This window comes from Phocoena phocoena, chromosome 8, assembly GCF_963924675.1.
Source record: "Phocoena phocoena chromosome 8, mPhoPho1.1, whole genome shotgun sequence".
In the NCBI taxonomy this organism is placed as follows: domain Eukaryota; kingdom Metazoa; phylum Chordata; class Mammalia; order Artiodactyla; family Phocoenidae; genus Phocoena; species Phocoena phocoena.
Genome location: NC_089226.1, coordinates 96,750,268 through 96,805,302, shown reverse-complemented (window position 1 = coordinate 96,805,302; position 55,035 = coordinate 96,750,268). Strand labels below are relative to the sequence as shown.

At 48.5% G+C, this 55,035-nt stretch overlaps 1 protein-coding gene across 1 annotated transcript; it reads left to right on the top strand.

The window, feature by feature from the left end:
- The first annotated feature begins 3,389 nt into the window (after positions 1 to 3,389).
- LRP4 (LDL receptor related protein 4) lies at positions 3,390 to 53,306 on the top strand. Its single transcript, XM_065883067.1, has 38 exons — positions 3,390 to 3,441; positions 15,943 to 16,089; positions 17,242 to 17,358; positions 17,797 to 17,910; positions 18,267 to 18,383; positions 18,719 to 18,847; positions 19,084 to 19,203; positions 19,607 to 19,732; positions 20,349 to 20,474; positions 20,664 to 20,798; positions 21,148 to 21,273; positions 21,592 to 21,822; positions 22,688 to 22,844; positions 24,470 to 24,687; positions 24,848 to 25,024; positions 25,410 to 25,532; positions 27,484 to 27,692; positions 27,866 to 27,947; positions 28,725 to 28,830; positions 29,595 to 29,796; positions 31,427 to 31,616; positions 31,701 to 31,832; positions 32,894 to 33,034; positions 33,400 to 33,486; positions 33,594 to 33,765; positions 34,401 to 34,563; positions 34,686 to 34,911; positions 35,267 to 35,570; positions 36,903 to 37,121; positions 37,283 to 37,417; positions 38,269 to 38,377; positions 43,545 to 43,689; positions 43,956 to 44,069; positions 44,896 to 45,031; positions 47,574 to 47,641; positions 48,209 to 48,296; positions 50,099 to 50,240; positions 52,746 to 53,306. Exons 1-38 carry the CDS (start codon positions 3,390 to 3,392, stop codon positions 53,076 to 53,078), a joined length of 5,718 nt encoding a protein of 1,905 aa, XP_065739139.1. The 3' UTR covers positions 53,079 to 53,306.
- Positions 53,307 to 55,035: the final 1,729 nt, after the last annotated feature.

The window sequence follows — 55,035 nt, the reverse complement described above, 5'->3', positions numbered from 1 at the left end:
CCCTGTACTTTTCCTTGAATGCCCCTATCATTTGTAGCTTTAAATTCATTTGTGAGATCATTCTTTTAATGCCTCTGTATACTTGTAGCCTCCCCAGCCATCAGAGTGTAAGTTCCAGGGATCCAATATATCTGTTTACTACTGCTTCTACAGTGTCTGGCACATAATATACCCACAATAAATACTTACTCCCACTAAGTGAGTTAATATTGGAAATAGGCATCCCTAGGCAGATAGGTATAGGACTCTTTTAGCTCCTTTCCTTTAGCTGTGCTTTCTCTTGTTTTCCATTCTATAGCTTTAAGAACTCCTTCCTCCATTCACACAAGAACGTGATACTAGAGATGGAGCAATTCTTTTTTTAAGACTCATGTTCTTAACTTTTTAATCAGGGTCTCTCAACCTCAGCACTATTGACATTTTGGGCTGAATAATTATTTGTTGTGGGGAGGGATGTCTTGCTTATTGTAGGATGTTTAGCAGCATTCATGGCCTCTACTCATTATTTGCCAGTAATACCTACTCCCAAAAATGTCTCTAGACATTGCCCCATGTCAGCAAAAATCACTCCTGATTAAGAACCACTGTTTTAAAGTGTGGAAATGTCAAACCTTTTACTCTTTTAGAAGAATTATGTTTAGAATTCAGGTTGTTGAATGATTCCTGGGTTGTAAGAGGATTCTACCAACCCAACTGGATCAAAATAGTGCCCATTTCTATCTTGTTTCTGTAGCACCCCCAGGGTATCCTTTGAAAAGTCCATTAGTGATGGTCTAATTCAGGGCAATATTCTGATCTTAGAAATTCAGTCCCCTGGTCTGTCCTTCAAGGATGAAGGAAAGGGGTGGTGTTTCTGAGGAAACGAATGTCTCTGAGACCCTTCTGGAATTGGCAATCCCCTACAACTTTCCTAGGGGCATGTCCCAGGGGACAATAAAAGGGAGACAAACAGCCCATTCTGGCATGCTTTTCAGGATCTCTCACTCCAAACAAGACAGTCTGAGAGGCCTCGTAAAAATAAATATGGCTTAGCACTCCTAGCACAAGAGCAGTTTCTGACAGCCAAGACTTAACTCACCCTAGGGGGTGACCCAGCCAGGGACTATGCATGAAGTTTCATTTCTCCCCATTGATATTCCCAGTGACTCACAGCAGCCAGGGATGGCTCTGTGCACCAGAACTGTGCTGAACCATGGAGGAGGAGGACTTGGGATGCACACAGAAAATTCAGTCTCTTGAGCCTGAGTCAGACAGGGACAGCCAGCTTCCTTGTTCCTCCTCAATCCCAGAAAAACAACACAAATCATGCCTTCTGGAAAGGAACCTGTCTTTTGAATACAGAGCGGAAACTGTTTATAAATTCTTAATCCCCTGACATTGAAAGTATGGTGACCGCCTGTTCTGGATTTTTTGGGGCAAATGTATTCATTATACCACATGTCCTTAGTTTTCATTGTGGGAAAAAAAATGCTCTCCAGAATCCTAAGGTCTTCCTCAACAGGTCAAGAAGCAAGTCTTCGTAAGCAACATATATCGAAACCTTGAGACCGACGAAGGCTGCATCAAAACGTTGTGGGGAGGAGGGATTGAGAATCAGCCTCTACTTTTTCACCCTTTTCTCCTTGGATTTTAGGCTAAGATGACATAGGCCTTAAAGGTTGACTTTTTCCTAGCAGTAAGATCAAGTAAGCCTGACCTGACTCGACTGCCGCCTTCAGTCGGCAAAAAGAACTACATACACAGAAAATGCCTCATGGTATTTGTTACCATGGTGACGTTAGTTCAACATTTCATCTGCATAAAAATTTTAGGCAAAACAGAATAGAGAAATACTGGCTAAGAAGCAGTTAACAACGCATTTTTTCCTTGCTATTGCAAAGTTAATGTTAGCTTTGGTCAAAGATGGTAATTTGAAGTGAAAGCCTTTGAAAAATTGCAGACGAGCGAGGATGAAATGGCAACCAATCCATTGGAGAAATCTCCCAATATCCTCTTTGCACTGTAACAAATTACTCTCCCCTCAGCTAACATGGCGCATTTGGGGCTTCCTCACTCTATTTACTAGTGAGAAGAAAGTGGTTTAACAAAATTGCAGATGATCCAAAGCCAGAAACTGTTGGCATACCAGCTTGGAGGGAAAAGCGATATACAGGACTCTAAGGAAGTTGGGGACTTGGACAAAAGTAGCAGGACAAGATTCAACCTAGAAAATGGCAGGTGGTAACAAAATTAATCCATATTATTAATATGCACTGGGGAGAGGCGTAGGCCACAAAGCTAAGACAAAAGAGGAATTTATAACTTTATGTACTAACCCAAAGGTTAAATATTGCTAGAAGGCCCTAGTCACTGAAGCTGGGAGGAGGCTGAAGTCTCTGAGAGAATACAACTGCAAGCGAGGGCTTACTTCCTTACCCCCTTCCTTTCTTGCCAGGATCTTAAAGTCAAAGAAGGTGAAGAGGCTAAGTACGCCGATTTACAAAGACAGCCAGGAGGGACTACGTCTGGGCCAATTCTGGACGTCCGAGCGGGGGCGACAGGACCCAGACAACCACCTCAGGAAATGAGTAAACGAAAAGGGGAGGTCGTAGAATTATTTAGCTCTAGAACAACGCTGCCTAGGCGGGGGTGGGGGCGAGGGGTGGAGAAAATCTCAGGAAAGGAATTTTGACAGTGAGAACGCTAGTTAAGACACAGCACTCCAGGCCCCCTGATGCCCCTTGTTTGATGTCCATAAAGACCGAGAGGATTATGCATTAGCAAGCCTTGTGTATTCTGAGACATCAATAAAGTCTGGACTTGGGGCCGGTAGGGGGGCCGGGGTCACGTCCAGGCGACTTGGGTCAGCCTGGGTGCACTTCTCTAGCACAGAACTAGAGTGAGCGGCATCCGAGAGTTGCTGCTAGGATAAAACCTTTTCTAAGTTAAGGACTTTAAAGCAGTAGTACTGGGGAGAGTGAAGGGGGGCTCTCTTGAGGGCTAGGAACGTGGGGACGGCTTGAAGAGGAGCTGGGCCAGCGCTGCAGGCGCCGGCGGCTGGGGTCTGGGGACCGGAGGGCGGGGGCCGAGGGCGGAAAGGGGCCGGGCCGGCGCTGGGGGCGGGACCAGGCCTGGTGGCCGTGGCGGGGGCTGCGGCGCTGGGGGCGGGGCAGGGCGGGGCTGGGCGGCCCGGCCCGGGACACCCGCTCCGGATTCACTGGTGGGGCGGCTTCGGCTTCTGCAGCACTGGAGGCGGCAGCGGCCGGAGGGAGACTTGCGGGGCGCGCCCGCCACCGTGGACCGGGACGCTTCCCATAGGGGACCCTCCGTCGACACCCTCCGCCGCGCCGTCCCGCAGGAGCCGGCGGGACCCCCGGCCGGCAGGGAGCGCCGGCGGCGGCGGCGGCACCATGAGGCGGCCGTGGGGCGCGCTGCTGCTTGGCGCCCTGCTCTGCGCACACGGTAAGCGGCGCCGCCGCGCCTAAGCCGACCGGCCCAGCGGGAAAGTTTTTCCCTGGGTCCGGCCGCGGCAAGACTCACCTCCCGAGGGCGGGACGGCGCAGGCTGGGGCCTGGGACCCCTCGCCCTCACTCCAAGCAGCAGCCCAGAGGTTGTGTTCTGGGGAGGGGACCGGGAGCTCCCCCAACTCCTCCAGTCCGAGACGGGACAGCGGTGGAGGAGCACTCCGGGCTCGGGTCTGGGCCAGGCTGGGGGGAAGGTCCGAGGCGCTCGCTCGCCTTCCCTCGCTGCTCTTTGAAGAGCTGGGGTGCTTCCCTTTTCAGGTTTAGACAGGGTCTCTGTGTCTTTGGTGCGAATGAATGTGGGCGAAGAAAGGGAGGCGGGGAGGGATGGTCGCTAAACCATAAATTGTAAATAGCCCTCTTTTCAGGGGCTGGGGGTCTCGGGCGGATTGCGGAGAGGCTCCAGAGGAATCTGAATACTTGAGCTCTGGGGATTCCTCCACTCGAGGAACAGTTCCTTGGACCCCGGACCATGCTCCCGCCGAGAGTCCTTGGGCACTGCCTGCTCGCAGCATCTTCTCTTAGTGGTGTTTTGGGTTCCCTCTCCTGGTTGTGACCAATCAGCTTCCTGCCCTGGATCCTTCCCGGAGGGGGGGAGGGGGAAACAGGGTTGGAAAAGGGGCAGAGGAGGGACACAGGGAAGAAACTGCTGGAAGGCTCCCGCAGATCCGCCCTGGCCGGGATAGCTGGGCGGGTATCGCCGAACCTCAGAAGGCAGCCTCCCGGCCCGCGCGGTGGCCCTCGGGGAAGCTGGAGGGATGGCAGCAGGACTGCTGCTTCATCTGCTCCTTATTAATAACTTGTTTGGTACCGGTACGCAACTGGTGTGTGTGATTAGGGCTCCAGTGGAATCTGTTTCTCCGCAGCCGGCTAGGACCGTGGGTGCACTCCGTGATTTAGCAGCTGCCTCTAGTTTGTGCCCAAAGATCAAAGAACTTTGATCTTTGAATCCCAACCCTATTCACCCACCGCTGTTCAGCCGGGGGAGACACGAATCTTCCCATTCTCCCCGCTGCTGGGATGAGGCGGTGGGGTTCAGAATAATGGTGTCTGTAGACCACGGCCTTGAGCCAGTTCTTTAACGTAAAGGGAGCTCGTGTGGAAATAATGCAAATTTCGGAACTTGCCTGGCAGGGCGTGGAGATGCCTGAGCACTTGTTTTAAAGGTGTTTACCTCCCAAATCCAAAACAGAGTTCTCTTGTCTGGTATTTAAACTACCCGTGGGTTTTAAATGACGTTTTCCATGCCCACTCTAACCCGACCGAGCTCTTAACTCTTCCTCTCGGAGTAGTAGCCTGGGCGACCCACGTTCCTCTTCGCACCGTGCTCTCCCCCTCCCGAGCTCTCTCCTAGAAGGTTATTTGCAGCCTCTCTGGCGTGTCGGGACAGCGGCCCTACTGGGGTAGGAATGTAGCTGCTCTTCCCACCGCATGGGCCCCTTAAAGGGACAGCTATGCTTTTTGGGGGCTTTTCCCCTTCGGGCTGCAAGGGAAGAGGATGGAACTTTCCTCTCGGCCCCCTGGAGGAAGTTTTGAAAAAGATCAAGGGAAATGGCACGGCACTGAAAAAAAAAAAGGGCCAAAACGGATACCAACAAAGCCAGAGAGGAGATTGTCGCCTTCTGCCCTAGGGAAAGGGGAGCTGGAAGGTTCCGGGCTGAGACTGGCCAAGAGGATTTTATCGCTCCAGAGCTGTCAAAATTGCCTAACACTACATCTGCATTGAGAACGGGGGTAGAAAATTATGTATATTTTATGCTTCACAGAAGAAGGTTGGGAGGGTTCTGGGTAACTATTTGGGTTCTTTTTAAGGACAAAATATTTAATGGAAACTTCTAAGCATGGGAGGCTTTCTGTGCATGTGAATAAGGACACTCCATGGCACCAAGATCTAAACTTCGCCTGGCCTGGTACTGAGCCATCCTCAGAGGCTTGGAGGGAACAGATTCATGGTTCGTCAACCAGTGAGACTGAGCAGTCGCTCAACCAAAAATATCACAAGGATCCCGCACTATGTTCCAGGGGCTCAGGGAGAAGACAGTGTGTCATAGTAGATCAGTTAGGCAGATCTGACCTCCGCTAGGAATGAATTCAAGACAATAAGATATAAGGTGCTTATTTGGATGCTGCTAGTACTTGGGGCTTTTCCTAGAGCCTGTGGGATTGGCCTGAGCCTATATAATACTCCAACCTTAAAGATTTTGGAAGGGAACTTGATTGCTGGTAATAGCCCTGGGTATCTGCCTATTGAGGGTTGACGTGAGGCCTTAGACAAATCCACCACCATTTGAAGAGTGGAAACCCTGTTTGTCTTGGAGATCTCTTCCAGGTAAGCTTTGGTAGATAGAGGGTTATATCTGACGATGAGTGCAAATGAGTGGAGCTGAGACTGGTTTCTTTTCCATCTGGTGGTGTCATGGTGCTTGGTTGACCTTGTCCCTGATCTTACTGGACTTGTGAAAGATGCTTGGTTTGTCACTGACTTTGGATTTCCTCTTCTGTCCCCTGTTGCATATCAGATAACATCTTTGGGACTGGCACATGGTATTAAGAATGACAGGTGCAAGGGAACTGAGTATGACCATGTCTGATACAGAGCACGTTGGGCATGTCCATTTTCTGGGCCAGCAGAGAACACAGGAAATCACAGAGGACAGGATATTTTACACGTCTTTCTCATTCTTTCTACGGATTGACTGCTAATCTTGATGCCTAAGAAGAAGGAAAATGGGAGAGACTGGCTATGTTGCTTCTCCTTTGAAGAGAAGATTCATCCTATGGGCTTCCAAAATAGGAACAGAATTTTGGAGACTACTTTAAAAAGTAGTCTTGTCTTTTTTTGTGATTGGACACATCTCATAATTTCGAGACAGTTCCATGCCCATGGCCGACTAGGTCTGTTAGCCTGTTCCAGCCACAGTCTCTACATTCCTTGACGCAGTTTAGCCATGAGTTTTGTCACAGTTGCCTGGACATGGGGCATCTGGCCCCAGACTGTGTCTGGATTACCATCTCAGCTTCAGCATTGGAAGACCTTTTCCCCTTCTCAGCCTGGTGGGATTCAATATCCCAGGAAAGCCTTCCTGCCAACTGGTTGGCTGGCAGAGCCAGGCTTTGGCCCTATAAATAGCTCTGATGAATGCCTGTACTTGCCGCTCTCCTTCCAGCTTCGAGCTGACAGGGTCAGTTCCTTCTCCCCAGGAGCATTCCCTAAACTGGGCTCTGCACCCATTCATTTGTTCATTCATTCCCCAGACACACATTTGTCAAGTGCTAATCTAATCACTGCATACATAGCTCTGTGATCAAGAAGCAGAGGCAGGCCTGGGTTTGAATCTTGGCTTCGCCACATCTTTGTGACCCTGTACAAAACACTTTATCACCCTGAACTTCGGGGTTTATATCTGTAAGTGGGGGGAGGGGGTGGAGTAGTAATAAATTATCATGTGAGGATATTGTAAAAATTAAATGAAATAATAGTATGTTCAAACCATTCGGCACAGAATTTAACATCTACTCTGTTACCACAGGTCTGGGTAAATGTTAGTTGCTTGTTAGCATGCTTGCAGAAGTGGATTAGAGACGGTTCTTGCCTTTGGACTATGGGAACCAGACAACCGTAGTTATACTACAGTGTCATGTGCTAAAATGGAGGCTCAGCCCTTCATTTCAGCTGGTTTTTTGCTTTCTTTTTTTAAAGATCTTGCCCTTTCTTTTCCCCCTTGAAAACCTAATGAAACCTAAGCATATTTCCCTCCTGTCCACACTTCAAAAAAGAGATTAAGCGATACCATGAGTCTAGGGGGCCCACTCTGCCTTAGTTCTCCTGGGAGAGGGCCTGGGATGTGGGGCTTTCCTCTGAGAGCTTCCCTGTTAAAAGCCCTGTGGTCAGGGATGCAGCCAGGCATCTCACCCTAAGGTTGCTGTGACCCGGGGTGAGAGGTGCTGGCTGAGGTCTCTTGTAGCTGGAACAGTTTAGAATTCCAAGCTCTCCCTCCCACTGGCCTGGGAAAGGAGTCAGGCCCCAGAGCTCATAAGATAGTAATTGCCCCAATTTGGGGGCCGGGCGTTGGGGAGCTGCCTTCCTTCATGACTACTGTCTTCAATCAGGAATCCTGTCAGCGTGCAAGGATAATTGATTCAGGTCTCAAGCCCACGACTCGCTCCTCCCTCCCCCTGCCCAGCCCCCAGCTCCTCCACCCCCAAGTTTGACCCCTGTTGTCTCTTTGTTTCTTCTATTTAAGTTGGTGCCAGAGATGTGATGGTTTTGGGGACTGCGGAAAGTTGACCATAACCGAGAGAAGCCGTTCAAAAGAGCTGATTCTCTAGCTTCCCTGGCTGTCGTTTGACTCCATTTTCTGTTCTGCATTTTTGATTTAGCAAGAAGCAAACATCCTTGGTGCCCTTGGGCACCTCTTACGCCCTTCTGAGCAAACTTTATTCTTTCATGGCACGTAGGCATTCTCATCCTTGCTCACAGCTGAGTGGATTGCCTGCAAGCTTCCCTAATGCTCTGCTCCCCTGCCCATTCAGGTTAGAGTGAGAAGGGGAAGGGCGCTGCCTGAGCCCCAGCTGGGAAAAGCCTTGCTGGGGACTCGGGACTCGCTGCAAGCCCGGACATGGCCTACAGGAGCTCCCCCCTCACCTCTGTGCTGAGCCAGGGAGGATCGGAGTTGCGAGCAAAGCCGGAAACAAAAGACTGGGAGCAAACCTCCCATCTGGCTGAGAGGCAGCACAAAGGTGCTGCTGCATAATTTATCACCGGAGGTTTTCTGGGGCCTGGAAGCTCCTAGCTCCAGGCAGCACCTTTTTGGAGGAGAGAGTCCCTCCCCCTGTCCCATCTGGGTGTAGGGCCAGGCAGGTACAGATTAGGGTATTGGGAGAAACACCTGATTAGCACGTGAAATAAAGAAGCTTTGAGGTTGGAAGCACCTCCAGTGATCTCTCCTCGCTCTGCAGCTCCACTTCCTGCCTGGCCTGCAGGGCAGGGGTGGGGGGGAAATGCTCCAAATGTTCCCTTCGTTGGCCCCAGCCTTGGGAACCCGACTGTCACCATGGCATGGATGAGGACAAGAGATAGTTTCACTGTTAGGGACTACAGCCTTCTGGAAACCAAATACAGATGCCAGGTTCTAATATCCATAAGCCTAGTAAATAAGAAAGGGAATTCCCTCCTTTTTCCACTCCCCTGCCACACTCACTGTCAGTTTAAACGAGAAATTTCAACCACAGGTTCAGAGAAGCAGTAAAAGTGAATGACTTTAAAATATACCTCCCCCAAATGAGAATTTCTGCTCCTCTGGGAGTGATCTCTGGTGACCATTTTTGCCTAACAAGCTGGGGACATGTGGTCTAAAAATTACAAATGTATTTCTGGGGCATTTCACATTTGTGAATCTTTTGCTGTATTGCTGGCACTCAAAGTGTTAGCATGTTTTATCACATTTACTCCTCACCATATCCTTATAAGGTAGATTCTGTTAGATTCCTGTCTTACAGATGGGAAACTAAGGCTTAGGCCATTTGCTGTCACACAGCTAGTGAGTAACTGACCTAGGATTTGAACCCAGAGCCTAAGCTGTTAACTCTCTAATCCATACTACCTCTTAGAATAGAATCTTTTGTATCTAAGCTACACCAGAATGTCTTGGTCGGGACTGTCTGTATTTTATCTTAGATTGCCCTCTCCTCTGTGTTTTCAGTCTTCATCTTCTCAGGGAATCCCAATTCTCATAATTCTTTATGAGAATTACCTTTCAGGTGCTTCTTGATGGAGTGAGGCTTAAAAAAGCTCCCAGAAGGGGAGATATGGTTTGTTGCTCCCTGAAGCCACGTGTTACTCTGTGGACCTTGGGTTTTGAGATGTAAGGGGAGAGGAAAGCAGTACTTTGAGCAGCCCCTCAGAGAGCACAGCCACATTCAATCCCTGTTGGATTTGTGAAATCTGTTGACTAAGCTTCTAGGCAGGGTAAGAAGCCGGTATGGCGATGTAGCTACATTACTGGGTTGAGAGAGAGGACACAGATGAAGATGATGGGGTTAATAACAACAACAACAACAAAAATAATAGCTGCTTATGTATTATGTATAATAGCTACTTTATATGTATTATTTCATTTAAACCTCCCAGCAACCTTATGAAATAGATACTATTATTACCCCTGATTCATAAAAAAGGAAACTAATCCATTTCTAAATTGCTCTGTAATTTAGGTTCTAAATGCTCTTTTCTATATTTGCCTCCTAAGAATTGGTTGATGATAAATTAGGTAAGGATAAAGGATACCATGTACTTCAAGCTCCCCCAGAGAAGGGCAGTAAAGCAGGACTCTTGCCACAAGACTCTCTCCCACCTCTTCCTGTGGTCACTCATGCCACCAGCTTAACCCATGGGAACAGCACTGCAGCTTGGCGCACAGTTGGATTTTTCGACGTCTCAAGCCCTGAAATATTAGGGCTTAATCATGGGGTGGATGGGTAAGACAGTCTGGATGAGTCAAATTCTATAATAGCAATAGTAGGTGCTACGATTTATCAAGAGCTTAGTATATGCCAGGCATTATGCTAAGGGCTTTTTATGAATTAAGTAATTCAATTCTCATAATATCCATGGGAGGTAGGGGCTCTTATTATCCCAGTATTCCAGATGAAAAACTAAGGTGTAAAGAGATTACACCTGGTCCGATGGCCAGGAATTAGCTTAGTTTTGTTTCCATGTTCTTAACACTATGCTCTCCTGCCTCATAACTTTGGAAGCTGACCATTAAGGACTTCTTTTCTGTGTTAAAAAAAAAGTGGCAAGAGAAGGCTGACCTTGTTGGTAATCATGTGATTTATGGTATCACTTTTGAGAGGGCCCACTAGGAGAAGACTTTATCAGATAGATTTTCAAACCAGGTAAGGCTGGCCTCTAGGGATCTAGGGACAGAAATAAGGAGAGTCACGGCATGTCAGTATGACAGCTTGATAATACAGCCAGTGAAAGGAACTCTTGTTGGAGAAAGGAGTGAACTTAAGCTGGATAGAACTAGGAAGCCACCTTAAAATGAAGATTCCTGTTTTCTTGAGTATAGGGTAGGTAGGAAACAACCACTTTTATTTCTCATATTCTGGGCTTCTCTTTTCCTATGACTCCCGACTGTCACAAGATTCTAATAGAATGTGTCATTCATTCGTTTCACAAACTTATATTGATCATCACTACATACCAATCACTGAACTGTGCACTGAATACAAATACAAAGCTCTATATCATACAATTCCAACCATCAAGAGGCTTCTGGTCTAGTAAGTGAACAATGGTCCCACAGTGAGCTAAATGCTACCGTAAGAGGAGACACCAAGGGCCTCTGGGGCACACAGCAGGGGCTTTCAATTCAGCTGGGGCTTTGTGGGTCCAGGTGGGGCAGCATCAAGAAAGGGTTCATGTTCTGGCCTCCTTCTACTGCCAGCCATTTACCTTGTTTGGTATTGGTTCCAATGTTTTCTGTGCAGGCTCTGTCCTCTCAAACAGTGGCTGTATAGCTACCCGAGTCTCTCCAGACCTCAGGTATCTCTTGGGTGAGACTAGATCCATTTCCATGTGGCTTTTGGCTGTCACCCCTTTCAGTTATGTCAGTCTTGTCTCGCTGTATGGGCTTCCCTTTCAGTGAGAGACGCTTACTGAGTAAGCTGCCCAAGGAGCTGAAATCAGTGGATTGGTCCCTTGATTGGCCTGGATGTAGTTCAAAGTCATTCCAAATAACTTATCCTCATTAAATAAGGTTTATATCTTCGCCGTTGCTGCCAGTTGTTAGGAGAAGAGAAGAGAGCTTTGGTATGTTATGAAATAAAAGATCCTTCACTTAGTGATGATTCCTCCCTTTCCCATTGTAATCCCTTCCACGTTGGGGTAGCTGTCATATCCCAACACTCACAGAACACCCCTTAAGCCTTCTCATTTCTGGTTCAACTTGAAAAAGCTGCTCTGTAGCTGTGTATAGTCACTGTACACCTTGGGCCTCCAAGTGACAGGTGTGGTCCACTTTGAGCTGAGCTTTCTGTGGGGCAATCGGGAGCAGTGCCTCTCTTTTTTTTTTTTTGCCTGTGCCTCATGACTTGTGGGATTTTGGTTCCCTGACCAGGGATCGAATCTGGGCCCTCGGCAGTGAGAGCACAGAGTCCTAACCATTGGACAGCCAGGGGAATTCCCAGCAGTGCCTCTGTAACTTGAGTGTGCATCAGTGGGAAGCTTTATTGGAAGTCCAGATTCTGAGATCATATTAAGAGAAGAATATTGGTCTAAGGGTCCGAATGGGGCTGCCATCCTGGCTCTCCTACTCACCCCATGACCTGGGCCAAAGTAGGTGATCTTACCAATTAAATGGGTAGTCCTGTAATGATTAAATGAGAACGCAAGTGTGTATGCAGAAGTAGCTTGCAAACTGTCAAGAAAAACTGCAAAACATAATCATTTGTTGTCTAAAGCCCTGCCCTTTTCTGGACCAACACGGTACCGAGGCACTCTTTCAAAGGGCTAGGGTTCCATACTCTCCTTGCTTCACTGCTTTACCTTAGGGCAAGGGAAATTGGTCTTTAGCCTCAGCAGTAGCCAGAAGGAGAGGTCACTGCTTGAGATCCATAAACTCACTGCACATTTGCCAATCCAGAATGCAGAAAGAAGGACCCCAAAATCCCAGTGTTATAAATCCCCTTTTTTGATCTCAGGGTATTGGAAATTCTCATAATAGCAATACCAATTATTAGGAGGCAGTTATTCATGAAGAGACTAAGAGCAGAGGATCTGGAATTGACCTGCCTGTGTGTGAATGCTGGCTCCAACCCTTAGTATCTGTGTGACCTGTCAACAGACTTCCCCTCCCTGTGTCTCAGTGTCCTCAACTGTAAGGTGGTGATAATAATAACAGTGCCACTTCCCAGGGTTGTTGCGAGCATTCAATGATGTGGCATAAGAAAAGCACTTAGAAAAGTATTTGGAGGGCACATGGTAAGTACTCAGTAAATGGTGGCTGTATTTTTATGATCTTTACAAAACCCTTTGTGGTAGAACTGTTGTTACTCCCATTTTATGGATGAGGAAACTGAGACTCAGAGGCATTAACTAACTTGCTCAAAGCTGTAGAGTTAGTGTAGAACCAGGACTTGAACTCCAGCCTCTCTGACTCAAGAATCTGTGTTCTCTCACGTATTACACTGTGTCTGGTAGTGTAAGCAGATGGACGTGTTTCCCTGCTTTCCTTCCGAAGAAAGCAGTGAGAAAGTGGTCAGATGGCTGAGATTTTGGTTAACCTCCCAGGAAGGCCCTGTGAGCACATTACCATGTGTCCTAAAAGCTGAATAACTTGATGATCGGGGATAGTGAACACTTTGGGAGGAGGTCTTTTCCATGTTGAATTGCATTAGGTTGAAGGTTCCATGCCCTTTGAGGCCACGGTAGCTTGCAGTGTGGCTGGCAAATAGCTTTCAAGGCCAGAAGCACAGCTGAGTGTTCTAACTGAACACTTCTTAAAATGAAGACCGCGTTTTGCCACCCGCAGTCATTTGTATCCTTTCTTCACTCACCATTCTTTTAGTTGAAAAGGGTTAAAAGCTGTCCTTTAAGATCACAGCCAGGACTTGAGTGAAAAGGCAGAATTCCACCTCCCAGGATCCCAGAGGGGCAGCAGTTGTCCAGAAGAGCTGGGGTTTGGAGTATAATGTGTCTGTTTACTGTATGAACACCCAAGCCAAGAGTTTGCCTGTCGCCGGCTGCCTGACCTTCAGATGTTGCTCTGACATGCAGGAAGTCATGACTCTTCAGCAACTAACTTGATGCCCACTGGATGGAATGCTTTGTTCCTGAAGTCTGCAGGGGAAACTCAGGACTTCTGCTATCACTCAGCCAAAAGGGGGCCGGGGGGGAGGCTAAAAAAAACCCTGAAGGCTCCGCTTTTACCTTGTGGATTCCTTTTGACTTGCATGCAGCCTGAAATGCTGCTGTCCTTGATCTCCTGATCCTCGTACTGAGGTTCTTAAAATCAAGGCCTTTCAGAAAAAGCTAGCCCCCAAATCCTCATGCCTGCACACCCCCAGCATGCATTTATGGAGCATCCTTGGTGTTCCCAGGCAGGAGGTTAGCCTCTTTCACGTTTATCTTCATGTCCAACCCTTGCGGCTTTTTTTACACACAAGGAAACAGGCTAAGGGGCTACGGGATTCATACAAGGGGGCACAGCTGGTCAGTGGGGCCCAGCTCTGTCCGCTCCAGGTCCAGTGCTTCCTCCTCCTCTCCCCCCAGTGCCCCCTCTTCCTCTCCATTCTTGTCACCCCCTTACCCTGATTTCCTCCTTGGTGTGGCCCCGCTCCCTGCTGTGCGTGGCTAGCGGCATTTCTCAACCTCCATTGACATTTCAGGCTGGATAACTTCTTTGTTGTGGGCGCCTGCCCTGTACATTGTAGGATATTTAGCAGCATCTGTGGCCTTTATCCTCTAGATGCTGCCAGTACCACCAATCACAACCAAAATGTCATCATGCATTGCCAGATGCCCCCAATCTTCAACTGAGGCCAGTCTTCAAAGAAGGAAAAAAATCATCCCTCATTGGGATGACTTTTAGCTTTATTCTTAGCCTTATTCTTCCTCTTCACCATTCTTCCCCAAGAAAGAGGTCAGCGTGTTGGTGGTGAGCCCCATGGCATGGAGTCCTCTGGAATACTTAGTCATTGCTCTTTCATCCCAGCCAGAGTTCCCTAAAGCAGTGCCTATAGACTGTGATGAGCTGGTCAAACTTACAGAAGTTCCTCAGGCTCTGGTGCCAGGGTCTGAGTGAAAAAAGCCCTCATCCCTTCTCAGTGCTCTCAGGACAGGCCCAAGAGGATGGGACTGGGTCTTCAGTGCTTCCCTGGGAAGAATCCTCTGTCCTGTACTTGCAGAGAGATCTGGAGAGACAGGAGTGCTGGGCTTGGCGTAGGGCCTTCCTATGAGGTATAGAGATGCTGCTCCTTTCAGATGGATTCCCGTGGCTTCTGCAGGAAATCCTGCATCTTTTCTAGGGCAGCTGATTCCCTTAGCATGTGGAGGGGGAGGGCAAGGCCTCAGTTGAAGATTGGGTGAAAGCTGTGGTCCTCACTCCAGAAACGTACACTTTGCCTGTAGTTTCAGGGGTTCACAGATACCAAAGGTTGGCCATCCCTCCCATCCACTTGCAGGTTAGGGCCCCTTGCTATATGCTTACACTTATCCTTGGGGTTGAAGTGGAGAGGGAGGGGTCTTTGGCTCCCCTTTTGCTTTTGGTGGGAATAACAGTCCACCCTTTCATTCTGGGCCCTAAACCCTAAGCTGGCTTGAGAAATATAATACAAGGTGAGGATGTAGTCAAGGAGATGAGCCGAGAGAGAAGCTGGGCCCTGTAGATAGGAAAGGAAGCGGGATGGCAATTCGGGAGCTGACTCCTTCCCTGTTCCAGCCCAGCCTGAGGGCAAGGCCCAGCTGAGGGGAGGAAAGGGAGGAGAAAGCAAGCGGAGGAGATGAGCAAGGGAGAGGTGACCCCCTTCTTTCCCAGCTGCAGCAGCCCAGCGGGTTAGATGAATGCTGGGAGGGGGGAGAGTGACCCTGGCAGAACCCTTTGTTCCAGCTGAGGCTGGAGCGGGGGCACCGAGCCATTCACACGCCATCCCAGGGCATCCTGCTGGGCACGCTGGGGAGGGGGCACAGCAGCCGGTCATGGGACTTGGCTAGGCAGATAGCTGGATGCTCAATAGGGAAGCCCAGCTGTGTGCTGCGGAGGCTGCGGGAGGGGCTGCTTCTGCCATCCTTTCTGCAGGCTGTGGCCAGTCCCGCAGACCGGAAGGCTCTGTCTGGTCCCAGTCGCTCTGCCCTGAGGCAGCCTGGTTTCCCGGTCCCGCTTCTCCTGGTCACCCTCCTTAAAGCGAGTTATAACTCAGGGACTCACAGCAGCGCCTGTTGCTCCCTGCTCCCTCGTGTGATTTCTTATCCCTAAAGGGGCTCCAGCATTTTAATTCCACTCTTATTTCTTTTCTCCCTGGCCAATGTCCTGGTCCTGGATAGAGGCAAAAGCATGCATAACTCCACCTAGTTTTGGAGGGAAGGATATGGAAACCTTTCTACGTCGCCCATGCTGTCCCTGGCTCCCCTTCCTCAAGACCACCAGCCCTCTAGGTGGCATCATTTGTCCCTGGGCCTTTGGGGGTGTGTGCAAAAAAACCCTGTCATAGAAGGGATACTGGACTGTTTGTGAGCCCAAAGTCAGAGGGTATCTTCTTGACCATTTGTGCCTTGGAGGAGGAGGAAGGCACGATCATATGGTCCACACCTCCCTGCAGCATCAGTGTGGCCTCCTAGGTGACGGTGCTCCTAGACTTGGCTCCTCTACCTTGCTCCCCTGGAATGGGCTTTGGTTGCATGAGAGCTGAGCCCTCACTGGTTCCTCTTCCCTCTTCCCAGGCCTAGCCAGCAGCCCCGAGTGTGCTTGTGGTCGGAGCCACTTCACGTGTGCAGTGAGTGCCCTCGGCGAGTGTACCTGCATCCCCGCCCAGTGGCAATGTGATGGAGACAACGACTGCGGGGACCACAGCGATGAGGACGGATGTAGTAAGAACCTCCCCATGGGACGCTGGGAAGTGGTAGAAGGTGTGAGGGAGCAAGGACAGGTGTGATGGCGTGTTCTGTGCATCAGCTGTGTCAGACTCAGAGTTGGACTCTCTCGAGGGTGACAGGTATTAACGATGGGTGGTTTCTTCACAATGTATATGGCTTCAGCCCTCCCATATTTCCCATATTTCCATGCATGTATGGCCAATAAAACAAACTTTGAAACAAGTACGGGAGAAAACATTTTAAATTACAGGTGGTCTCTTTAATTAAATAGATCTCTCTGTATTTATGTGAATATGTGTATCTATTGCATATTTGTGCATTTTAAAATGTGCATACTATACTTGGATGCCGAGTATTTCTGTGTTTCTTATGTTGGTATTCTGTGTAATCACACCTTTTCAAATAACATAAACTTTGTAAGAAATCACATACTCTCATTAAATCTCCCCTTTCCCCTCGTGTAGTAACATGCACAACAGGCTAGGGTATCCTGTCTTGGGTATGTAGTAATATTACTCCTGAGCCAGTTACTTGTCTGGATTCAGGGGTGCAATCTCCACCCTGCAGCACCTATATCTGAGGGAGGCTAATTAGTGTCAGAAGAGTGAAGCTACAACCTGGACCTTATTAACCCTAATCAGTTTAGCTAATTGTGATGATGGTAAACGGCTCACTTTCATGTAGCACTTTGGAGGTCTCAAAAGACCTCGCTGAGTCAATTATAATTATCCCCATTGTACAGTCAAAGAACCTGTAGCTCAGAGAGGGTAACTGGCTTGTGTGATAAGTGATGAGTTCTCGAACTTGAAATTGAGCCCAGGTGTGTCAATCATCATTTGATAAGAGGAAATGGGGAAAAATACTTTTGTTTGTCTTTTCATGTTTTCCTTAACTGCTTTCCTAGTGGTTTTGAGCTCCTTGGGCTCTTCTGCCTTCTGAATCCCTGACCACCACTCCCTGAGAAAGCTCTGGCTTCTTAACTGCTGTTTCTGCTTGGTTCTCCATCAGCTGGGGGCAGGCGTAGGAGTCCGTGAGGAAGGACTGTAATTCAGACAGGGAGTTACCAAAGGATTTCTGGCCCGGTTGAGCCTGCCTGAGTAAGTGCACCAGACTGACACTCGTTTCCCTTCTTTTGCCGGGACTCAGTGCTACCCACCTGCTCGCCTCTTGACTTCCACTGTGACAATGGCAAGTGCATCCGCCGCTCCTGGGTGTGTGACGGGGACAACGACTGTGAGGACGACTCGGACGAGCAGGACTGTCGTGAGTGCTGGCGGGGCTGGGCAGGTTCCATCAAGCTCTGCTGGGAAACAATTTTCAATCAGAGAATGATGCCGCAGGGGCTTCCCTGGCAGTCCAGAGGTAGATACTTGGCCTTCCAATGCAGGGGGTACAGGTTCAATCCATGGTCGGGGAGCTAAGATCCCACATGCCTCGCGGCCAAAAAAACCAAAACATAAAACAGAAGCAGTATTGCAACAAATTCAATAAAGACTTGAAAATGATGCCCCAGCCCGTGGTCTTTGGCTCTTGTCCTTCCAACTCTTCTCTTGGTCAGATAAGCCCCCGGAGACAGCCACCTCCTAGGCTCCCTTGGGAAGCATCAGAGCTGCTTGGCTGCTCTGCTCTGCAAGGCTTTCTGCTGGGCTCCCAGGCGCTGGCCCCACTGCCTGTAGCAGCCTGACCGCTCTGTGCCCACAGCCCCGCGGGAGTGTGAGGAAGACGAGTTCCCCTGCCAGAACGGCTACTGCATCCGGAGCTTGTGGCACTGCGATGGTGACAACGACTGTGGTGACAACAGCGATGAGCAGTGTGGTGAGCGGCGCTCCAGGGAGGCAGGCGGGGTGGCTGGTAGATGGCATGGCCATGGGGAGAAAGAGCAGCAGGGGCTCTAGCACTGCCCGAACCTTGAACTGCCCAGGTGCCTGGAGCAGCAGGAGGAGAGCAGGAGGGGCAGAGCAGCCAGACCCCCCAGGAACCACAGAATAGGAGCCTGAGGCCCAGTCTCTCCAGGGCTTCGGCTTTCCCCTTGGGAGTCTGCACCGAATCTGTGGTGTCTTGCAGGGCCTGGGTCAGACTCCCAGGGGCAGTGAGGATGGGAGTCAGGGAGGATTGCAGGAGGGTTGCCGGTGGGGCTCCTGCAGGATTGTTGTCCCATTGCGTCCCCCCAGACATGCGCAAGTGCTCCGACAAGGAATTCCGCTGCAGCGATGGAAGCTGTATCGCTGAGCACTGGTACTGCGATGGTGACACTGACTGCAAAGATGGCTCTGACGAGGAGAGCTGTCGTGAGTGGCCCCAGAACTCAGGCTCTTGGGCTGGGATGGGGCAGAGAGCTCCATCCCATGGGCTGAGGGCCAGGCTGAGGAGTGCATGAACAGTGGGCAAGGAGTGTGGGTTCTTAAGAAGCGGCTCCTCCTAGGTTGAGCCAGGGAGGGAACAGGTTCCCCAGGTGGGAAGGGAGGTCTCCCTTTGGTCCACCAGAATATAGGAGTCTATAAGGACCATCCCAAATGAAACCTGGTTTCTTTGTCTGAGCATCTTGCTCCTTTGAGGAGTCAGGGCCCCTCTCCTCTGTCCAGGACTGACTGTATTCCCCTCCCCACCCCTGCCCTCCTTCCAGCCTCAGCAGTGCCAGTGCCCCCCTGCAACCTGGAGGAGTTTCAGTGTGCCTACGGCCGCTGCATCCTCGATATCTACCACTGCGATGGTGATGATGACTGCGGAGACTGGTCGGACGAGTCTGACTGCTGTGAGTGCTCTGGCCAGCTGGGTGGGGGAGGGGAGGCCAGGCTGGGAGGAACTCCTGGGGTGGCAAGGCACAGGTGCCACCTGGGTCAGGAGCTCAGGGGACAAGCTTTTGGATTCCCTGGTCCCTACTGAGCAAAGATAGAAGAGCCTGGGTGCTGGGGCTGTGGCTTTCTGGTCTGCCATGGGACACTGGGTGCAGGGACTAGCTAGAGACAGAAGCCTATCGTGTTTCCGCAGCCTCCCACCAGCCCTGCCGCTCTGGGGAGTTCATGTGTGACAGTGGCCTGTGCATAAACGCGGGCTGGCGCTGTGATGGCGACGCGGACTGTGATGACCAATCTGATGAGCGCAACTGCAGTGAGTGGGGGGCGGTACCGAAGGCCTGGGCTGGAAGTAGAGAGAGGCCACCACCGGTAAAGCTTGAAGACAGTTAGGACAGGACCACCATGTACAGTCGTGTAGGTTGGGCATGGCCCAGAGGTGCTAGGTGCAAAGGATGCCAGTCCCACAGTAGACGTATCTTCCATGACTCTGTAGATTTATATAGTCATCATGGCAGTTTCCAGCAGATGGCAGTAAAGTGTCTTGAGGAAAAGGCACCTTTTTCCAATTCCCACAGAGATGCCATATAGACCAGCTGTGACACTGCTGTCAAGAAGAGTGGCGCGTGGGTGCTGGCATAAAGCGCATTTTGGGGTGTCAGGGTGGTGCTTTGGGCTGACGTGGGGCCCGGCTTTCATTAGACCTTTGCTTTGCCCAGCCACCTCGATATGTACGGCGGAACAATTCCGCTGTCGATCAGGCCGCTGCGTCCGTCTGTCCTGGCGTTGTGATGGGGAGGACGACTGTGCGGACAACAGCGATGAAGAGAACTGTGAGAACACAGGTAGAGTCTCCCAGGGGTACCCCAGGCCCGTTAACCCATAGGTGGGTTGGAGGATAGGAGTGGGAAGAGGGTGTTACTGCTGCCTTTCCATTTGGGCCAAGGTGATGCTTTAGTCAGATCTTGCCCATGACCTGGATTTTTCCTGCTCTTCTCAGTTACCAGTGTCAAATCCAGGCGCATCTGTTGACCTGCAGTCTCATGGCCTGGAACACAGTATCAGGGCTGGGAGTTTCAATGGCCTCTCACATCCTAACTCACACACGGTTGGTGCCTGGTGCTCTGGCCTCGTGAGCAAGGACTGCTCTCTGGCTGACAGCCCCCATGCCCCCTCCCCTAGCCACACTGGTGCCGGACACATGGATGTGCTCTCTCATTCTGTCCCACACCCCTCACCATCCCACTGCGGTGTCCTGGAGAGAAAACACATGCAGACATTCAGCCAGCCCTGTCTGAGCTGTTTCCTGCCTTGGACCCCGACCCTCCCACCTTGAGTCTCATCTGTCTCCAGCTCACCCTAGAAAATGACAGGCTCCCATCCTTTTGCTGACCCAAGCCCTGCCCTGATGTGACCTGGGTCTCCCCCCCTCCTTCCCCATTTTCCTCCCTCCCTCTCCAGGAAGCCCCCACTGTGCCTCGGACCAGTTCCTGTGTTGGAATGGGCGCTGTATCGGGCAGAGGAAGCTGTGCAATGGGGTCAATGACTGTGGGGACAGCAGCGACGAAAGCCCACAGCAGAGCTGCCGTGAGTGTCCCCCCGGGCGCGCCCACCCGTGGTTTGTGGCTGAGCCCCGCCCATACGCTTCAAAGAGAAGCCTCCCCAGTGACTCTTGCAGCCTCAGGAGCTGTTCTTCGTGGTCCAGGTGGAATGCCAAGTTGGCTGTCTGGGGGAGGATTCTGGGCTCAACTCCCATCTCTGGCTTGGCTGGCACAGGGCCCCGGACGGGTGAGGAGAACTGCAATGTTAACAATGGTGGCTGCACCCAGAAGTGCCAGATGGTGCGGGGGGCAGTGCAGTGTACCTGCCACACAGGCTACCGGCTCATCGAGGACGGACGCACGTGCCAGGGTGAGCTGGGGCCTGGGTGGGAGCAGGGCCAGGCAGCTGTGTTTCCGATGGGTCAGGCATTTGATGGGCGTAACCTCATATCATGATCACAATAGCCCTGGGAGGTAGGGATTGTTACCCCTCCCATTTCAAAGGTGGGGGAACGGAAGCTCAGAGAGGTGAGTTAGCAGAGTTGGGATTCCAGCCCAGCTTGGAGTGAACTCGAAGCCCTTGACCGCTTGTTATATAGTCTTCCCACTAGGCCTGGAAAGTAGATGGGTATGTGGGCAGGGAAGCAGCTCATCAGCTGGGCAGTTGGGGTGGGAGGACGGCAGAACAGAGATCTCCTGACCACGTTCCGTCCTCACAGATGTGAATGAATGTGCCGAGGAGGGGTACTGTAGCCAGGGCTGCACCAACAGCGAGGGGGCTTTCCAGTGCTGGTGCGAAGCAGGCTATGAACTCCGGCCTGACCGGCGCAGCTGCAAGGCTCTGGGTAAGGGGTGTTGGCATTTGGCTGGGTGGGCAGAGGACTGAGCCTGGCAGCCAGGTGCTCCGGTGCTTGGAGATTTGCCGAGAGTTAGCGGTTTCCATCGCAGTAAAATGGAGCTTTGAATTGCCTCCTGAGCCCCAAGCCAAACCCCGCTGGGGTGGGATGTGTACTTTGCAGGCTCCCACCCTTCTAGCACTGATGCTAACAGCTTGGGACGTGCCCTAGCGGGCTAGGGGCCCCCTGGAGCTGGGGGTGCACGCTGATGTTGCCAAGGGCAGCTCTGGAGCCTGGCGGGGGCCCCATTTCTATGCCACGTCCCAGGGCCGGAGCCTGTGCTACTGTTCGCCAACCGCATCGACATCCGGCAGGTGCTGCCGCACCGCTCTGAGTACACACTGCTGCTCAACAACTTGGAGAACGCCATCGCCCTCGACTTCCACCACCGGCGTGAGCTTGTCTTCTGGTCCGATGTCACCCTGGACCGGATCCTCCGCGCCAACCTCAATGGCAGCAATGTGGAAGAGGTTGTGTCTACAGGGCTCGAGAGCCCAGGTAGGGAACGAGGCCCCATGGGGAGGGGCAGGGCCACACCACATGCAGAGCCATCGAGGAAAGAACAGGCGAGTGGCTACAAACCTTAGGCAGCGGAACATCTTCTCGCAGTGAAATCTTGGATGGAACTCTAATATGGAAAACATTCATTAGTCTACCTTCATTTTGTAGGTTCAGGTTTATAACATCTGCTGGTTGTAAAGCAAACATGAGCTCAATCAGCAAGAGTAATGAGACCGTTTTGATGAATGTAACCACCTGAAATCAGAGATTTGTGGATGACCGTTACAGTTCTCTATCAGCCTTGCATCCAATTAGATTCTGACTTTTGTCTTGATTGCCTAGTATTAGGAATATTCTGATCAACCCAGATAAATATATCCGAATGTTTGCAGATTAGAAAAACAATAGCTCACTTTGCAATCTCAGGCCGTTCTACAAGCAGGGGAGGTGGGTTAGAATTTGGTATTGAGCACATTTGACTCAAATGCTTATGGGACTTCTGATGTTCCTCTGTGAACCCCTGAGCCACAATTTGTAAACCCCTGGGCCAGTGCAGTCGGGGACCCTGGGTGTGGGTCAGGGAGCCAGGATTCGTGAAGTGGAATGTGATTGGCTGCGAGGAGAAAATGCATGACCTTGGACAGTTACTTGACTTCTCTGTGCCTCAATATCCTCACCTTCATGGGCATTATAGTACCTAGCTCACACAGCTGTTGTGATGATTAAATGAGTTAGTGTGTGTAACATGGTTAGAAGAGTACCTGGCCCAAGAAATGGCTTTGTGTAAAGCTGCCCTTGCTTCTATGGCACAGAGGAGCCTGGGCTGAACCCCTGACATTTTTCCATGGCCTCTTTCCACTAGGGGGCCTGGCTGTGGATTGGGTCCATGACAAACTCTACTGGACCGACTCAGGGACATCAAGGATTGAGGTGGCTAACCTGGATGGGGCCCACCGGAAGGTGCTTCTATGGCAGAACCTTGAGAAGCCCAGGGCCATTGCCTTGCACCCCATGGAGGGGTGAGTGAGCTGTGGCTCAAGCTCCCAGGTTCCTCATGCAACCTCCAGGGACAGTTCCCCCTGCCACCTGGGCCAGACTTTATTGGTAGGGTGGGGGGTGGGGGGGGCGGGCATCCTCACAGGGTGATGTTAATAGCCTTGGCTGTGCACTCAGGCACACCTGGATTTACAGCTCTTCAGTAATTGGCTGTATGGCCTTGGGCTAATTAATCTCTATGCCTCCATTTTACTCATTTCTAAACTGGTGATCGAAAATATACCTACCTCACAGCTGTGTGAAGATTAAAGATTGAATGAGATGATGCATTTTAAATGGCATAACACATTATATAAGTGGCAGATGTTTAGTATTTTTGTTATTAGTTCATAGGGTTGAGCTAATTAATAAGAATTAATAGGGGGCTTCCCTGGTGGCACAGTGGTTGAGAATCTGCCTGCCAATGCAGGGAACACAGGTTCCATCCCTGGTCAGGGAACTAGATCCCACATGCATGCCACAACTAAGAGTTTGCCTGCCACAACTAAGGAGCCCACCGGCTGCAACTAAAAAAAAAAAGCGCAAGTGCTGCAACTAAAGGAGCTGGCGAGCTGCAACTAAGACTCAGCACAACCAAAAAATAAATAAATCAGAACAAAATAACTTAAAAAAAAAAACCTGGCAAAGTTGAATGGCAAGAAGCTGGCATTACTTTAAAAATAAAATAAAAATTAATAATTTTATTATTAGAAGAAAGGTCTCCTGAAATGCAAGTTCTTAGCCTCTGGTTTTTAAAACTTAAATGCAGGGACTTCCCTAGTGGTCCAGTGGTAAATAATCCGCCTTCCAATGCAGGGGACGCAGGCTCAATCCCTGATCAGGGAACTAAGATCCCACGTGCTGCGGGGCAGCCAAGCCCGTGCGCCACAGCTACTGAGCTTGCGTGCCTCAACTAGAGAGCCCACGTGCCACAAACTACAGAGCCCACGCGCTCTGGAGCCCATGTGCCCTGGAGCCTGTGCGCCACCACTAGAGAAGAGAAAACCTGCACACCACAACTAGGGAGAAGCCCGTGCGCCCGAACGAGCGCCACAACGAAGGCTCCCGTGTGCCGCAACGAAGACCCCACGCAGCCAAATGAATAAATATTAAAAAGAAAAATTTAAGTGCAGTCAATCAAGGGGGGTGTCCTCTAAGATCCTACAGTTGCAGGTCAGCTGTTTTAGAAACACAGAGTGTGTGTGTGCGCACGCATGTGCGTCCATGTGAGACATTACAGAAGGCGGTGGTAGACATTGTGACAAAGAAGAAAGTGCTTGTCCTAAGTCGTATCACACTAGTATATCGTCAGTTCCACAAGGTCAGGATTTTTGTCTGTTTTGTTCACTGCTGCACTCCCAATACCCAAGATAGATATGCCCTGCTCGTAGCAGGTACTCCAAAATTTTTTTTGTTAAATGAATACATGCCCTGTCTAGAGACATTTAAATTCAAATATTGAAAAAATGCTCTGCAGACCAAACGATGTGTCTCCTAACAGTTGGAGTCACCTGGTTTAAACCAATAAAAGCCCCCTGCCTGATTACTATCCTGGGTACTTACCCACCCTCTACTGCCTTCCTTGCAATGTCCTTTTTTCTATTTCCAGTACCATTTACTGGACAGACTGGGGCAACACCCCCCGCATCGAGGCCTCCAGCATGGATGGCTCTGGACGCCGCATCATCGCCGATACCCATCTCTTCTGGCCCAACGGCCTCACCATTGATTATGCCGGGCGTCGTATGTACTGGGTGGATGCTAAGCACCACGTCATCGAGAGGGCCGATCTGGACGGGAGTCACCGCAAGGCTGTCATTAGCCAGGGTGAGGCCCTCCCTTCACTCTCCTTTATCTCTCATCCTACTTCCACTGTCCCAGCCCCCAGGAGCCTTGGCAGAGGGTGAGATTTGTACAGTTGCTGGGCCTGGGCCCAGGGGCCAGGCAGGCCATGTCTAGACTGAGGTCATCCTGGGCTTTCCCTCAGGCCTCCCACATCCCTTTGCCATCACCGTGTTTGAAGATAGCCTGTACTGGACAGACTGGCACACCAAGAGCATCAATAGTGCTAACAAGTTTACTGGCAAGAACCAGGAGATCATTCGCAACAAACTGCACTTCCCCATGGACATCCACACCTTGCACCCCCAGCGCCAGCCTGCAGGTAAAAAACAGCCCACCTGGTGGGCCTCCAGTGCTTCTGAGAGCCTTCCTTTCACCTGTCATAGTTGCCATTGTTTCTCGCGGGGAAATTTGAGATTAGCGCTGATGTGGGCGAATCCCTCCCTCTGCTGGAAATTTAGGGTAGTACAACGTTGAGACTCATGAAGGACTTTCAATTTCACTGTCCCCATCTAATTCATGCAGACATTTCCCGTGTGTCAGGTATTCACTCTGCTCACAGGTGGGGCAGATATAAAAAATAATAAGGCATAGTTCCTCCCTTGAGGGAACTCATACCCTTGCTAAACCACTACTCACTAGTCTTGGGACCGCTTCTCCCAACCTTTGGTCTTACCCGACCTTCTCACTCTGGGCTTTTTGAGCAGGGAAAAACCGCTGTGGGGACAACAACGGAGGCTGCACCCACCTGTGTCTTCCCAGTGGACAGAACTACACCTGTGCCTGCCCCACTGGCTTCCGCAAGATCAGCAGCCACGCCTGTGCCCAGAGTAAGTGGGTCTAGGGCACCTGCCTCAATGGACATGCCTTGTGAGGGTGGGTGGAAGGAACAAGGGATAGGAGTTCAGGGATTGCCAGTTGTGGGGAGGAGCCGGCCTCCTCAGGTAGCCCCTGGAGAGAAAGAATGTAAGAGGCTGAGGGCTCCCATGTCAAAGCTGAGGGCTGGGCTTCCCTGGTGGCGCGGTGGTTGAGAGTCCGCCTGCCGATGCAGGGGACACGGGTTCGTGCCCCGGTCCGGGAAGATCCCACATGCTGCGGAGTGGCTGGGCCCGTGAGCCATGGCCGCTGAGCCTGCGTGTCCGGAGCCTGTGCTCTGCAGCGGGAGAGGCCACAACAGTGAGAGGCCCGCGTACCGCAAAAAAAAAAAAACAAAAAAAAAAACTGAGGGCTGAGGGCCCAGCAGTAGTCCCTGAAGGCTCAGTGACACCACCCAGTCAAGTATGAACTCCTGCAGCCAGGCTTGTGTATCATTTCACCCAGGATGCTTTGTCTCTAGGCAGCAAGAGGGTTCCAGGCCCTTCTACAAAGCAGGGGAATGGCTTCCTAGCTCTTTACCTTTAGCCTCACCCTGTTGCAGACTTTCTCTCAGCCCCTAAACCATAGAGTAACATTAGGACTTCTGATGGTGCTCTGCATACATAAGCCCTGGATAAATAAGTGCCTAGTGAGTGAAAGATAATGGGATTCCCAGGGGGCTCCCTGAACTGCTACTCTGGCTTCCTTTGAGCTCCTGAAGGTGTATTGCCTTGAGAAGGTGGCCTTGTCTAGCTCAGTGGTGCAGGTGCTTTTTCCTAAGAATAGTCCAGAGAAGAGTGATCCAGATGTATAGCACAACCAGCAAGGGGCTGGGGTAATTCCTCACACATCACAGCTCTTCTCATTTACTGCTGTATGCCCACTGATCTTCTTATCGCTGGTTAAAATCAAATTTCTCTTGGGATCTAGGTCTTTTCCAGAGAGTGAAATTAGGAAAACTATTCAGAGGAACAGGGGCAGTGGTCATTCAACACTTTGATTGAGAACCTCATTTCCTTGCCTTCTTTTGTGCCCAGCTATTCCCAGACTGTCTTAATGAGATGCAAGGAACTTCCCCTTAAAGGTTTCCCAGAGCTTAAAAGAAGATAGCTGATAAAGTTAGGCAGGAAGTGCCTTTCCAAGCAGAATAGTATATGGGGAAATATTCAGACAGACCAGAATAGGGGCAGGGGATGGAAAAGAGCCAGCTGGGAAGAAGCTCTATAGAGGTGTGGCCAGAGCTCCATCTCTGGAGTCAGACCTGAGTTCAAGTCCCTGCTTCGGTGCTTTGTAGCTGTGGGATCCTGGACCAGTTACTTGGCCCCTGTTAGCCTCAGGATTGCTTATCCAGAGAATGAGAATAAAAATGGCATGAACCAAAAAAAAAAAAAAAAAAAAAAAAAATGGCATGAACCACAAAGGGTTGTTATGAGGGTAAAGGAGACAAGGCAAGAAAAGCACCAAGCTCGGTGCCTGGCAAGCAGTAAGTGCTCTGCAAATAGTCATTATTGGCTGAAGTCATGAAGAGCAAGAAGAAGGGATCTAGATGACGGAGTGGAGCAGAAGTCCTGAAGCGGACAAGGAGGCAGAGAGGCAGGGTGGGGTTGACAGTGACCTAGCCAGTACACCAGAGGAGCCGGAGCAAAGTAACAGGAGAGGCAAGCTTAGATGAAGCTGACAGACGCTTAAACAGGATGCACCTCTGGGCCCCGGTCGAGTCTACTTCCATTGGATCTTAAAGTCTGATTGTGCCAGCATGGGCTGCCCGATGCTTAAAGGGGGCCTGAGGTGTGAAGAGTAGGGGACAAAGGGCACCAGACCCCAGGAAGTGTGATTGAACCAGATGTCACACAGGTGAGCGTCTGTGTCTGTCATTGTTATTGGATTTAGAGCATTAAAAGAAGACCCCTTTCGGCCTTTGATCAGGTCTTGACAAGTTCCTGCTTTTTGCCCGAAGGATGGACATCCGTCGGATCAGCTTCGACACAGAGGACCTGTCCGATGATGTCATCCCACTGGCTGACGTGCGCAGTGCTGTGGCCCTTGACTGGGACTCCCGGGATGACCACGTGTACTGGACGGATGTCAGCACTGACACCATCAGCAGGGCCAAGTGGGATGGAACAGGACAGGAGGTAGGGCCCAGCGTGGGCCCAGGCCCTTGGGGAGGGCAGAGATTGAGGGATGGAATTCACCTTCTCCTGGGTAAGGGCTTCCCCTACCTTTGCCAGCCTGTGAATTGGTGGAGTTTGGGCCCCAGAGCTGGGGTGTAAATCCAGTTGGTGACACAGCTTTGCTTCCTGCCTAGGTGGTAGTGGATACCAGTTTGGAGAGCCCGGCAGGCCTGGCCATTGATTGGGTCACCAACAAGCTGTACTGGACAGATGCAGGTATGTAGAGGGCAACTGTGGCCTGGCTTTCTGGGATCCTCTTATTTAAACCCCTGGCCTCGGGTACAAAGGGCCCAGTGCCCCTCCTAGACCACTGCTGTCTTGACCTGAAGTCCGTGGTAGGTCAGGAGTGGTTGGGCTGCTGCAGAGCTGAAGTTAGCAGCTCACGTCTGAGGGGCATTTGCTATTCAAGTGGCGGCTACTTCTGCTGTGCGGCTGATGCTTGAGAATGCTTTGCGTCATTTCAGATAAGGAACCTACGCCCTGTGGTTTTCCTTCCATCGCTGTCTTGGTAAAAGAGGCATTTTCTATTAGGCAGTTAAATGTGGGAGGTAAGGGGAATGCCTTAAACCAGAGCTATCAAAGTGTGGTTCCCAGCAGAATCAGCATCAGCATTACCTGGGAACTTGGTAGAAATGCAGATTCTTGGGCCCCACGTCAGACCTGCTGAATTGGAATCTTCGGGGGTTAGGTTCAGGAATCTCTACTTTCACAAGCTCTTCTGGTTTTTGTGCATACTAAAGTTTGAGAAGCATTGCCTTAAATTATAGGACAGAGTGGGTTGCTTGGGTTGAGGAAGCCTTACTCTTCCACGAAATGGAACCGATCTCTTCCTTGAATTTCTTCTTGAAATTCAATTCACTAAATATCCATTGTGCATTTATCACAAAGTATTTCTTGAGCATCTACGGCATGCCGTGCTCTGTGCTGGGCATGGGAGGTAAGAGGGTGAATGACCAAGACTAGCTAATGTCTTTGCCTCTTACTTCTTGGTAGGGACAGACCGGATTGAAGTGGCCAACACGGATGGTAGCATGAGAACAGTACTCATCTGGGAAAACCTTGATCGTCCCCGAGACATCGTAGTGGAACCCATGGGCGGGTGAGCACCAGCCCCTTTGGAACAAGTTCCCCCCACCCCCAGATCTGAGTACTAGGCGGGAGTCTGGAGGTTAGAGAGAGTGGCTAGATCTCACGGGCGCACCAAGGAAGCAAGAGCAGCTGTAGAAACCACAGAGCGTCATGACAACTCTGTCTCCTTCACGGACAAGGAAACCTTTTACATTTAAAAATTTTTTTCTTTTTCTGTTTTTTTGTTTGTTTGGTTGGCTTTTTGGTCTGCTTACCAAAGTAATCCATTGTTTTTTTTTTTTTTTTAAAAAGTTTGTAGAAAGTGAAGATTCCCTATAATCTCACTCTCCAAAAATAACTGTGGTTAACAGTTTAGGGTATTTTTTCCAGATTTTCTTCTATGTGTATGCGTACATGTAGCGGTGGAGGTGATGGTTTTGGTTTGACAACAATGGCATACTCTTCTGTAACTTGGGTTTTCACTTGGCTATATATCTTAGCTATCTTTCCATTTGATTATATAGATCTATTTTTTTCTTCTTGATGGTTATATAGAATTCTGTTAAGTTGATATACCGTAATTATTTAACCCATCCAGTCAAGGAAACACTTAAGATCCTCGGGTACTTTTTGATAGGGATGTGAGATACAAGACCAGAACCCAGAAAGGGGCTGGGAACTGAGGCAAGAGGCTGGGGTAGCTATAGCAAGCAGAAACCCTCAAACCCTAGGAACCCTGAATCCCCACTGGGTATTAACTGGAAAGCTTGTAAGACCTCCCTTGCCTGTGCCCAGGTACATGTATTGGACGGACTGGGGTGCAAGCCCCAAGATTGAACGAGCTGGCATGGATGCCTCAGGTCGTCAGGTCATCATCTCTTCTAATCTGACGTGGCCTAATGGATTAGCCATTGACTACGGGTCCCAGCGGCTATACTGGGCTGATGCCGGCATGAAGACGATTGAATTTGCCGGACTGGATGGCAGCAAAAGGAAGGTAAGGGTGGCGCTAAGGCATCCTCCCACAGCCATGACAGCCTCCAGGGTGGCGCTTCCTGGCTGGCAGCTAACAGGACCCAGGGAAGCCTAGGGGTAATCCAGCATGGTGCATTTGCTATTTCTCTGAAACTGCAGCTGTGCTCCAGAGCCTGGGGTCCCTGCTCCTTGATGAAGAAAGGAAACTAGGGATCATATGGCTTGTGGTCTGGGGGTATAAGTGCTTTCCTGATAACCATCAACACTAATGCTAATTAATCACCAGTTGCATATTGGGCCCATGACCTCTTTCTCTCTTTGTTTTTATTGTTTATTTTGATATAATTTCAAACCTACAGACAAGTTGTAAGAATAGTCAAAAGAGGGCTTCCCTGGTGGTGCAGTGGTTGAGAGTCCGCCTGCCGATGCAGGGGACACGGGTTCGTGCCTCTGCTCCGCAATGGGAGAGGCCACAACAGTGAGAGGCCCGCGTACCACAAAAAAAAAAAAAAAAAAAAGAATAGTAAAAAGAACCAATAACTAATATTTTGCCACATTGTTTTTTTTTTGTTAGCAACTTTGAAGATAATTTTTTATTAATTTTTATTGGAGTATAGTTAGTTCAATGTTGTGTTTTTACAATGTTGTGTTACATTGTTTTGTATGTTTTTACAACATTGTGTTAGTTTCAGCTGTACAGCAAAGTGAACCTACTGTATAGCACAGGGAACTCTACTCAGTGCTTTGCCACATTGTCATATCATTCTTATTCTCTCTCTGTCCACACACACACACCACACAATTCTCTGAACCATCTGAGATTAAATTGGAGACATCCTGTCGTTGAACCCAAAATAGTCCAGTGCATATTTCCTAAGAATAAGAACACTGTCTTGCATAATCCCAATATAATGATCAATACCAGGAAATTTATCATTGATACAATATTACTATCTAATCACGGTCTATATTCAATTTCACCACCAATTGCCCCGATAATGTCCTTATAGCTTTTTTTTTTTCATTTTTCTTTTTTAGTCCAGGATCCAATCCCAGATCACAGTTGTTTTTAGTAATCATGTCTCTTTAATCTGGAACATTTCCTCAGCCTGTCTTTGTCTTTCCTGATCTTCGTATCTTTAAAAAGTAAATGCCAGTTATTTTGTAGAATGTCCCTCAGTTTGTCTGATATTTCCTCATGATTAAGTTCAGATTATGCATTTAGGGCAGAAATACTACAGTAAGTAAGGTTGTGTCCTGAGTTTTCAATGTGTCTTATCAGTAGCCACCGATGTCAGCTTGTCCCATCATTGTGATACCAACTTTGGTGGTACAGTTAAGGTGGTGTCCACTGTAAAGTTGCTATTTCTCCTTTTGTAATTAATAAGTAATTTGTGCAGAGACACTTTGAGATTATGTAAATAATACATGATCTTTTACAATCATCACGCAACCCTTGGAGCCAGGCACTGTCACGATCATATCACAGGTTGGCTGACCAAGGCTCAAATTTTATAACCAGCTCTAGCTCAAGGTCACACAGCAGGTGGTACTGGCAGAGCTGCATCCTGCCTCCTCACCTGAGCCCTTGACCACTGCTCTGTACTGTCAGGACTTGCCGGGGCATGACACAAGTGCTGGGTCCCTGGCAGGTACTGATTGGAAGCCAGCTGCCCCACCCATTTGGGCTGACCCTCTATGGAGAGCGCATCTATTGGACTGACTGGCAGACCAAGAGTATTCAGAGTGCCGACCGGCTGACGGGACTGGACCGGGAGACCCTGCAGGAGAACTTGGAAAACCTCATGGACATCCATGTCTTCCACCGTCGGCGACCCCCAGGTAAGCAGCCCTTGGCCCACACTTGCTTCTCCTCTGCTTCCCTCTGCAATGGTCCTTCTCATTGACCCATTCCTCTCCACCCAGTGTCCACGCCATGCGCTACGGAGAATGGCGGCTGCAGCCACCTGTGTCTTCGGTCCCCAAATCCAAGTGCCTTCAGCTGTACCTGCCCCACAGGCATCAACCTGATGCCTGATGGCAAGACCTGTTCACCAGGTAGGTCTAAGCATCACAGACCTAGATAGAGCCTCTCTGGGAGGAGCAGTGGCTCTCTTTCTTCCCTGCACTGGACTCTGGTGTGGTCTGAGAAACCTAAGCTTCTAGAGGCTTAGGGGCGAGATGAAGCTTTTAGAAAAAAGAAGAGGTCCAGAGGAGCAGGTAGACAGGATTAGAAGTAGGATCCAACTAGGTCTATGGTGTCTTCATGCATATTAGAAAAAGATGCTCCTTTCTCAGACACTTTACTTTTATCTGTTGGGAAATTGTCATAATATACTGGTTCGGTTAGAACAAGTCAGTTTTGTTCCTTCTGCCCAAAATCGGTATAGTAAATACTAGAACATATGATATCTACAATTTGATGGTACCTCCTTTGGAAAAGGCACTTTTGTGAGTACACACAACCAGCACAACCTTCGTATAACCTTAATTGAAAGGTCTCAGAAAAAAAAAAAAAAAAAAAAAAAAAAGAAAGGTCTCAGAAGCAGGACCTGGCTGCCCAGATGTTGGATGTTGAGGTTTCTCCCTAGGGGCTGCTGCATGGTAGGCTGCGTTTGAACCCTAACTTCCTGGGGAATTAGAGCAAGAAAGGAGCTCTGAATTGTGCTTCTCAGGTTGTAGGTAAAGCCCTCCTTCACCTAACATGAAGTTTCTTAAACTTCATGGTAAAAGGTCTTTCAAAGAGATTCATTTTCATGATATTAATAAAGAGTGATGACTATGTATCAGACCCAATGCTAAGGGTTTTCTGTACGTGATCTCTTTTATTCCTACAGCCACCCTGTTATTGTCCCCATTTTACAGATGATGAAAGTGAGCCTTAAACAATTTAAATAATGTGCCCAGGATTACAAAACTAGAAACTAATGGAGACAGGGCATGAACTTCAGTTTGCCTTACTCCAAATCTTCTTAATGGCTGTGCTAGGATGACTGTCCTCTTTCCAGAACTAGAAACTAATGGAGACAGGGCATGAACTTCAGTTTGCCTTACTCCAAATCTTCTTAATGGCCGTGCTAGGATGACTGTCCTCTTTCCTTCTCTCCCCACCTGGGCAGGCATGAACAGTTTCCTCATCTTCGCCAGGAGGATAGACATACGCATGGTCTCCTTGGACATCCCTTATTTTGCCGATGTGGTGGTACCAATCAACATTACCATGAAGAACACCATTGCCATTGGAGTGGATCCCCAGGAAGGTCTGTGTGGCCCTCCCTTCTCTCCTGGCCCACTGTCCCTGCCTTACAGCAACTGCTGCCCTTGCTTTCCCACCACCTTTGCCTCCTGGTAAGAGCCTGGGGGCTCCCCGTTCCCTCTGGCACGACCCCTGCCCCATCTCTATAGCACTTTCTCTTTGGTTATGAGGGCATAGGGTTTGGGGGCCTTCTTCTTCATCTCTGCCAAGAGCTATCCTGCGATGATATTTCTATATTTCCCTTGATATCCTCTGCTCAGGGGTATAGGGCTCTCTGACATGCCCTGGTGTCTCAGGGCATGTTAGCTGTGTGTGTTCCTTTGGGGGGCGGGGTGAAAGTCCAGGCTGAGCCAAGGCTTCCCTTTCCAGGAAGAGTGTACTGGTCAGACAGCACGCTGCACAGGATCAGCCGTGCCAATCTGGATGGCTCACAGCACGAGGACATCATCACCACAGGTGGGCCTTGCTCCCAGCCCGGGGACCACCTGTCTGGCTACAGAGCTGGGGGAGATATCCCATCTGTTTTAAGGCACGAGCCAGTGTGCTGTCTTGACTTCCTGCAGGGCTGCAGACCACAGATGGGCTCGCAGTGGATGCCATTGGCCGGAAAGTGTACTGGACAGACACGGGAACCAACCGGATTGAAGTAGGCAACCTGGACGGGTCCATGCGGAAGGTGTTGGTGTGGCAGAACCTCGACAGCCCCCGTGCCATTGTACTGTACCACGAGATGGGGTGAGAGCAGCTCTGTGGCTCCAGGCTGTGGGATGGGCTGGCTCAGCTGGGGCGAAGGATGGGGTGAAGGGGGCCAGTGGAGAGCAAGCGTGCTTCAAAGGAGCACTGAGACTGACCTCTCTGGGGCACTTCCACTTCCTTGTGACTTCTTTCAGGGTGGCAGTATAGTGTAGAGGTTAAAAGCATGAACCTCAGAATCAGAAATCCAGGGTTCAAATTTCTTCACCATTTATTAGCTGCGTCTGTCACTTTGGGTCCAATATTTAACCTCCCTGGTCCTCAGCTTCCTTGCCTTTAAAACGGAGCCGATAATGAAAATGCATGCCCGTGGACCTTGTGAGGATTAAGTGGGATAATGCACGGAAAGTACTTTTTTTGAATTGTAAAAAACGTAACATTAAATTTACCGTCTTAACCATTTTTCAGTGTACAGTTCAGTAGTGTTAAGTATATTCACATTATTGTGAAACAGATCTCCAGAACTTTTTCGTCTTGCAAATCTGAAGTTCTGTATTCATTAAGCAACAACTCCCTTCTGTGCATGTAGATACTTTTCACAGTGTTTGGCATATTGTTAAGTACTCACAGTATACAGGAACTGTGGAAATAACCAGCTAGTATTGTTTCTTGCCCAGTTTCATGTACTGGACAGACTGGGGGGAGAATGCCAAGTTAGAGCGGTCTGGAATGGATGGCTCAGACCGTACCGTGCTCATCAGCAACAACCTAGGGTGGCCCAATGGACTGACTGTGGACAAGGCCAGCTCCCAACTGCTCTGGGCTGATGCCCACACGGAGGTGAGGGTCTTGCTCCTGCTGCTTTGCAGAAGCCTGGGGATATGGCAGAGGCCTATTTGGGATCTCCGCTGAGGGCTCCCAGTCTTCTGATAGCCACCCCTCACCCTCTTCTTCCTCTACAGCGAATTGAGGCTGCTGATCTGAATGGTGCCAGTCGGCACACCCTGGTGTCACCTGTGCAGCACCCATATGGCCTCACCCTGCTCGACTCCTATATCTACTGGACTGACTGGCAGACCCGTAGCATCCACCGTGCCGACAAGGGTACTGGCAGCAATGTCATCCTGGTGAGGTCCAACCTGCCAGGCCTCATGGACATCCAGGCTGTGGACAGGGCACAGCCACTGGGTGAGAAGACCCCTAGGGCTGTAAGCCAGAGCCTCTGACTTCCTGGGGGTATCTCAACATCAGAGATATATCCAGAGCACAGAGATGCCTTTACAACCCGAGAGACAGGGACCTGCCTAAGCCCCCTTGCAGGATCAGGCTGTGTTCCCTCTGGGTATGGCTGGTACTGCAACAGCAGGGTGCTGTCACCCTCGAAGGACTCCTGGAGACACCCCTGCTCCTTCTGCCTCTTCCCTGCCAGGCACTGAATCCTGTTATGTAGAATAGCAGAAATCAGGCACAAAAACCTAGGGCCTTTATAAGATTCAGACCATATTCCAGGCTGGGTGTCAAAACTCATGCTTCTCTTTCTCAGGTTTTAACAAGTGCAGTTCGAGAAATGGTGGCTGCTCTCACCTCTGCCTGCCTCGGCCCTCTGGCTTTTCCTGTGCCTGCCCCACTGGCATCCAGCTGAAGGGAGATGGGAAGACCTGTGACCCCTCTCCTGAGACCTACCTGCTCTTCTCCAGCCGCGGCTCCATCCGGCGTATCTCACTGGACACCAGCGACCACACAGATGTGCACGTGCCCGTTCCCGAGCTCAACAATGTCATCTCCCTGGATTATGACAGTGTGGATGGAAAGGTCTATTACACAGATGTGTTCCTGGATGTTATCAGGTATGAGGGTCCCCGAAACCTCTAGAAGACACAGACCTGCTTCTGACCTTTGATAGGTGAGGTTATTGTCTGTGTTGACCTCTAAATGGACTAAGTGATTCCGCAACTTGGATAGTGAGTTCTGACCCTGAACTGTATGCTTTATAATGTTATCACTTACAGCAGAGTTTCAAACTTTTGTTTTCTTTTGTTTATTTAAAGATTATGAAGTGTTTCAAGATTTTTTTTTTTCTGGTCACGCCACTCGGCTTGTGGGATTTCCCAACCAGGGATTGTGTCCCCTGTGGTGGAAGTGTGGAGTTCTACCCACTGGACCGCCAGGGAATTTATCTATTTAAAGATTAATAGGGACTTCCCCGGTGGTCCAGTGGCTAAGACTCCACACTCCCAGTGCAGGGGGCCCAGGTTCGATCTCTGGTCGGAGAACTAGATCCCACACACATGCCGCAACTAAGACCCGGCGCAGCCAAATAAATAAATAAATATTAAACAAAAAAAGATTAATAGAAGCCCAGTATGTAAAACAAACAGATAAAGTCAGGCTGGGGACCCGGAGCTTTCTACCTCTACCGTTGGGCTCTGCAGGAGCTCCAGTGACCCTCTAAGACTCATTGATCAGTTGGCCATGTAGCCAAACCAAGTATCTGTATTATAATGCAGGAACGCTGGCCAAATGCCAAGGCTTATGATTATTTACAAGGTTGTGTTGGGTTTTATTTTTTAATATTTTTTGTTTTATTTATTATTATTTCAATTTTTTACCCCGACACAGCTGAGGAATGTGGTACCCTGTCACCAGTTAGAGGGTTTTACCATGGCAGAGATTCTCATGTAGAAGAACGGGAGCATTCCCTTTTGTTCTCCCTGAGGGGTGTATTAGAATCTGGGAGCTGGTGGGCATATGTAGTTTACAAAAGTCCCCCGTGTATGTGTGACATGCCCCCCATCCTGAGGTTGAATTCCCTGGTGTAGGACTGCTATAAAAATGCACAGTAGATTTTGGAAAAATCTGCCCTTTCTCATAATCACTATCTAGCAATCCTTGTCTCCTCCTTAAGGTGTAATGGGGTTTACTAACCTGTCTTTCGGCAAGACATGGGCCCAAATGCCCCCTACTTACAGCAGGAAACACTCTGTCCTCCCAATAATTTATTCAATTTGGCAGATATTTTGAATACCTACTGTGCTAGATGCTGAGGCATGTACTTATAAATACTTGGTCCCTGCCCCTATGGAGCTTACAGTGGGAATCCAGTTATGGGAACATGGATGAAAGGGGTATCAGCCTATTGCTGATCTGGTCAGTCATCCAATCCTGGGCTGTTCCCCAAGGCGAGCGGATCTGAATGGCAGCAACATGGAGACGGTGATCGGACGTGGGCTGAAGACCACCGATGGGCTGGCAGTGGACTGGGTGGCCAGGAATCTGTATTGGACAGATACAGGCCGAAATACCATTGAAGCATCGAGGCTAGATGGTTCCTGCCGCAAAGTGCTGATTAACAACAGCCTGGATGAACCTCGGGCCATTGCCGTTTTCCCCAGGAAGGGGTAAGTTTTTGGCCAGCAGAAAAGAGACCCAGGGAAGAAGGGCCTGATGAAGAGGCTCTTGAAAGATGCCTGTATATTAATGGTATCTGGGTGTCCCTGTATTCTCTCAACCTCTGGGTGCCATCTTCCCATGCCTTGCTGATGGCACTCTTGTGTCCCAGGTACCTCTTCTGGACAGACTGGGGCCACATTGCCAAGATTGAACGGGCGAACTTGGATGGCTCTGAGCGGAAGGTCCTCATCAACACAGACCTGGGTTGGCCCAATGGCCTTACCCTGGACTATGATACCCGCAGGTGGGAATCCTGTCCCAGACAGCCTCCTGGAAATCAGGTGGGCAGAGGAGAGGGTGGTTGAGATTGAAGTAGTGAAAACAAACAAGTAGAAAGCTCCTTGGTAGGTAGGGAAAAGCGAGCAGTGAGAAGTATGAGGGCACAAATTCTTGGAGCAGGTGTTGCTGAATCCAGCACTCAACCCTCAGGCGGGGATTATCTGGTTTACATGTTTTTCATTTGAATGCTTTAGCAGAGCATGTCCTCTGGCTGGACCACAGATCCCACTACACCCCATCCAGTTAACTGATTCTTTGCATTTGTTGCTCTCCTGACCCCATCAGGTATTGGAATTTGCAACTCCTGATCTAGATTAAAAATACTGGAGGGCAGGAGAAGAGGGAGGAAGAGGCTCCAAAGCAGTCAATTCTCCTTTCTGCTCTCAGAAAAAGGGAAGGGGATCAAAGTCACCTGGAGAGTTGGACTGGAGAAGAGGAATGCCTTCTTCTGTTAACTTCACTGAGCTCTTTGTAGACTGAGTCTCTTCTTGAAGGGCGTTCACAAGAATTTGGGCTTTGATTCTTGGGTAGGAGTCAAAGGGTTATCAAGTGGTTGAAGATGAGACTGGGGGCTGGCTCCTCCGAGGTCACTAGATTTCTACCCTCTGCAGAACAGCCCTGGCCTCCCCACTTATGAGTCACCAACCAAGTTCTGCTCTTCAGCTTGGGGATTCCCAGTGACCTCTCATCAAGTCAACTTGACTGCTCACAGCACCTGCCAGTTCAGCTCAGGAGGGGACAGCTAGCTCCCTGAGGGCAGGGCTGGGCTACCTGGCAAGTGTCTTCAGCAGCTGCCTTTTCTCCTTTCCTTTACAGGATCTACTGGGTGGATGCCCATCTGGACCGGATTGAGAGCGCCGACCTCAGTGGGAAGCTCCGGCAGGTCTTGGTCAGCCACGTGTCGCACCCCTTTGCTCTCACTCAGGTACTGGCTCAGGAGAGAGGTAACTAAACCTCCTTGACAGGGGTGTTTCCTCGGGGTTCTGCATCAGCAGCCTCAGCCCCAGGTGCTACTGAACAGGTTTGCTATGGAAGCTCATTTTAGGGGTGATTCTTGTACACTGAAGCCTTGCCACTATGTGCCCTGCTGCTCCTGCTGTCCCATGTTCTAACATTCGAAGGAGTGGCTCTCAAACAGCTGTACGGAGTCAACTGTGGAACTTGTTAAAATGCATATTCCCGGGCACTGGATATAAAGAATCTGCCTCCTGAGGGTTGGGCAAGGAATATTCATTTTAACAAGTTCCCCAGTTGATCCCAGTGCTGTGGTCCCAGCATGCAAGCTCAGGCAGCTTACTTTAGTGGGCAGAGGTGTGGAGTGGCTGAGAGCCAGAGTTTTGAGGCAGGTAGCCGGTCGGTAAGTGTTTACTGAGTGAGTACCTCCCATGAGCCAGCTCTGTGGGTTCAAGTTCTGCCTGTGTCATGGAGTAACTATGCAACTTTGACAAGACAGTGAACTTCTCTAAGCTTCACTTACTTATAAAATAAATGAGTTTAATAATAGCATCGGGCTTCCCTGGTGGCACAGTGGTTGAGAGTCTGCCTGCCGATGCAGGGACACGGGTTCGTGCCCCAGTCCAGGAAGATCCCACACTCTGCGGAGCAGCTGGGCCCGTGAGCCTGTGCTCCACAACAGGAGAGGCCACAACAGTGAGAGGCCCACGTACCGCAAAAAACAAAAAACAGAAAATAATAGTATCCTCCTGAAATATACACAAAGCATTAGCAGAGTATCTAGCACTCAGTGCGTGTTATTTCTAATCATTTTATTTAGTATTAGCTGTCACTATTTTAGAGTTCTAACCCTGTATAATAATTCAAGAAAGGAAAAAAGGTATACCAAGCTTGGGGCCAAAACAGGGATTCTCAATCGTTTAAAAATCTTTGTCCCTCGGGAGGAACACTCCCAAACTCATTCTACAAGACTACCATCACCCTGATACCAAAACCAAGGATGTCACAAAAAAAGAAAACTATAGGCCAATATCTCTGATGAACATAGATGCAAAAATCCTCAACAAAATACTAGCAAACAGAATCCAACAGCACATGAAAAGGATCATACACCATGATCAAGTGGGGTTTATCCCAGGAAATCAAGGATTCTTCAATATATGCAAATCAATCAATGTGATACAGCTATTAAGAAACTGAAGGATAAAAACCATATCATCTCAATGGATGCAGAAAAAGCTTTTGACAAAATTCAACACCCATTTATGATAAAACTCTCCAGAAAGTAGGCATAGAGGGAACCTACCTCAACACAATGAAGGCCATATATGACAGACCCACAGCCAGCATCATTCTCAATGGTGAAAAGCTGAAACCATTTCCTCTAAGATCAGGAAAAAGACAAGGTTGCCCACTCTCACCACTATTATTCAACATAGTTTTGGAAGTTTTAGCCACAGCAATCAGAGAAGAAAAAGAAATAAAAGGAATCCAGATTGGAAAAGAAGTAAAACTGTCACTGTTTGCAGATGACGTGACACTATACTTAGAGAATCCTAAAGATGCTACCAGAAAACTACTAGAGCTAATCAGTGAATATGGTAAAGTAGCAGGATACAAAATTAATGCACAGAAATCTCTTGCATTCCTATACACTAATGGTGAAAAATCTGAAAGAGAAATTAAGGAAACACTCCCATTTACCACTGCAACAACAACAAAAAAATACCAAGGAATAAACCTACCTAGACAAAAGACCTGTATGCAGAAAACTATAAGACACTGATGGGAGAACTTAAAGATGATACAAACAGATGCAGATATACCATGTTCTTGGATTGGAAGAATCAACATTGTGAAAATGACTGTACTACCCAAAGCAATCTACAGATTCAGTGCAATCCCTATCAAACTACCAATGGCATTTTTCACAGAACTAGAACAAAAAATTTCACAATTTGTATGGAAACACAAAAGACCCTGAATAGCCAAAACAATCTTGAGAAAGAAAAATGGAGCTGGAGGACTCAGGCTCCTGGACTTCAGACTATACTACAAAGCTACAGTAATCAAGACAGTATGGTACTGGCACAAAAACAGAAATATAGATCAATGGAACAGGATAGAAAGCCCAGAGATAAACCCACGCACATATGGTCACCTTATCTTTGATAAAGGAGGCAAGAGTATACAATGGAGAAAAGACAGCCTCTTCAATAAGTGGTGCTGGGATAACTGGACAGCTGCATGTAGAAGAATGAAATTAGAACACTTCCTGGACTTCCCTGGTGGCGCAGTGGTTAAGATTCCACCTGCCAACGCAGGGGACACGGGTTCAATCCCTGTCCGGGAAGATCCCACATGCCGTGGAGCAGCTAAGCCCGTGTGCCACAACTACTGAGCCTGTGCTCTACAGCCTGCGAACCACAACTACTGAGCCCACGTGCCACAACTACCGAAGCCCGCGCACCTAGAGCCCGTGCTCTGCAACAAGAGAAGCCACCGCAATGAGAAGCCCATGCACCGCAACGAAGAGTAGCCCCTGCTCAGCACAACTAGAGAAAGCCCATGCACAGCAACAAAGACCCAGTGCAGCCAAAAATCAATCAATAAATTAATAAATTAATTAAAAAAAACACTTCCTAACACCATACACAAAAATAAACTCAAAATGGATTAAAGACCTAAATGTAAGGCCAGACACTATAAAACTCTTAGAGGAAAACATAGGCAGAAAACTATGACTGAAATCAGAGCAAGATCCTTTTTGACCCACCTCCTAGAGTAAAAACAAAAATAAACAAATGGGACCTAATGTAACTTAAAAGCTTTTGCACAGCAAAGGAAACCATAAACAAGATGAACAGACAACACTCAGAATGGGAGAAAATATTTGCAAACAAAGCAACTGACAAAGGATTAATCTCCAAAATATACAAGCAGCTCATGCAGCTCAATATCAAAAAAACAAACAACCCCATCCAAAAATGGGCAGAAGACCTAAACAGACATTTCTCCAAAGAAGATATACAGATTGCCAACAAACACATGAAAAGATGCTCAACATCACTAATCATTAGAGAAATTCAATTCAAAACTACAATAAGGTATCACCTCACACCCGTCAGAATGGCCATCGTCAAAAAATCTACAAACAATAAATGCTGGAGAGGTTGTGGAGAAAGGGGAACCATCTTGCAGTGTTGGTGGGAATGTAAATTGATACAGCAACCATGGAGAACAGTATGGAAGTTCCTTAAAAAGCTAAAAATAGAACTACCATATGACCCAGCAAACCCACTACTGGGCATATACTCTGAGAAAACCATAATTCAAAAAGAGTCATGTATCACAATGTTCATTGCAGCACTATTTACAATAGCCAGGACATGGAAGCAACCTAAGTGTCCATCGACAGATGAATGGATAAAGAAGATGTAGTAAATACATATGATGGAATATTACTCAGCCATAACAAGAAATGAAATTGAGTTATTTGTAGTGAGGTGGATGGACCTAGAGTCTGTCATACAGAGTGAAGTAAGTCAGAAAGAGAAAAACAAATACCGTATGCTAACACATATATATGGAATCTAAAAAAAAAAAAGGTTCTGATAAACCTAGGGGCAGGACAGGAATAAAGATGCAGACATAGAGAATGGACTTGAGGACACGGGGAGGGGGAAGGGTAAGCTGGGAGGAAGTAAGAGAGTAGCACTGACATATATACACTACCAAATGTAAAATAGATAGCTAGTGGGAAGCAGCTACATGGCACAGGGAGATCAGCTCAGTGCTTTGCGACCACCTAGAGGGGTGGGATAAGGAGGGTGGGAGGGAGATGCAAGAGGGAGGGGATATGTATGGGGATATACATATGCATACAGCTGATTCACTTTGTTATACAGCAGAAACTAACACAACACTGTAAAGCAATTATATTCCAATACAGATGTTAAAAAAAAAAAACTTTGTCCCTCGGGCTTCCCTGGTGGCACAGTGGTTAAGAATCTGCCTGCCAATGCAGGGGACACAGGTTTGAGCCCTGGTCCGGGAAGATCCCACATGCCGCGGAGCACCTAAGCCGGTGCACCACAACTACTGAGGCTGTGCTCTAACGCCTGCGAGCCACAACAACTGAGCCCACGTGCCACAACTACTGAAGCCTGTGTGCCTAGAGCGCATGCTCCACAAGAGAATCCACCGCAGTGAGAAGCCCACATACTGCAATGAAGAGTAGCCCCCGCTTACCTCAACTTGAGAAAGCCCACGCGCAGCAACGAAGACCCAATGCAGCCAAAAAAAAAAAGGAATAAACAAAATAAGTAAATTTAAAAAATAAAACAATTTAAAAAAATCTTTGTCCCTTTTTGACAAACATGCACTCTATCTGTATTCTGCATTATATCCTACCGGCCAATAAGATTTTGTCTGGCTTTACTTAATGATAGGCTTTTCCCCACCCCGTACTCCAAATGTAAAACTACAGGATTATATTGAATTTAGTTTTTCAATCTACAAGTTTCCTCTGAGGTTTCTGATGTATACTGCAGGGATGGGAGGGGAACCACCTACATTGCTCTTCCCCACCCCTGGTAGAGAATCTCAGGATCTCTACATTGGAGGGCAGCTCCCTGCAGAAGTAACCAGAGGACTTGGGCCTGGGCTCTGAGTGATGGGCCCAGAACAGGGACCTAGAACGACTGCCCCCGCCCCGGCCCCTGCAATTTACTCCTGTTTGCTAGGTACAGGAAGTTATTTATTCACTGAGCCACTGGGTCAACTGACTGAGGACTAAGTGTTAGTGCTGGAAATTGAGAGATGAATGAACCACATTCTTGTTCTTGAAGAACTTAATCTGGCAGGACAGATAGACATGTAAATAAATGACCATGGAGTGTCGAAACTCACCTGTGGAAGTGAGGACAAGCTCAGAGCAGCATGGAGGAAATGGTGAATTCTCTATGGACTGGGGGAGATTTCCTGGATAATGTCATATTTGGGGATGCATGGGAGCTGACATGGATAAGGGAAGAAGAGGGCATTTGGACAGAGGGAACACACGGGCTGAGGCACGGAAGCTGTACCAGGGTCTGCCTATTAATAGTTACTCTTTTTGGGGTTTCCCTATTGAGTAGCAGGACAGGTGGATCTACTGGACAGACTGGCAGACCAAGTCAATCCAGCGTGTTGACAAGTACTCAGGCCGGAACAAGGAGACGGTGTTGGCGAATGTGGAGGGACTCATGGATATCATCGTGGTTTCCCCTCAGCGGCAGACAGGTGGACTCCAGGGTCCTAAGCCTGCTTCCTTACCATTGGTGGGGTTGGTTGGTCACCCTGAGGACGGTTAATAACCAAGACAGAGCCACAGGAGAGCCTTTTGGTTCACATCTTAAGTTCTTAGACCTTTCAGCCCCCTGTCGTTATACCTCTCCTGCCCCACAGTCCCTGGGAGTAAGGTAGCCCCGAATCTCCTCCTTTCTGAGAAGTGTCAAATTAGGAGACTTGATTCTGCCCCAGGCCATTCACATCTGCTTTGCTCCCAGGGACCAATGCCTGTGGTGTGAACAACGGCGGCTGCACCCACCTCTGCTTTGCCAGAGCCTCAGACTTTGTATGTGCCTGTCCTGACGAGCCTGATGGCCGGCCCTGCTCCCTTGGTGAGTTGGACTAATTGGCCTCCTGGAACAGCAGAGCCCTTGGAAGGGCAGGGGATCAGCAGCCTCAGCTTTGTTCTTCTGGGTGAGATTTCCCCTCAGGGGTTCTTACAGCAGAGTGACTGGGAGCAATGGGTTTGAGCTTTGGGATGGTACAGACCCAGGTTTGTCTGGCTTCTGGCATTTACTAGGATGGAAATCAGGTCTCCTGATTCCCTGATCCCTACTGTGACCTGTGCATTATCCTCTCTTCCTGCCCTTTGTGGGCCAGCTAGCCCATCCGGAGCTATTAATATTGGAAACTGGGACTTCCCTGGTGGTGCAGTGGTTAAGAATCTGCCTGCCAACGCAGGGGACACAGGTTCGAGCCCTGGTCCGGGAAGATCCCGTATACCATGGTGCACCTAAGCCCGTGCGCCACAACTACTGAGCCTGCGCTCTAGAGCCCGTGAGGCACAACTACTGAGCCTACGTGCCACAACTACTGAAGCCCGTGTGCCTAGAGCCCATGCTCTGCAACAAGAGAAGCCACTGCAATGAGAAGCTCGCGCACCACAATGCAGAGTAGTCCCCGCTCGCCACAAGAGAAAGAGAAAGCCTGTGAGCAGCAACAAAGACTCAACGCAGCCAAATAAATAAATTTATTAAAAAATATATATTGGAAACCAAATCCTTTTTATGTACAGTATTAAGAAGGACATCTAACAGGGGTGCCTAGGATCAGGGCAGCTAAAAAATTGCTTTATCAAATTCTCCACATGCTACTCTTGGACCATATGTAGATATTTGTGGCTCCAGTGATCCACTCCAGTCCTTGTTTTCTCTCCAGTACCTGGCCAGGTGCCCCCAGCTCCCAGGGCTACCAGCGTAAGTGAAAGGAGCCCCGTGCTACCCAACACGCTACCGACGACCTTGCGTTCTTCTACCAGCTGGACCCGCACATCTCTGGAGGAGGTGGAAGGGAGGTAAGTGGGTCAGTATGGAATTGGGGGCTCTTTGATTCAAATCGCCATGCCCTGCCAGCAGAAGACCGTAGGCCCAGCTTGATGATTCTGGCAGATGGGAGGTAGATCACATCATTAGCCACCTGTCCCTGCTACTTGGAACTGGAGATGATATTTAGACTTGCAGGTTGTTGGAAGGAATTCTTTTTTTTAGCTCTGAAGGCAAGAGGCTTTAAGACGAGCTTTAGAGAGAAATCACTCAGGAGGAGTTTCTGCCTGGCATTCCTCCTTCTTCCTTTCTTTCAGTGACGTTTGCTCTCACAGAACAAGTTTAGCACGTGGTCTTGTCCTACAGTTTACTTAGAAGCCACTAAGTCATAGTGGTCTCTGGGCTGTGGCTTTTTAACTTGGGACATCCCCAGGGATGTGATGACCTTAGTTTATAATGACCTGTAACACTCAAACACACATGCATGTATGTGCATGTGTACACACACACACACACACACACACCGTTATTAAATAAGCAAGCATAACCATGAATGGCTCTCAAATTAAGTGTAAAACATTATATTTCATTAGACTGAAGGTGCTGTCAATTTAAAATGCATCCTGATTTGAGAGATTAAACTGAAAAAATGACCAACAGCAACTGTGAGATGCCATTAATTGTAAGACACAGTCCTATCTCAGAGATATTAGAATATAGAAAAAATGCACATCTTAAAATTGATGAAATATCATGTTATATTCCATTTAGAGAAAGTCTTATAAATATGTTTTTTATTTACACTTTGCAAAAAATCATCTGGAAATACAGATAGGAGTAAAAAAGAAATAAGTACTCATGTGTAATTAATTACCTTTAGTGTTTTTTTCTGATTTGATATATGTGTATATTGTGAAATGGTTACCACAGTAAGTCCAGTTAACATCCATCACCACACGTATATACTTTTTTTTTCTTATAATGAAAACTTTTTAAATCTACTCTCTTAGCAACTTTCAGACATACAGTATTGTTAACTATAGTCACTATGATGTACGTTACATCCCCAGGACTTACTTATCTTATAACTGGAAGTTTGAGCCTTTTGACCATCTTCACTCATTTTGTCCACCCCCAACCTCTGGCAACTGCCAATCTGTATGGTATCAATTTATCTATGAGTTGGTTTTTTTTTTCTTTTTCAGATTCCACATATAAGTGATATCATATAGTATTTGTCTTTCACTGTCTGACTTGTTTTACTTAGCAGAATGTCCTTCTTTTTCATGGCTGAATAATGTTCCACTGTATACCTATACCACATTTTCTTTATCCATTCATCCACTGATGGACACTTAGGTGGTTTTCATGTTTTGGCTCTTGTAAATAATTCTACATTGAACATGGGGGTGCAGATATCTTTTTGAGACAGTGATTTCATTTCCTACTCTTACTATACTGATGTCTATCTTCCCAGGCATTTTTCTATTAGAACACTTTTCATTGTAATATTATTTTTAATATCAACAGTAGCTTAAAAGATAATTAACACGTGATTTCAATTCTGAAGGCAGAAACATAGTAATAATTCCAAATAAGACCACTAGACTCAAGTCCCTAAAATGATAAGATTTGTACATGATCAAACTTATTCTATATGCCCCATTTTCTCTTGTTAGAAGAGTTTATGTAGAAAAGCAAACAGATATAAACGTGTACCTTTCTCACTAAATTTTAAGCACTAACAATCATTATTAATCTGATTTTATTCAGGTTTATTTAGAAAACTTTTGAACCCTACTCAGATATTTCCTTCCTGTCAGAGTTGTATCTGAAGACTCAGTACATCTTGGTTTCAGATGCTGCTGCAGGTAGCTCTTCTCTAAACTTTTAGGACACGTCTTTAATTGCCAGCTCATAACGTGCCACAAAGGAGTTACCGTCTCAGCATTTCAAGTTAGTTATCCAAGCCCTCCCTCTGGATGTCTTGCATATTCCCTTGTGAAAGAATGAAGGAAAGAAAAACAATATTTTTTTTTAAGTCTCTCTAGACCTTGTGATAATCTTGATCCAATCCCAGGTTTGCTTGGCTGGTAGCTTAATGAAGTCTGCTATTGATGTCCTTCGTATTCTTGCAGCTCACTCCCAAACCTGCTTCTCCTTTTTAAAGAATCCTCTTTAAAGAGTACATATTTTAGGGAATTCCCTGGTGGTCTAGCGGTTGGGACTTCACGCTTTCGCTGCCGAGGGCCTGGGTTCAATCCCTGGTCAGGGAGCTGGGATCCCACAAGCTGCATGACCAAAAACAACAACAAAAAAGAGTGCACATTTTAAAACACATTTAAACATGATACAGCATCTTGAAGACAGTGGCTCATGCTGATTTCTCTGTATTTTCTTGTCCTGCCCTCTCCTTGCTTCCGCTATCTCCTGTCTGGTATAGTCTCATATCTGAAAGCCCCACTCCCAGGCCTTTAGCCCTGTCCTTCACAGGACTGTCCCCATTTCCTGGCAGAAGGCAAGATCTTTGTTGAATATAAGTAGCCTTCACATTCAGTTTTCTCTGCCCCACAGATGCTCTGAAAAGGATGCCCGGCTGGGCCTCTGCACGTATTCCAATGAGGCCGTACCTGCTGCTTCAGGTAAGCCCTCAGTGCCCAACTGTTTTGAAAAACAAGATGTAAGGAACCTAAGTCTCCATTGATATCTTGCAGAACCTTCATGGGGACTCTTTGGGGTTGATGAACCCTTTTCTTAGACTAAATCCATAGAAAGAATAACCATAATAGCTGCCACTTATGGAGTGCTTTCTGTATGCTAGGCACTTGTTAAGCCATATTTATGTGTGCATGCGTGTATGTATATGTATTTGTATATACACACTCACCTTCAATCTCCACCAGCCCTCTGAGCAATTTATTATTTACATTTAACTGATGAGAAAACACAGGCTTAGAAGTTAAGCATCTTGCTCTAAGTCACACAGCTAGTAAGTAGTGGAAGTGGGATGAGATGCTGACATAGTGATAGGTTTCTTCTCAGCCCCCCTCCCCTCCCGCTGTGGCCTCTTCTCTGAGAAGGAGGCCCCTAGCCATCCTCAGATGGTATGGGATGCAACAGCTACAAAAGGAGCCCTCCATCTTCCCAACCCTCACACCAGCTAGAAGACTGTCGGGGGTCCCCACCTAGCGTCCTTCTGCTCTTCCTAGGGGAAGGACTTCATGTCAGCTATGTCATCGGTGGACTCCTCAGCATTCTGCTTATTCTGGTGGTGATCGCGGCTTTGATGCTGTACAGGTAACCTCAGCCCCACTGCAGTGGCTGTATGTTTGCTGTATGTCCCATTAGCACGTTTGGGACCTCCTGAAGTTGACAGCTCACTGATTCCACCTATGACCAGCCTCATTTCAAAGTTGGATCCCTGGTCAGAGCAGCAGAAGGGAAGGGCAGAAACCTGAATGTGTACCCTTCTTCCCCAGTCACAGCCCAAGTAGTTTCCTCATTTCATGATCACAGCAACGCTTGGTATTTTCCTTATAGACTAGGATACTAAGGACACAGAGGGTGTTACCCAAGTTCACACGGTAAGAGGCAGAGCTGCTACTGACTCTAGCATCTTTGCTTTTACCACCACTCTACACTACCTCAAACCACTGAAGCTGGAAATGATCTTCTCTTCACACAAACACAACTCTTTACTACAATGTGGGGTGATAGATACATCATTGCTCGGTAGGGATCATCCTGGGAAGGTGGAATGTGTGGTATTCAATTTAGAGTCTTCCTTTTATGACCCTCTCTGTATATATTTTCTCCTAAATGCTTTAAATGCAGCAAAAATGTCAGGATTTTGCTGCTACTGCAGCAGCTTCTACTAACAACAACAACAGTAATAGTAACACCTACCATTTAATGAATATGTGTCAATGTCACAACAACCTTGTAATACAGGCATTATTATTCCTCACTTTACAGATGAGGATCTAAGGCTCAGAAAGTTTAGATTATGCCCACCAATACCCCAGCCAGTAAGTAACAGAAGTGGCATTGAAACGTAGGTCTGTTTTGACTCTAAAGCTCAGTGTATTTGTTATCTACTGCTGTATAACAAATTACCCTGAAACTTAGCAACTTAAAATGACAACCACTGATTATCTCACAGTTTCTGTGGATCAGAAATCTAGATGCAGGGACCTCCCTGGTGGCGCAGTGGTTAAGAATCCACCTGCCAATGCAGGGAGCACAGGTTCAAGCCCTGGTCCGGGAAGATCCCACATGCCACGGAGCAACTAAGCCCGTGTGCCACAACTACTGAGCCTGCACTCTAGAGCCTGCGAGCCACAACTACTGAAGCCCACGCGCCACAACTACTGAAGCCCACGCGCCACAACTACTGAAGCCCACGCGCCTAGAGCCCATGCTCCACAACAAGAGGAGCCACCGCAATAAGAAGCCCATGCACCACAATGAAGAGTAGCCCCCACTCACCACAACTAGAGAAAGCCCGTGTACAGCAACGAAGACCCAATGCAGCCAAAAATAATAAACAAATAAAATTAAAAACAAACAAAAAAAGAAATCTAGATGCAGATTAGCTGGGTGCCTCTGCCTCAAGGTGTCTTACAAGGCAGCAATCCAGGTATCAGCCAGAGTTGTGGTCTTATCTCGAGGCTTCACTGGGGAAGGATTCAGTTCCTCGCAGGCTGTTGGCTAGAGGCCTCCCTCAGCAGTTTGTTGCCTTGTGGGCCTTTCCATAGGACAGCTTTCAACATGGCAGCTTGCTTCCCCCAGAGCAAGAGTAAGAGAGAGGGGAGGGAGGGAGGGAGAGAGGGCAAACTAAGATAGAAACCAGTTTCCTTGTTAGGAGTTTCCTTGTAACCTAATCCAGTATCCCTCACTTTTGCATGTTCTGTTCATTAGAAGCGAGTCACCAGATCCAGCCCACACTCACGGGTCAGGAATTCAGAAGGTGTGAGTACCAGGAGGCAGGGACCACTGGGCCCTCTTAGAGGCTACCTGCCACAACTTGGGTTACAGCTTCCCCAGATATTATCCCCATACAGATCTGAACTAATTTCTCATCACTTTTTCTCCTAAAGACACAAAAAATCCAAGTTAACTGATCCTGCAATGGGGAACCTGACCTACAGCAACCCTTCCTACCGAACTTCCACTCAGGAAGTGAAAATTGAAGCAATCCCCAAACCAGCCATGTACAATCAACTGTGCTATAAGAAAGAGGTAAAAATTAAAATTTATATCTAAGAGTTTGTTTTTGGAGGGCGGGGGTGGATTATACTCCAGTTGCCTGAGTAGATCAGTAAGGGATGCTGGGTAGTCCATCTACCGTTTTGGAAGTTATAGTGAACAGAAGAATGGGATGTGATTCGGGTTTCTGGAGAGGTCTATAACTTCTGAGGGAGCAGCTTGAGGGGCCCTAGTGAGAGTAAGGTTAGAAAGCAGATCCCAGAAGCTTTAGGTCTGAAAGCATGTGAGTGTGCACCTCCCTGCCAGGAGATACTTTCCCAGGCTCAGGGGTTCCTTCCCTCCTGGAGCTGTCATTCCCCAGCAGTGAGGCTGTGCCCCTCTGAAATAACCCCAAACTCCTAGGAAACACCAAAAAACCCAAGAGCTCCTGGACTCTCCCTTTCTAACCTCTGATCCAAGCTTTTGGCACCTGTGGTTGGGAATGGCTGGAGTTCTGCTATTCTTCCTCTTATCACATAATCTAGAGGGATTTCTCTAGAATTCTGAAAGTTTATATGCTTTTGTTCTTTTAACTCCTTTGTTGCTGCAGTGAAAATTTATTTGCTAAATGTTCAGGCGTGAAGAATAGTCCCGTTTTGACTAGGGAATATAGCCTGGGACTTAGATTTTCCTAGTCTGATATGACCCTTGTTTTTTTCTAAAATCCTGTAACCCTTCATGAGAAATTATCCCTTATGAGACTTAACCCATCTACTCTCTTGGCCTGTCTAGCACAGTCAAAGCCAGCCCTCACACCTATAGGGCATAATGAATACACTTCATACAATAATCATGTGATTTCAGGATCCATGAATTTCCCTATTAAAACAAAGCATCCACTACAAGCCAACACAGAAGCTGCAGGGATAGCTTGCAGATTTAGGGATGGCAGACCCCTTCTCTGTGAATACCTTTGAGAGAAAGACTCTTGAAGCTTCTTGGGTTCCTGGAGTGTCTGATGCCCCAGAAAAGAACCCCAATGAGGGCCCTAGGTTAGAAATTAAAATCATGTGACTCTTTCTCCTGTTGTATGCTTTTTCCTCAGCAGCTCTTTCACCCCTCTGATAGTCTTTCACCCTTTCTCTTCTGATTTCCTCTTGATTTCAGGTACCTGTTGCTGTGTGTTTGTAGAGGGCGTGGTATCACCCAAATTGCTAGTGCCACGTCACCCACATCTCCCTGACTTACCCCACGTGTCTCTGTGATGAAGACACTGAGTGGTCTGCATCTTATCTGACACTAATTCAGCTTGGAGGGTGTGCTGGCTGACTGGGCATGTGTGTGCGTGCCTTGATCAAGGGAGTTGTCACTCCCAGAGGGCAGGGACCATATTTTATATTGTTTAATCATCAAAGTATCCTGCTTATTGAAGGGAAGGGGCTCAATAAATATCTGTGGAACTGAACTGTTACTAAAGTAGAGCAGCAGTTGCAGGGCTCTTGGCAGGAACACCATCCCAGGGACAGAGCCCAAGCCATGGCCCATTTTCTCTTGGCAGTGGCGGCATGTTGGTTGGTATCCCCCAGAAACCAGGAGTACGGCTACCCCTTGAGGAATCCATAAAGGGAGAAGCCTGAGTGGAACTTAAGGCTGTCCTTGGAACAATCGCAGGTTGCTTGGAAATGGCCCTGAGGCTCCTGGGAGTAGAGCCAGAATAACCTCCCACAAAAGCTTATAGGTTACAGTACCCCCAGTGGATTGACAGAACTCAAGTAAGAGGGTTTTCTAGAGCCCTCCTGTCTTACCTTCTAAAACTTTTCTTCTTAAGAAAGTTAGAAAGAAGAGAATTAAGAATAAAATAGCACATGAAACTGTATTCAGTATCTTATAATAAGCTATAATGGAAAAGAATCTGACCATATATGTGTATATATATATATATATATATAACTGAATCACTTTGCTGTACACCAGAAACTAACATTGTAAATCAACTATACTTCAAAAAAAAAAAAAGGAATAGCACCAAAGTAGTTTAAAATCTTGAATAAATGCACATTTAGTTGCTTTTGTCAATTGCTTCTGATCATGTATATTAGCATGCTGTCCCATTAATAAACCCCATTAGCAACGTAATAATAGCTAACATGATCTAGTGCATGTTACGCGTCAGGCACCTACTAATTGCATTGCGTGGATTGCCTCATTTAACTCTCACAGCCATTGGTTATGAGGTACGGACACTGTTACTCTAAAGCGGTGAGCCTGAGTTTGGGAGATGTTCAGTAATTTGCCCGAGGTGATGTAGCCAGTGAGTGGCTCACGGAAGTCACGGTTCTCCCTCCTCCCTGTATGATAATGGTAATAATCATCACAGCTGCTCCTTTCCTTTTAGGCTCAGCCTCATACATTTGCTCTGACTAGATTTCCCCATTTGTTTGTGGGATTTTTGCGCTCTTCATGCCCACTCTTAGCCCATCCACTTCCTTTCTAAGTTCGTCATGAGATCCTTTACAGAGAGCCAACCAACTGACCGTGTCTCTCCACTCCCCACCCTAGGGTGGACCTGACCATAACTACACCAAGGAGAAGGTCAAGATTGTAGAGGGGATCTGCCTCCTGTCTGGGGACGATGCTGAGTGGGATGACCTCAAGCAACTGCGCAGCTCCCGGGGGGGCCTCCTTCGGGATCATGTATGCATGAAGACAGACACCGTGTCCATCCAGGCCAGCTCTGGCTCCCTGGATGACATGGAGACGGAGCAGCTGTTGCAGGAAGAGCAGTCTGAGTGCAGCAGCGTCCATACCGCAGCCACTCCTGAAAGACGGGGCTCCCTGCCAGACACAGGCTGGAGACACGAACGCAAGCTCTCCTCAGAGAGCCAAGTCTAAACGCCCATGTTTCCTTCCCTTCCTACCTGCTCCTTCTCCTTGGTGGGCTTCAGTCCCTGAGTTCGCTTATACAGCAGGCCCCTTTCCTGTGTGCTCGTCCTGCGCCGCCTCCTCCCGCCTCGTAACTGCTCCCAAGCCCTCCACTGGAGCTGTTTCCACCTGGGTTCGTAACTACCTGTGCACAAGAAATGATGGGGCATCCTGAGAATTTAGACCTGGATTTTACCACGAACCTCACCTCATGCACGCCATCCTGAGCCCCCTTGAAACCAGGCTCAGTAATGATTCCTCGTCAGTACAGAGCTCCACCTCCCCTTCCCCTGGCACCCTCAGTACCTGCCCCGCAAGAGCTGATGATCCAGGACTGCACTCGCTCCATCAGAGCTGGCCTGACCGCATCTCTGAGGGACCTTGCTGACCGGGGGGCTGGGGCGGGGGAGTGGGGGTCATGGGTAAAGAGAGAGATGAAGGATAGAGGCTGAGAGAAGGAGGAGTCAGCCCAGCTGGCATGGGCATCTGGAAAACCTCCAGCCTCGAGTGCATTGGCAACATGAAAAAGCTTTTAAGGGTGATTGGGCCTGGGTGTCCTCTCCACTGCCAGCAATGGATATTATTCTTGCCCTGACAGTTGTTGTTTCTTCAGCTGCAGATACTGATGAGGTCTGGGTACGGCTCAAGCTGTTCTTCCTCCTGCTAGAACATCTGGAGCCTTTTCTACCTTCAGATGACTGGGGGGTCTCTATCACATGGCAGCTGGCTAATATGAATTCCCTCCTGCTGCCTCCAGGTTGTGAGCCGGTGTCTTGAATGCATGTGGGACCCTCAGGGCTGGGTCTCTGCAGTGTCTGAGAAGCACTGCTTAGACCAATCTTAGCACATCCCCTGAACTGTAATGTTCTGCCACTTTCTCCTTCCTCATTCTCTGGGATTCTGAGCACAGAGATCCTGAAGCAACTCTCCAAAGAAGGGCCAGAAGTTTTCATACATGGTCAGGAAGAGTGATTGGTTTAGAGACTTGAGGCACCCAGGGCTTAAAGGGAAGTATCCATGAAGCTGAGCCTCCTGTGTTCTCTCTCAGGTGCTCAGGGATCTAAGTGAGTAGACAGAGCCTGCGGCTGTGGGTGGTGAAGTTCCCATTCCGACTCTTCCCAGCTAAGTGACTCCCTTTTCATGCTGAGGTGCCATCACTTGGTTCATGCTTATTCACACGAAAGGCATGTGTGTCACACTAGTGTCAGGGGAGTTGAGACTTTTGACTATCCTAAAACTTCTACCTAGCTCTTCTTTTTTGGGGAGGAGGGGAGGTGCCTAATTTGCTTTTTCTGACCTAGCCTTGTAGGCACGTATGGTGAAGAGGCCTAAATAAAGATGCAGAGTGGGGGGCGAGGAGTAGGAAGGTAGAGAGAACCACTGAGGAAGCCCTTTCAGCCCAGGGCAGATCCAGACCTCTTTCACCCAGGGATCAAAAGCAACAACAGGAACTGAGAATGGAGTGGGGGTGCTTCAAGGGGAAGTTTCCGGATTTGAAACACATCCTGGGGTTCTTGGTATTGAGAAATCAGCTGCCAAACATGTAAGTGAAAAGGGAAGATCAGAGCAAACCTTTTCTGGTCAGTTCTAAGACCGCTAGAGACAGGTGCCAGGCTCTTAGCCCTGCTCGCCGTAGCCAGCCCCAGGTCTAGACCCTCATAGGACAGCCAGGCCAGGCCAAGCAGGCTTTTCCAGTACACAGAGTGGGAAAGGAAAGGTCCTCTTCCTGGGAGGAAAGGGGGACATTTCACACTTGATGGGGCAGTAAAAGAAGGAGCCCTTTGGGTCCTCAGACTCACGGTTGAGCATGGGGAGAAAGTAGCAAAGTGGCATTTTCTTGAACGGAAAGGGGGAAGGATCTTATTGCACTTGGGCTGTTCAGAATGTAGAAAGGACATATTTGAAGAAGTATCTATTTGAGCACTGA

What these genes read in the sequence shown, in the direction of transcription:
- LRP4 (XM_065883067.1), top strand. Translation starts at nt 3,390, where the DNA reads ATGAGGCGGCCGTGGGGCGCGCTGCTGCTTGGCGCCCTGCTCTGCGCA. An exon ending in GTCGGACGAGTCTGACTGCT is followed by an intron (nt 18,848 to 19,083) that starts GTGAGTGCTCTG and finishes GTGTTTCCGCAG; the next exon opens with CCTCCCACCAGCCCTGCCGC. An exon ending in AAGCCCACAGCAGAGCTGCC is followed by an intron (nt 20,475 to 20,663) that starts GTGAGTGTCCCC and finishes TGGCTGGCACAG; the next exon opens with GGCCCCGGACGGGTGAGGAG.